The 67,065-nt window shown below is 41.0% G+C and overlaps 1 protein-coding gene across 1 annotated transcript; it reads right to left on the reverse strand.

Moving 5' to 3' along the window:
- Nucleotides 1-11,285: 11,285 nt before the first annotated feature.
- On the reverse strand, nt 11,286-55,811 carry LOC134337764 (CTD nuclear envelope phosphatase 1-like). The gene is made up of 8 exons (XM_063032996.1): nt 55,603-55,811; nt 43,811-43,877; nt 41,746-41,864; nt 35,341-35,412; nt 32,822-32,938; nt 30,851-30,962; nt 26,893-26,977; nt 11,286-18,024 (listed from the first exon to the last, which is right to left on the reverse strand). The coding sequence occupies exons 1-8, from the start codon at nt 55,702-55,704 to the stop codon at nt 17,964-17,966; spliced, it is 735 nt and encodes a 244-aa protein (XP_062889066.1). The 5' UTR covers nt 55,705-55,811; the 3' UTR covers nt 11,286-17,963.
- Between the last annotated feature and the right edge of the window lie 11,254 nt (nt 55,812-67,065).

The following is a 67,065-nucleotide window of genomic DNA, read 5'->3' on the forward strand; positions in this document are numbered from 1 at the left end:
AGATTTTGTGGGTTGAAGGGGCTTATTTTCATAACTTTCCTTCTATACCTTAAAATCCCTTCTTATTGTTGTAGCTTGCTTAGATATATCAAATTTTTAAAAATTGAATTAAGATACAGCACCAGGTAAGGCTTTTCAGTCCTTTGAGCCGTGCTGCCCAGCATCCCTCGATTTAACCTTAGCCTAATCACGAGACAATTTACAATGGCCAGTTACTCTACCAGCTGGTATGTCTTTGGACTGTGGGAGGAAACTGGAGCACCCAGAGGAAACCCATGTGGTCACAGGGAGAATGGGGGAAGCAGGCAGCCAGGGGAACCGAACTCAGATCGCTGGTACTGTAAAGCCTTACGCTAACCACTGTGCTTCTCCGTCCTAAAGCAGGGCATTCATTGTAACTCCATCGTTGTTAAGACAACATGGAGTGTTTCAGATAATTAGTGCCAATGAAAGACTTTGGCTTCACAAGTGTAATACGCTCTCTCAGTCTACTGGTTCACAATCTAGGACGCTGCATCACAATGCATAACAGCTTTGAGTTCTCGAATTGTCAGGAAGATCCCAGGCAAACTTTTACCAGATAAATCTAACACACAGCACCATTATCTTGAAAAGAAGTAATAGAGAAAATTACATAATGGTTTGATTAAAACAAAGTTTTGGCAAGGCACATTAACTGCACAAAATAAAGCCAAAATACATCAGGGTTTGTCAACAAAGGTTTCATATTTCCATGACAGGTTGTAAATTGAGCTTTTGGAACTACCAAGCTTGGATTCCATTAATGTCCTTCATAACCTTCCTATCAGCACCTTTCAATAAAGGAAAGGAGTGCCCCTTGTTACTGTAACATATTAGAGACTCAGTAGGAGTATGCAAACTATAATATTGCATTTAACAGAAGCTTATTCTGTCTATCTTTAAATAAAGAACAGTTAAACAAGATCCAGCCTCACAATTAGTTTATATGCAACTTAGATCATTGTACTTTGTCCCTAACCATTAACACACTTGTCACAGAAACTAACAAATCAGTTTACAATTGAAAGAGAACACCGCTTAAAATGAAATTTACAATGCAAATATATACATCTTTCCTCAAAAGATTATTTTAGTCACCTTAGCAGCTGTATTTAAAATATCAGCTTTTCATTTCTTGGTGGTATTTGTAGGAGCAGCTGCAGTAAAGCTGATCATCGACTTACCCACATAGAAAATGGATCAATGAGTGTCTGTTTTGAATGTGTATACCATGCATACATGTGATTTAATCCAGGTTAGGTCACTCAAGAGATCACTTCTGGGTGAAATGGTTCCCACTGAGAACCCGGACCCAGCACATCTGTGAGCTATTTACTCTACACTTGACATTATCCAGCATAAGTCACATGGCTAACAACATCACTATTTGTGCAATGATCATTTTCACCCTTCCTAAGTTAGGTCTCAAAGTTGCAATCTACAACCTTTGTTGAGTAGTTGCAACGACTTCATTTCATACTAAAAAACTAAAGTGTCTCTTTCCTCATATAAATAAATGCATTGATCAAAGTAGAGGTTCATGTTCCACTAGTCAAAAATACTTACCCAAGCATTTCCTCTCTCCATTATTGTTTCTGACCTTTCAGCTTTATTCCCATCAAAGCAGTTTGCCTCACCAATTGTCCTGCACTGTGGCATGAGGTGACTTGCAGCATGGGATTCCATCGGGACCAAGAACCACCACGTTTCCCTGGCTTTTCCCTCGGCTTCATGCACCCTGTTATACAACTCATTAATGGCTGCTGTTAGGGATGACTCCATTGAGGTTTGCCAGCTGTTCTATACATAGTCCCACAGATGCAGTGATGGTGATAGATCCTATTGGTTCTGTCTCCGCACATTTTCCCAGATGTTAAACAGCTCCCTTGTTGCTTCAAGGTACATTTTTGGCAATTCTTTTTTTAAGGCACAACAGCAGGGCATGCCAAAATAGGGTGAATCCCACGTCTTGTAGTCCTGCTGTTAGCTAATCCCTATGCATTGTTTAGATTGCTGTGTACGTACAGATCATCTATCAAGATGATTTCTACCTCCTACCCAAGATCCACAAACCTGCCTGTCCTGGCAGACCTATTGTCTCAGCTTGCTCCTGCCCCACTGAACTCATTTCTGCATACCTCGACACGGTTTTATCCCCCCTTGTTCAATCCCTTCCTACCTATGTTTGTGACACTTCTCACGGTCTGAAACTTTTCGATGATTTTAAGTTCCCTGGCCCCCACGGCTTTATTTTTACCATGGATGTCCAGTCCCTATATACTTCCATCCCCCATCAGGAAGGTCTCAAAGCTCTCCGCTTCTTTTTGGATTCCAGACCTAATCAGTTCCCCTCTACCACCACTCTGCTCCATCTAGCGGAATTAGTCCTTACTCTTAATAATTTCTCCTTTGACTCCTCCCACTTCCTCCAAACTAAAGGTGTAGCTATGGGCACCCGTATGGGCCCTAGCTATGTCTGCCTTTTTGTTGGCTTTGTGGAACAATCTATGTTCCAAACCTATTCTGGTATCTGTCCCCCACTTTTCCTTCGCTACATCGACGACTGCATTGGTGCTGCTCCTGAGCTCATTGATTTCATTAACTTTGCCTCCAACTTTCACCCCGCCATCAAGTTTACCTGGTCCATTTCCAACACCTCCCTCCCCTTTCTAGATCTTTCTGTCTCTATCTCTGGGGACAGCTTATCCACTGATGTCTACTATAAGCCTACTGACTCTCACAGCTATCTGGACTATTCCTCTTCTCACCCTGTCTCTTGCAAAAATGCCATCTCCTTCACGCAATTCCTCCGTCTCTGCCGCATCTGCTCTCAGGATGAGGCTTTTCATTCCAGGACGAGAGAGATGTTCTCCTTTTTTAAAGAAAGGGGCTTCCCTTCCTCCACCATCAACTCTGCTCTCAAACGCATCTCCCCCATTTCACGTACATCTGCTCTCACTCCATCCTCCCACCACCCCACTAGGAATAGGGTTCCCCTGGTCCTCACCTACCACCCCACCAGCCTCCGGGTCCAACATATTATTCTCCGTAACTTCCGCCACCTCCAACGGGATCCCACCACCAAGCACATCTCTCCCTCCCCCCCTTACTCTGCTTTCCACAGGGATCGCTCCCTAGGCGACTCCCTTGTCCATCCGTCCCCCCCATCCCTCCTGGCACTTATCCTTGTAAGCGGAACAATTGCTACACATGCCCTTACACTTCCTCCCTTACCACTATTCAGGGCCCCAGACAGTCCTCCCAGGTGAGGCGACACTTCACCTGTGAGTCAGCTGGGGTGATATACTGTGTCCGGTGCTCCCGATGTGGCCTGCTATATATTGCCGAGACCCGACGCAGACTGGGAGATCATTTTGCTGAACACCTATGCTCTGTCCACCAGAGAAAGCAGGATCTCCCAGTGGCCACACATTTTAATTCCACGTCCCATTCCCATTCTGATATGTCTATCCACGGCCTCCTCTACTGTAAAGATGAAGCCACACTCAGGTTGGAGGAACAACACCTTATATTCCGTCTGGGTAGCCTCCAACCAGATGGCATGAACATTGACTTCTCAAACTTCCGCTAATGCCCCACCTCCCCCTCGTACCCCATCCGTTATTTATTTACATACACACATTCTTTCTCTCTCTCTGTCTCTCTCTCCTTTTTCTCCCTCTGTCCCTCTGACTATACCCCTTGCCCATCCTCTGGGTTCCCCCCCCACCCCCCCCCACCTTTTCCTTCTCCCTGGGCCTCCTGTCCCATGATCCTCTCATATCCTTTTTGCCAATCAACTGTCCAGCTCTTGGCTCCATCCCTCCCCCTCCTGTCTTCTCCTATCAGTTTGGATCTCCCCCTCTCCCTCCCACTTTTATTTCTCTTACTAGCTCTTCCTTCAGTTAGTCCTGACGAAGGGTCTCAGCCCAAAACGTCAAATGCACTTCTTTCTAGAGATGCTACCTGGCCTGCTGCATTCACCAGCAACTTTGATGTGTGTTGCTCTGTCAAGATGTGTGTGTTTTACTAAGGAACAGAGAAACTAACACTGGTTCACTGCAATCTCAACCAACCACAGAACTATCAGATGTAAAAGTCTTTTAAGTCTGGAGTTACACTTCAAGGAGTCTTAAAATGGCTTTTGAAAGGCATTCTTCATAAGTGTGGTCCTACGTGAAAGATTTAATCAGAGTGTTAGGGAATCGTAGAAAGCTTACAGTATGGAAAGACACCACACAGCCTATCGAGCTTATGCTGTTCTATTCAAGTGCAGTCCTGCTGGCCCTCTATCCACAAACATACAAATATTTCCCAGCTGAGAGAGCCAGGAGTCCATCTGCTGCCAATACTCTCCCTTGTAGGGAAATTCAGATCCCAATCATTTGCTGTGTTTTTCAAGATATCAGAATGGTGACAAATAAGAAACTAGTATAGAAGTTCACACAGCAAGAAGCACATGGAAGAAAGTTGATAAAATATATATTAATAATTCACTATAGAGCAGGAGTTCCAAAACTCTTTTATGCCAATAAGCAAGGGTCCATGGACCCTACCTTGAGAACCCCTGCAAGTGACATTCCAATTTACATTAATTCACTAGGCAGCTTTTAATAGAACAAAGCACAGAAATCTCTCAGAGACAGATTAACATTCATAACTTTTGACACATTTTTATGTGTAAAAATAATCAATTTAATTTATTCTTTATTTAACTTTTAAGAGTTTTTAAAAGTTTTTGAATGTCAGTGACAATTTAACACTGTTAACGTCTTTGCTCTATAAGATTCACATTTAGTGGAGTACTTACAGAAATACCATTCTCCCAAGTTAAATGATTCTGTGCTCTGTGTCAAAATCACAAAAATATGCAATGCAGTTGTTTAAAACATAATTACTTCTTGTTATTCAAACATTTTTCTTATTATTTGGATGCCCCAGTTACACAACTTGTGGGCAATTCCAGCAATCGGGTTCAACCCTGACCTCTGGAGCTGCATGTGTGGAGTTTGCAAGTTCTCCCGGTGACAGTGAGCTTCCCCTGAGTGTTCTGGTTTCCCACTATGTACCCGTGGCTACCCCTTGAGTTTGGAGAAAGTAGGAGGAGCCAAAAGAGAGATTATTGAGGGTGAGGACCCATTCTGCCAGATGGAAGAGGATGACGGTGGAGGGGAACTGGTAGGGTCTTTTGCTGAGAAAGGAGTGGAGAGCTTTAAGGCCTTCTTTATGGGGGATTGAAGTGTATAGGGACTCAGCAAGTTAGGGGCCATTCCTCTCAACAGTGTGCTTAAGTGACTGTTCTTCCAACAATTTCTGGTAGGCTAAAGGAAGGAATTATAGAGAATTCGTGCAAAGCCAAATCCTATCTCCAGCAGACATGTGTATTTTAAACCATAGAAATTTAACCTTCTGAAATCAGCAAGGCTGAACCTGTAGTATGCTCCTGTAACAGAGCAGGAGGAGTGAACTAGTTCACAGGCAGTGTTCTAGGTATCAAGCACTGTGTGTACGAAGACTTTCCTCTCTGATCTCCTCTAGACCTCCTCCTTCTCACTTTAAATCTTTGCCCTCTTGTTTTTTTTAAATCAAATGGTGCAAGCTGAACCATCTGCAGTTCAACATTAGTAAGACAAAAGAGACGGTGATGGACTTTAGAAAGACTAAGCCTGTTGCTATCGATGGTGAGGACGTGGATGTGGGGAGGATCTACAAGTACCTGGGGGTGCACTTGGATGACAGACTTGAATGGAGCACCAATGCAGAGGCTGTGTACAAGAAGGGCCAGAGTCACCTCTACATCCTGAGGAGACTGAGGTCCTTTGGAGTATGAAGGCCTCTCCTTCACATATTCTTCCAGTCTGTTATTGCCAGTACAATCTTCTATGCGGTGTTGTGCTGGGGCAATGGCATCAATGCGGGTGATGCCAGCAGGCTCAACGAACTGATTAGAAAGGCTGGCGCTGTTACAGGAGACAAACTGGACACACTGGAGGCTGCGGTAGAACAAAGGACCCTCCAGAAAATCCTGGCAATTCTGGACAATATTTCTCACCCTTTGCATGCCACCTTGGCTGAACAGAGGAGCACTTTCAGTAATAGACTAAGCCACCTGCGTTGCTCCAAACTGCACTATATGAAGTCATTCTTACCCTCAGCCATTAGGCTCTATAATGAGTCAACCTATAGCTGGGGAGGTGATAACTACCTCCTAGGCAGTTTGTGTTAACTTATTTTTTATTCTTTCTTACATCTAACGTTTGTGTATCTGTGCACTTCTAATGCCACTGTGACACTGTAATTTCCTTTGGGATCAATGAAATATCTATCTCTATCTTTTTGATGCTCCCACCATGGGAACTAGATTCTTACTAACTATCCGTCTATGCCTCTCATAATTTTATACAACTCCTTTGGATTGGCCCTCAGCCTCCTCCAGTCCAGGGAAGACAAACTACACCTATTCAATCTCTCCGCATACCCAAGGATCTCCAGTCTAGATAACATCCTGGTGAATCTCCACCACACCCTCTTCAGCTGCCAGATACTGCCTTGCAGCTTTTCGGGCTTGTTCAGTGTTTGATACTGAACTGAGCAATAATTAAGAGTTTCTCTTTTCTGCATTGTGTATACATTTTCTGTATTATTTTAAATATTAATCTATTGATGTCCACTGAGTATTGCCATGACCAAATCTCCAGTAATTTATTTATTCTGCTCAGTTAAATGGATTCTTGTGTACAGCCCTGAAAGAAGTTGCTGAACATAATCATCCTCTGCGACGCACACTTTATCATTGGGTTGTTCTCCCTACTTTGGTGTAGTTGTGGAGTATATTATTCAAGCTTGGCCGATTAAGTTGGCACCTTAAGCTGAATTGTTGCAGCATTTGCTTTGAACACAAGTCCTTCACATTCACATGCTGTCAAAACTGCTTCTGAACGCCCGCGAAACTCGGTGCTTACCTTTTGAGATTTGCGCACGACTTCATTTACAAATGGCAGCAATCCAATTGCCTGACTTAGGTTGCTTTTCCCATATTAGGGAATGATGATATTTTGAGTTGGCTAATGAAGTCCTTTGCATGATGTTTCAACAATGGTCTTGCTCATCTAATCAGATGGTCAAATATAAACTGAGAAGTTTTCATAGAACTGGCACACACCACTTAGGAGGTCAGTAAAGGGGAGGGGAGAAGTAGAACCAGATTTCAAGAGAAAATTTTATATGTACTTGGGCAATAGCCACATGCAGAACTACAAGGAGGGCTGAATTTCTAACCTGAGGAAAAGATTCTGACCACCCACTATATATAGGCTGGCCAGAGGTATAGTGGCATCAGCACTGGACTTGGAGGCAAATGGTCCCCAGTTCAAATTCAGTTGGCTCCTGACATGCCTTCCATCCGCGCTCACTACTAGCAACTCAGACCTGTAAAAGGCAGCTAGATGCCACAGAAATAGCAAAAATGCCACAAGGCATAAAAAGTAACAACCCTATCTATGCACTCATGATTTTAAAAACTTTTATTGATGTCTCCCCTCACCCTCCAACAGTCTAGGGAGAATAACCCAAGTTTGTCCAACCTTTCCTTATAGCTCATACTCTCGCTAATCCAGGCAGCATCCTGGTAAATCTCTTCTGCACCCACTCCACACCCCTCTATTAATGGGGCAGCAAGAACACAAACTGTACTCCAAGTATGGTTTAACCAAAATTTTCATAGCTGAGCATTCTTACTTACTCTTATACTCAACACCCCTAATAATGAAGGCAAGTATGCCATATGCCTTCTTTGCCACTTTATCCACTATTAGATTCTTCTGTACCTCAGTGCTATTAAAGGATCTAATATTAACTATATACATTTTCCTTTCATTTGACCTTCCAAAGCACAACACCTCACACTTGCCCGGACTAAATGTTATCTGTCACTTCTCTGCCAGTGTCTGTGTCTATGTCCTGCTGTACTCCCTGATAGTCCTTTACACTGTCTGCAAGACCACCAACATTGGCATCACCTGCAAGTTTGCTAATCCACTCTTCCACATTTTCATCCAAATCATTAATATACATCCTTAAGTTTGTTATAGTTTAGGGTGTTAATAAGGATACTGTGAGTTCCCACTACCTATTAAATGATCCCAGTGGCATGTATCTCAAATAGCCTCTGACAAGTAAATCTAGCTCCTGGCCTTCACGTGTTGCTAGGCTACGAAGCATGGCAGAACCATTTCTACTGACCAGAGGAGAGGCAAAGGTGAATTACTGGCACCTTAAAACCAGTTGTTTTGGGCAGATGGGGGTCATCAGCCATAGTGGGCAGCTCATCAAGGAGAAGGAAAACTCTTACCTCAAGCCTCCCCTGCCTTCAGCTTTACCCACTCATGAGGAAGGCATTGGGACTTAACCCTGAGGGAAAAATTCCCGAGGAAGTCCTACATTGAGTTCAACCCTGACTGGCAACTTCTGCAATGCTAGTGTTGCCAAACTGTGTCAGTCTCTGCCATTCTTTTGGGTTCACCAGATGTGCAAAGAGGGGGAGCTTGCTACAGCTTGCTCTCTGCATCATACTGTCCTGGCTTTACACACCTAGACAGCTAGGATGCAACATCCATGGTCGACCCTGACCATCAGAGGCCTCAGACATCACAAGCACATGTTCCAGCACAGATCCTTGTGGAGCACCACTGGTCACAGATCTCCAGCCAGAATAACAACCTTCTACTCTTACTTTGTCTTCTATGGGAAGGCTAATTCTGAATCCAAACTTTCAATTCACCATGGATGTCATGGATATTTATCTTCTGAATCAACCTACCATGAAGGTACCTTATTAAATGCCTTGCTAAAGTCCATGTAGATAATGCCTACTGCCTTACCCTCATCAAGCTCTTTTGTCAAAAAGCTTGATCAAGTTTGTAAGGCATGACTTGCCCTGCACAAAGCCATAGACTGTCCTTAATTGGGCTATTCCTTTCCAAATGCACTTAAATGTTCACCATCTTCTTCAGTAGCTTCCCTACCACTAACACAAGGGTCACTAGCTGATAATTACTAATTACTAGTGTCTTCCACAGTGAAGGACTGATGCAAAATACTCATTTATTTCATCTGCCACCCCCTTGTCCTTCATTATTATTTCTCCGGTCTCACTTTCTAGCGGTCCTATATCCACTCTCATCATTCTTTTTTAAAAAACGTACTTGAAAAAGCTTTTACTATCCGCTTTGATATTGTTTGCTAGTTGCTTTCATATTTCATCTTTTCCCTTTGATGATTATTTTAGTTGCTCTCTGTAGGTGTTTAAAAGCTTTCCAATCTTCTATCTTCCTACCAATTTTTGCTTTGTTGTGTTCCCTCTCTTTTGTTAGCATTGACTTCCCTTGTCAGCTACAGATGTACTATTTTGGCATTTAAGTATTTCTTCATTTTTGAAATACATCTATCCTGAACCTTCCTCATTTTTTTCCCCTCAGGAACTCACACCACTTCTCTGCGGTCATCCCTGCCAGCATTTCCTTCCAACTTACTTTGGCCAACTCCTCTCTCAAACCACTGTAATTTTCTTTACTCCACTGAAATACTACTACGTCAGATTTACTTTCTCCCTATCGATATTCAAGTTGAACTCAACCATATTGTGAGCACTAGCTCCCAAGGGCTTTTACCTTAAGCTCCTTAATTGCCTCTGGTTCAATTACATAATGCTTGATACAGTATAGCTGATCCTCCAGCAGGCTTATCAACAAACTGCTCTAAAAAGCCATCTAGTAGGCATTCAACAAACTCATTCTCTTGAGATCCATTACCAACCTGATTTTCCCAATTGACCTGCATGTTAAAGTCTCCCATGACTATCGTAACATTGCCTTTTTGACACACCTTTTCTATTTCTTGTTGTAATCTGTGGTCCACATCTCAGCTACTATTGGGAGGCCTGTATATAACTGCCTTCAAGGTCCTTTTACCCTTGCAGTTTCTTAACTCAACCTACAAGGATTCAACATTTAAGGCAGAGTTTGATAGATTCTTGATTAGACAGGGCATGAAGGGGTACAGGGAGAAGGCAGAAGTTTGGGGCTGAGAGGAAAAATGGATCAACCATGATGAAATGGCAGAGAAGACTTGATGGGCCAAATTAGCTAACTCTGCTCTCATGTCTTATGGTCTTTTATAATTTTTCTTGCAACAAGAAATACGTTTTCTTTAGTTTATTGACAGTTTAATAAATTGAACACACACCTTCTCACTGCACAAGTCATAATTGTGACTTCCCCTTGGAAAGTGGACCAACTATCTGCATCTTTAACATGTGTTTGGAAGGAACAGCAAGCACTTTCCAGATTTATTTTAAACTTCTTGATCCTGAATGTATTTGCCCTAGGTTCAATAGTTTTCCACTAGCTGTGGGAAAAAAAAATCAGGACATTGATGTAGTCAGCTAACTTCAATATCTGATCAAAAGTAACCCCCAAACATTGACAATGAGGTAATAACCATATTATCAGTGTTAGCGGAAAGCAGTAAGATGTTCTCTCGTGACTATATGCATTGCCTGATCACGCAAAAAACAGAATGTTGTTTGTTTGAATAATCTTGATATCTGCAGAAGATAGTCTTATTCCACATTCCTGCTTGTGCAATTTACAGGCCTAGAGCTATTAGCATTATTCTTAGCATGTGATAAGTGACTTTAAGTGCAAATCCTTCAACTCCATATTAAGATCTACTTTTCAAAAATTAAAATGGCAAATTCATATTTCCTTCAAGTCTATCACTTATAATTTCTATTTGTAGTAGAAAGTTACCTTAACTCTCACTGAATGCAAACCTTTCAACATTAAATAGTATGCGGTCCTAAAAGTTTAATGAGAATAGATGCCCATCAAAACTTGTGTAATCTTTCATATTAGCAATGAAAGGACTTATCTCAAAATCCAGTGATTATCCTTCTTTACAGTGGGTGCAGCATTTGACTTGTGTCCTAAATGTAAATGAGAATGTGATCCACTTTTGGCTGGTCAAAAACGTATCACCTGTGGAGCCAACAGAAAATTCATTATCGCAGAACATAATTAGGTGGCCTGCACTGACAGTCATTGCTTGATCACCACAAGTATGGTGTGGTGATATTCTATTGTTCAGGGGAAGTATACCGGGTTATCTCAGCAGTAACCAAGAGCCATTTTGCTCCAGAAAACATATTTAACTAGCAACGTACACTACAATATAAAATATGACAGAAAAGAGTTAGTTCAGTTTTTTTCATTTATTCTTCTCTTGAAGATCCAACTTTGTTTGGGTTTTGGCATTTGTAAATAAATTTCAAAATACATCATTTAAAAAACACTGCCTCCATTCATCAAGTAATAACAAAGTTATTAATATCCAGCCAGTGGCCTTTAATAGCCATCAGCATGATTAGGTCATGTTTAAACATACAAAAATATTTTGCACTCTGCATGTAAAGTGATACAAAAACTTGTCTAGCTTCAAATCTCAATATAAACAGATTGTGAGCCACAGAGGAAGAGCCCATATGTATCACGAGGACTTCAGACCATAGGTTTTTGTATGTCCATATTTATTATTTTTAATCAGGCTTGAACATATTGGTGTTATTATCCTATAAGAAAAAGTGCACACTCATCGGTGATGTGTTCACCAATGACAAACCTGAAACATGTTGCTCTGGTCTACCTGCAAGATTGTCAGATTTGAACAGTGGTTTGTGCTACAGTGCCTTGCCAGATTATAATTCAACTAAAAATTTCCACCTCATTTCATCTGGTATGGTCGACTTCAACTCGAGTGTGACAATCCCACCCTTTGAAGATTAATACTTCTTCAGGAACAAGATCATTTACAACCTACATCTCGTAGCACTATTTGACATAATGGAACATGCAAAATTAATGTTCCAAAGGAGAAATGGAGCCAGGAGGATGCAAGTGTTAAAAGGTACAGAAACTGGAGATATCACAAAGTGGAGAGCTGTACAAAGAATGGTCTTCTCAGGTGGCACACAAATCGCTCAAGAACATGATGAAAGGAGTAAGACAAATGAGGCAAGTTGAGAAGAACACTCGGTGAAATTTGGCTGAAGGGGATTTAAAAAGTTAAGGAAATAAAGACCAAGTAGAATCAAAAGAAGGCAGGAATTTTGATATTGCATTAGGGAAATCAATTACGTAATATTAGGGCTTGCAAGAGGCAAAGTGCAGAAGGTTGGATAGGTTGCATTGTACATAACCCATCTGATAAATCTATTTTCATTATTTTAATTTTTTAAAGGAAGCAAGATTACTCACTGAAACAAGAGTAGGACATTTTGAAATAAAAGGCAGCAAAGTGTTGCAATTTCATCCACAAGTGTTCTCCACCAATGTTTCAAGTGATCTCTCTGCTCTTGACTTAATTGCTAAAAAGTATTTCATTTTTGAAAAGGCCTATCCATTTATTTAATATGCAGTGCCAGCATTTGTTTCATTGACGTTCTTGACAGCTAATTGGTGTTATCATTCAGTTAAAGCTAATCAGAAAGCAAAAATTGTTTCTCAGACCACAATAAAAACATGAATGTTACACAACTAATCAGTGGCTTAGTACAAAATGGAGGTTCTTATTATATGGAGGTTTTCAATATACAGTTTGGAATTAATACAACAGATTTTTTAAAATCTCAACTGTACAAAAAGATCTTCATTTCTTTGGTTCATCCTTAGTGATTAATGGAAAACAAAGTGTAGTTAAACCATAACAGAGAGTGGGAAAGAAGGGGATTCCAGAAGAGGTCAGACATTCCAAAAATGGCAGAGTACAAAACTTCACGACATGGGACTAAAGTGCTAAAACAAGTTCAGATATATTTCCTTATTTCATCAGAAGGAATGGGAGAGCAGGGATATTGAGAGTTTATACATTTACTGGCATCTCCATTCTTCTGTGCAATACAAATTTTAAATGTTACTGGAACAAGGTTGAGTCCTGCAATGAATTTGCAATGTTACTAACAGAAATAATTTAAGTTATATCTACAATACCGTTCCAGCATAGAAATGTTTACTACACTTCTTATACAAAGAAAGTGATTTGTCAATGGAAAATACAAGTTACAGCTTTAGATTTACTCAAATTATTATTAAACTTTTTAAAAAACAATGATACATGCACTTTGAGTACCTTCTACAGCCAATTCATTTTTCCAACCATCAACTGGTAGCATTACTGGCAGACAATACATTAGCTTGCTAGCATCAGGGAGCTTTATGAGAAAGTCAAGCTCCATCCTACCTACCCTACATCCATTAGCTTCATCTTTCAATTTTATTACAGCTAGTATTTACAGGTGCTAGCAACTAACTTTCCACTGAGTTAAGGAGGAAAATAATGAACCACGACCTCAATATCCACCCAAATGTGCACCCATCCACAAAATGAATCATCAGGATTTGGACCATTCTCCCTTTCCAACACCAGTGCTGATGAAGGTAAAATTACAGCACCTCTGGCTAGGATTGGCCTGAATGGGTGCTATTCCCGGTGTGTCGAAGTACGAATGCAGACTATGCATTTACCCACTTAATCATCTGGGGGAACATTACCACAGAGAGATACAGATTATAGGCACTTGGGCCTCTAAGTCAATTAAGTCTTAACTTTCAATTAATCTCACTTAAGAAATGTTTTAATGGGTCCTTGGAAGGTCATTACTAAAAGTAGATTGACTACTCAAGAATTCACCCAGCCAGGTACATAAAGCCAATTGCACAGCTCTAAGAATTAAATCCTGATGGTTTAAAGTGATGGAGCTAAACTTCTATAAATGGTGGCACCTATTAAAGTGATATTCCAAGATGGCAACCCTACAAATCTCTATATCAGACCATGTTTTGGGATATCATTGGGCTTTGGATGTATATTGCTCCTGAATGGTCAAATGGTGCTCAATGGCAATTCATACAAAGTGTTTTGTTAATTGTGCAAGATTGCAGAACTGCTCTTTAATCCTGATTTAGGTCAGAGTTACATCTATATTCTTCATTATAAATACTCCAAAATACAAAAAGACGATTAGTACTTCCAGCTATCAAAATCAATTTATAAAATTGGTACGGCTCAAGTCCAGTGAAGCACAGCTAGTATTCACTGTCACTATACACAGCTGCACATGCTCAGTGCTGCTTTTGAATTAAAAACACCGAAAGTAGCATATTAGGAGACACTAATTCACCTGCTGTTTGATTCCAACATAAAAATGCCCTATATAACTAATTTACATTGATCAATACAATGGATTGAAAATTACAGAATCTAGGTTCTGGTGCGATTTAAGCACTGGATGCAGGTTATTCCCCTGAAGACTCCTGCATTTTACATAGCATCCTCCCATTCAAGCATGATGGTTTGTGGCACAAAATACCTCAATCCAGTTTGGAATATGTTACCTACTTCAATCCAGTTATTAATATTTTGAACTTATTTAACTCTAGGGCAAGAATTCACTCTGGCACATGCAAAAGGCCAATTTAGTAGATTTTAATCAATCAAGCCTCATTTGCAATTAATATGCCAACTAAAATTATGCAGTCACTAACAGAAAGCAGAAAAATGCTGCTTGGTTGTGCAAGGTAGAAACAACTCCTGGGGAGCACTGTGGTCTATGAAGAGGGATGGGAAATAGCAAGGAAGATTCAAAGCCTCCTCGAGAGCCAGATGCAATGCCTCTTTTAATAAAGCAAATTGTATTCTGGCCCCCTTTTCGGCACTGACTACTGTTTTTTTGTGGGCTTGGCGATTAATCACATCAAACCCTGAAAATTATTTTCAAAAATTCAAGATTATTCTTGTGCCTGAAACTGCAGTTGGTCAAATCCATTACAGTGCCACAGCCCGCTTGCACCCACAGCCCTCCATCACCACCACTATAAACCCAGTTTTGAACCCCGCCTGCACGGTTTAAAATTAAATCCAGGAAATACAGATGGTAAAAAGAATTTTGATTATAAAAGCACACAAGTATAAGATGCATTTCTGGCTTTGGAATTGCTATCACACCCTGAAAATGGATCTTCTTTTTAAAATATCCTTTATGAAATGTGACTTAAAATTCCAAAAAATAACAAAATCAAAAAGTCATTGAAAATCTAATGACTGATGTCTTTTCAAAAAGTTAAAAGGTGCACAATTTACACCTAATTCTGAAAGCCTGAGCAAATTAAATTGTTGAAAACATAGCAACACACACAAAATGCTGGAGGAACTCAGCAGGCCAGGCAGCATCTATGGAAAGGAATACAGTCAACGTTTTGGGCCAAGACCCTTCAACAGGACTGGAGAAAAAAAGATGAGGAGTAGATTTAAAAGACGAGGGGGAGGGGAGAGAGAAACACAAGGTGATAGGTGAAACCAGGAGGGGGAGGGATGAAGTAAAGAGCTAGGAAATTAGTGAAAGATACAGGGCTAGAGAAGGGGGAGCCCATAGGAGCACAGAAGGCCATAGAAGAAAGAAACGGGGGGAGGAGCACCAGATAGAGGCGATGCGCAGGCAAGGAGATAAGGTGAGAGAGGGAAAAGGGGATGTGGAATGATGAAGGAGACTGGGATGAGCCATTACTGGAAGTTCGAGAAATCAGTGTTCATGGCCATCAGGTTGGAAGCTGCCCAGATGGAATACAAGGTGTTCCTCCAATCTGAGTGTGGCCTCATCGCGACAGTTGAGGAGGCCATGGATTGACACAGCGGAATGGAAATGGGAAGTGGAATTAAAATGGGTGGCCTCTGGCAAATGGAGTGTAGGCGCTCGGCAAAAGGGTCTCCCAATCTATGTCGGGTCTCACCGATATACAGGTCACACCGGGAACACCGGACAGAGTATATGGTCCCAGCAGACTCACAGGTGAAGTGTTGCCTCACCTGGATGGACTGTTTGGGGCCTTGAATGGTAGTGGGGGAGGATGTATAGGGGCAGGTGTAGCACTTGTTCCGCTTGCAAGGGCAAGTAACAGCATTTTGTGTGTGTGTTGCTTGCATTTCCAACATCTTCAGATTTTCTCTTGTTGTGTATTGAAAATATACAGTGGTTGATAAATGATGTTGAGGGCAAATGCTCTTTTGTGCTCTAGGACACAATTCATGCACAAAGGATTAAACTTAACGAAAGGTCATATGAAAATTCTGGAAACACCCACTAGATTAGGCAGCATGTATAGAAAAAGAAACAAAAGTTAATGGTTCAAGTCTGAGATCCTTCTTTGAAAAAGGGGTTGCCAACATGAAAAATTAACTCTGTTCCTCTTTCCACAGATGCCTGTTGACCTGTTCAGTGTGTCCAGCATTTTCTGCTTTTATTTCGCATTTGTCACATTTGCAGTCTGAATTGTTTATTAAGGAAAGGCTAGATAACTATTGTAAATCCCTTATTTCTCACAGTTTCAATCTCAGAGACAAGTACAAAATAATTCATCATATCCAGCACCAAACATTGACCAGGAAGGAATAAAACCTTTAAACCAGCCAGCATACAACATTTATATGATCTCAGCCTTTCCTGGGTCCAGCCTATTATACCAAAACCAGATTAACTCCTTACCCCCAGGAATAGCCTTAGGCCAAAGGTCAATACCATCAACCTGGGATGGGATATCACCAACAGTGGCATATAAAATCAAAAGGCTACTTCGTGAACTGGAAGTTCTATGCATTTATATACATGTATAAAAACATTGAAGTCAGAGTGCAATGAATATATTAATGATTCTTATCTTCAGTTGTCAAAAGTCTTTGCCCTTACTGACTTGAAGCACTTTGTGTTTCTTTGCTACATGTAGCAGTTATCATTTTACCCACCACTGGACGTGAATTTTTTCTGACTAGATTTGCAAGACATTGACATACAAAAGCTGGGGAATTAAGGGCATTTATAACGTTTTCTGAATGGAGAGTTTTCTACCTGACAAAGAGGGTTCTTACTAGCAGTACAATTTCACTTGGAGTAAAGTGCTTTACAATGTGATTGCAGTAAAACAAATTAGTTCAAATTCCAATATTTGCAAAACCATTCTCTACAAGATTCCTTCAATGAACAATACTTTGTGCAACCCAAGACAATGAATGCCAGCTAAACATTCAATTGACAACAAATCCCACCCTCACTTGTTACTCCCATCTCCCTCAAATACAAGTTTAAGGAAAATTACCACTGTCATTAATTACTGAAAAATAAATTTTAAGTATAGTATAATTAATCTGTGCTCCTGAAGGCCATAAATATGATACAAATCATCCAAATTGTACTATAGATGAGATTTTATTCTTCATTTAACATGCAATTATTAATACTTTTGATAAAAGCAGCATTGACAATTATTCAGATTAGGGACCAGCTGTAAAAAGAAATCTAAATGCAAACCATACCTTGATTTAGATTTGTGGTTTAGCACCATTAACAGGGTCAGGTTTGGGACTGTTCTTCCTAGTCAAATTTCAGTGAAATTTGGCATCACATAGAAGGACGGAGAAGAATTAAAATGAAATTGCTTCCTCTTTGAACAGGAAGCAGCCTGAACACCTTGTTTCTTTTGGAGTGAAATTCATTTGTACTTTCTTTAAAAACATTATCTAATCTTAAAAGTCTTTAAAAGAGAAAAAAATTACCTCAGGCAACCAGAGCAGAACTGAGCTCAAAAATATCATTTTTATAAACAAGAGATACAATGTATCACATGATGCACCATTTCACCATTGAATTCAACAAGTGCAAAATTCACACATAGATCTGATGACACAGAAGTAAACCAGGTTGTCTTGACTGTTCCACTGAGGTTGTTTCACTTCATGCAAACTCAGATCCCCTCCCTGGAGTGAAGTTTTTGCTACGCTCAAATCATAGAGGGCATAACACAGAATGCCTCAAGTGACCATTAGCAGAAACTCATTCAATGTCACCATAGCCTGTGTTGATGCAAATTCCGACTGAGGACGGACCGGACATCTGACGTAAACCTGGAAGGTGCAGGAAAGAAAAATTAATTGGAAGCACAAGCATTTCTAATTACTTATCCCTCCAAAGCTCACTTCACTGAGATAAGCGTGGACATTTTTCCCCAGTGCAGGAGACTAGAGGGGTGACTTTTTGGAGGTTTATAAAATCATGAAGGGCACAGATAAAGTGAATAGCCACAGACTTTTCCCCCAGGATAGGGGAGTCCAAGCCAGCAGTTTAATTTGAGAAGATAATGGTGAGTATATAGGGCAAACTGCAAGAGAAACTGGTAGAGGCAGGGAGAATTACAACATTTAAAATACACTTGAACAGGTATCTGCATAGGAAAGGGTTAAAGGGATGCCGGTCAAACGTAGGCTAACGGGACTTGCTTTGACAGCCATCTCGTTCGATATGGACAAATTAAGCCGAGAGGCTGTTTCCAAGCTGTAAAGCTCCAAGACACCTCGTCCTATTTTTGTCTTTCAAAGGTGAATGGTAAACAGTAACAGTGGGGTTTAAACAGATCCATGGAATTAAAAATTTAATTCAAGTCAAGTAAAATGGTAAATAATCTATCCATAATCATATGATGTCAGTTAAGCTATATAATAAACAAGAGGCATGACAGGACACCTCAGACCCATGGAATTCACATTCTGCACCACATGGAAATTCTAGGATTTGGCCAGAGTCCTGGACAAACACAGGAGCAGGAGGTGTAGCCAACAGGAAGAGCCCGAGTTTCAGGTTTTAGAAATCAAGGAGCAACTGATGACATTATCAGGGACATTAGGCTAAGTGTTTTGTGGAGAGTCACCCTATTGGGGAGAGTGCTAGTAAAGCAGAATGGTGACTGCAAGGCAGACAATAAAAAAAAGTAGATAATTCAAGAAACCTTGGGGCTCCTCAGCCTCCAATAAGTATTCAGTTCAGAGTAAAGTTGGGCAAATTGTTTCCTGAGGAGTGTGCCAGAGTCAAGTCTATCACCATTGCATAGAGAAAAGGATCAAAGGAGTAAATGTTATATTTTTTCCATGGTTAGGGCAACTATTTTGAGATTGAAGAAAGTTCTGGATGGGGGAAAGTGAATAGGCAGTATCAATAACATAGGCAGCAAAAAGGAGGATTTTCAAGTCCCAGTTCAGGTTCTACCGCAACGAAACAGAAAACAGGATCAAAACCAGCATGTCAGTAAGGCAGAAAACTCCTGATTATTCCTTGTACCATCCACTTCAACTGCACAAGTGCACACATACAGAAATGGGAAAATAGCAGAAAATGCACAGCTGGAATAACAATGCAGGAAGGAAGTCTCAATAGTCCTAGAGGTGATGGGACCTGTTCAAACCAGGGCCCCACGAAAAATGTAGGACCAATGATCTCAGAAGACGATGAACTGGTGCTCTTGGGGGTGGGGTGGGGGGAGAGAATAGATTTAAAACTAATTTCGCAGGGCGATGGCACAAAAAAGTAGGAATGAAAAGAGCAATGAGAGAGTTCAAAAAGCAATAAATAATCTGCTGGAGGGAATCAGTAAGTCAGGCAAGATCCATGGAGGAGATGGACAGTCGGTTTTGAGTCTAGAACATTCATATGGTTTGAGAGTGGAAGGAAATATAAAGAGGTAGGTGGGACAGGTCTGATCTGCTGGGAGCTGGCATGAACCTGATGGATTAAATGGCCTCCTTTTGTGTTGTAATAAGATAGAAAGAATCCGTTTGGAAAGATCAAGCAGTATTCACTGTGAGTATTAAAGATATTTTGGCGCAGGCGTGACCTGTACAAAAAGGACGGGTTACACTTGAATCCTAGGGGGACCAATATCCTGGCAGGGAGATTAGCGGGGGCTACTGAGGTGACTTTAAACTAGAATGGTTGGGGGGTGGGAATCAAATTAAAGAGGCTAGGCGAGAGGAGGTTAGTTCACAACAGGGGGATGGGAACCAGTGCAGAGAGACAGAGGGGTGTAAAGTGAGGGTAGAAGCAAAAAGTACTAAGGAAAAAAGTAAAAGTGGCAGGCCGACAAATCCAGGGCAAGCATTAAAAAGGGCCACTTTTCAACATAATTGTATAAGGGCTAAGAGAGTTGTAAAAGAGCGCCTGAAGGCTTTGTGTGTCAATGCAAGGAGCATTCGTAATAAGGTGGATGAATTGAAAGTGCAGATTGTTATTAATGATTATGATATAGTTGGGATCACAGAGACTTGGCTCCAGGGTGACCAGGGATGGGAGCTCAACATTCAGGGATATTCAATATTCAGGAGGGATAGACATGAAGGAAGGGGAGGTGGGGTGGCGTTGCTGGTTAAAGAAGAGATTAACGCAATAGAAAAGAAGGACATAAGCCGGGAAGATGGGAATCGATATGGGTAGAGCTGTGTAACACTAAGGGGCAGAAGACGCTGGTGGGAGTTGTGTACAGGCCACCTAACAGTGGTAGTGAGGTTGGAGATGGTATTAAACAGGAAATTAGAAATGTGTGCAATAAAGGAACAGCATTTATAATGGGTGACTTCAATCTACATGTAGATTGGGTGAACCGAATTGGTAAAGGTGCTGAGGAAGAGGATTTCTTGGAATGTATGCGGGATGGTTTTTTGAACCAACATGTCGAGGAACCAACTAGAGAGCAGGCTATTCTGGACTGGGTTTTGAGCAATGAGGAAGGGTTAATTAGCGATCTTGTCGTGAGAGGCCCCTTAGGTAAGAGTGACCATAATATGGTGGAATTCTTCATTAAGATGGAGTGACATAGTTAATTCAGAAACAAAGGTTCTGAACTTAAAGAGGGGTAACTTTGAAGGTATGAGACGTGAATTAGCTAAGATAGACTGGCAAATGACACTTAAAGGATTGACGGTGGATATGCAATGGCAAGCATTTAAAGGTTGCATGGATGAACTACCACAATTGTTCATCCCAGTTTGGCAAAAGAATAAATCAAGGAAGGTAGTGCACCCATGGCTGACAAGAGAAATTAGGGATAGTATCAATTCCAAAGAAGAAGCATACAAATTAGCCAGAGAAAGTGGCTCACCTGAGGACTGGGAGAAATTCAGAGTTCAGCAGAGGAGGACAAAGGGCTTAATTAGGAAGGGGAAAAAAGATTGAGAGAAAACTGGCAGGGAACATAAAAACTGACTGTAAAAGCTTTTATAGATATGTAAAAAGGAAAAGACTGGTAAAGACAAATGTAGGTCCCCTGCAGACAGAAACAGGTGAATTGATTATGGGGAGCAAGGACATGGCGGACCAATTGAATAATTACTTTGGTTCTGTCTTCACTAAGGAGGACATAAATAATCTTCCAGAAATAGTAGGGGACAGAGGGTCCAGTGAGATGGAGGAACTGAGCGAAATACATGTTAGTAGGGAAGTGGTGTTAGGTAAATTGAAGGGATTGAAGGCAGATAAATCCCCAGGGCCAGATGGTCTGCATCCTACAGTGCTTAAGGAAGTAGCCCAAGAAATAGTGGATGCATTAGTGATAATTTTTCAAAACTCGTTAGATTCTGAACTAGTTCCTGAGGATTGGAGGGTGGCTAATGTAACCCCACTTTTTAAAAAAGGAGGGAGAGAGAAACCGGGGAATTATAGACCGGTTAGCCTAACGTCGGTGGTGGGGAAACTGCTGGAGTCAGTTATCAAGGATGTGATAACAGCACATTTGGAAAGCGGTGAAATCATTGGACAAAGTCAGCATGGATTTGTGAAAGAAAAATCATGTCTGACGAATCTCATAGAATTTTTTGAGGATGTAACTAGTAGAGTGGATAGGGGAGAACCAGTGGATGTGGTATATTTGGATTTTCAAAAGGCTTTTGACAAGGTCCCACACAGGAGATTAGTGTGCAAACTTAAAGCACACGGTATTGGGGGTAAGGTATTGGTGTGGATAGAGAATTGGTTAGCAGACAGGAAGCAAAGAGTGGGAATAAACGAGACCTTTTCAGAATGGCAGGCGGTGACTAGTGGGGTACCGCAAGGCTCAGTGCTGGGACCCTAGTTGTTTACAATATATATTAATGACTTGGATGAGGGAATTAAATGCAGCATCTCCAAGTTTGCGGATGACACGAAGCTGGGTGGCAGTGTTAGCTGTGAGGAGGATGCTAAGAGGATGCAGGGTGACTTGGATAGGTTGGGTGAGTGGGCAAATTCATGGCAGATGCAATTTAATGTGGATAAATGTGAAGTTATCCACTTTGGTGGCAAAAATAGGAAAACAGATTATTATCTGAATGGTGGCCGATTAGGAAAAGGGGAGGTGCAACGAGACCTGGGTGTCATTATACACCAGTCATTGAAAGTGGGCATGCAGGTACAGCAGGCGGTGAAAAAGGCGAATGGTATGCTGGCATTTATAGCGAGAGGATTCCAGTACAGGAGCAGGGAGGTACTACTGCAGTTGTACAAGGCCTTGGTGAGACCACACCTGGAGTATTGTGTGCAGTTTTGGTCCCCTAATCTGAGGAAAGACATCCTTGCCATAGAGGGAGTACAAAGAAGGTTCACCAGATTGATTCCTGGGATGGCAGGACTTTCATATGAAGGAAGACTGGATGAACTGGGCTTGTACTCGTTGGAATTTAGAAGATTGAGGGGGGATCTGATTGAAACGTATAAAATCCTAAAGGGATTGGACAGGCTAGATGCAGGAAGATTGTTCCCGATGTTGGGGAAGTCCAAAACGAGGGGCCACAGTTTGAGGATAGAGGGGAAGCCTTTTAGGACCGAGATTAGGAAAAACTTCTTCACACAGAGAGTGGTGAAGCTGTGGAATTCTCTGCCACAGGAAACAGTTGAGGCCAGTTCATTGGCTATATTTAAGAGGGAGTTAGATATGGCCCTTGTGGCTACGGGGGTCAGGGGGTATGGAGGGAAGGCTGGGGCGGGGTTCTGAGTTGGATGATCAGCCACGATCATAATAAATGGCGGTGCAGGCTTGAAGGGCCGAATGGCCTACTCCTGCACCTATTTTCTATGTTTCTATGTTTCTATACTGTGACTATTACGGGTGCTGGACTTCCTAACCAACTGATCTCAGAATGAGTGCACAATCACTCCTCCCTCCCCATCATCCTCAACATGGGTGCTACCCCTCCTCCCCAGGGCTGTGTGCGGAACCCATTGCTGTATACTCTACTCACACATGACTACACGGCCAACCACCCGGGTAATCATATTGTCAAGTTCGCCGATGACACGACAGTGGTGGGGCTCATCACCAACATTGAGATAGCCTACAGAGAGGAGGTGAAAGAGCTCGACGCCTGGTGCAAGGCAAACAACCTCTTTCTCAGTGTCAACAAGGCAAAGGAAATGGTTATTGACTTCAGAAGAACTTGCACCACTCTCACTCATCTTTACATTGGCGGCACAGCAGTAGAAACTGCAAGCAGTTTCAAATTCCTTGGAATGCACATCTCGCACAACCTCTCACGGTAACAGTACACATCCTGCACAAATAAGGAAAGTTCACCAACACCTTTAGTTTCTGAGGAGGCCGAAGAGAGCTAGACTATGCACATCTATACTCACATCCTTCTACATATGTGCAGTAGAGAGCATCCTAACAAGCTGCATCACTGCATGGTACAGAAACGGCACTGCCGCAGACAGCAGGCTCTAAAACGGGTAGTCAAAACTGCTCAACACACCACTGGCACCAGCCCACTCGCCATCGAGGATACCTTATATAGATATCTGATATATTAATATTTGTTTTTATTATGATTGCGTTCTTTATCTTATTATGCTTTTTTTATGCTGTATTGGATCCAGAGTAACAATTATTTTGTATCCTTCACACTTGTGTACTGGAAATGATAATCCTGAATCTTTGAATGCTTTAAGCTCCAGCTGGTGAGGAGGAAGGCTGCAAAGGAACGACAGAGATCTGTAAAACCCTCAGAGCACCGATATTGGGAAACTTTTAACTATTCAAATACAGACTGAGATAGCAGAATTTTAAAAAATGGGAAGGAAGTTCTGAAATGTGTTCATAAGGATATTCTTGATCAGCTTCTGCTCCAATAAGGCAGTGTTATTGGATTTAGTTCTGTAATGATCAATTTGAAGGGGGTGGGGTGAGGGGGGGGGAGGAGGAGGAGATCTAGGAAAGAACAATTATAATAGTATTAGGCTAAGAATAGATATGTTAATGGACATAGATAATTCCAAGGTTTAAAAAAGACAATTAAGAGGTAATTTCACTAAGTTGAGAACAAATCTAGGGAAAGTTGGCATCAGAGCTTGTCAGGCATTAACTGAAAGATTTTTTTCAGCTTGGTATGTTCCCCTGTGGATATAGGGAATTGGATGAGCAAGAAACTAAAGTAGAACATCAAATAAGATGGAAACTCAACTGTTTGCCAAGGATTCAGAAAGAAAAGGGAGACCCAATAAAATGTCCGCATAAAAATTAGAAGGAGCTAGAACGAAAAGTGGTGAGCCAATCAATGACAAAAGCAAGATGTAAATTTCTTCTTTAGTCTTTGACTAGTGCACAACTACCCTTTCAACCTTCTTCCAATTCTCATACTATTTTTTTGAGGGCTCATTTTCATGGATACAAAGAGCATGGCTAAAACACTAAATGAAGACTTTACATAGCCTTCATTAAAGAAAATGTTCGGACAAAAGATGTAGTTGAGATTTTGAATGGACTAAAAACTGGTAGAAGGACTAGAAATGCTTGTTGCAATCAGAAGGGATTAACCACCTGTCCAGATGGGATAAAATCCTGGGTTTTAGAGGGAAGGAAAAGGGAAAATTGCAGAGGCTTTGGCAAAAATTTTCCAAACATCCATAGATTTACAATGACACCTGAAGACTAGAAAATTACAAATATTAAATCTTTGTTTAAAAAATAATAATATGCAGGGATAAACCTAGTAACTGCAGACCAATTGATTTATCCTTTGTGGGAAGAATTCTAGAAACAAACTAGGCCCATTTTTGGTTTAATTAATGGTAGCTGGCATGGATTTGTTAAAGGCAATTAATGTCTAATCAAATTTGATTATTGTCTTTTGACAGAGAAGTGACAAATAATAGTGAGGTGCTGGAGGCAATATACACAAAAATGCTGAAGGTCGAGCAGCATACACAGTAGGAATTTAATACTGTAGCTGACTTTTTGGGCCAAGACCCTTCACAAGGTGCCTGAAGTGGTTAATAGGGAATAAAAGAGGATGTAGCAGCATAGATAAAAAAAAAATTGGTCAAGTAACAGGAAACAGTAGTCATGACAGTATATTTTTGATCAGAGAACTATAGGATTTCCCCTGGGTTCTGTACAAAGACTCTACTTTCCTTAATAAATATTAATGATTTGGATTTGGATTTAGAGAGTGCAATTTCCAAATATGCAGATGACAAGAAGGCATAATAAACTATGCGGAGGATAATCAAAGACTAAGCAGACACTGAGAGCTGATAAAGTGGGTGGATAGGTGACAGATGAAGTTTAATGTTGAGAAATGCGTGGTGTTGAGCACAATTCTAAAAAAGGAGCAAGCACAGAGAAATCTGGGCTGTATATGTGCAGAGTTCATTGAAAGCAGCAGGATAGGGTTTAGAAAGTGATTTATAAACACGTATGCGCCTATGTACATACATATACACACACACACACACACACACACGATCCTGGTCTAAGGGGCATTAAGTACATGTATAAAGGGGATCACAAATTTTTACTAAACAGTGGTTCGATAATAAATGAGGTATCATGTCCACTTTCCAGTATCACTCTTTCAGAAAGACATGAAAAGCTCTGATGAGCAGAAATGATTTACCAAAATGATTACACAGATGAGGAACTTCTGGTTATATGAAGAAATTTAGGGGTGTTCTCATCAGAACTGAGGTTACAAGGACATCTGACAAAAAGTATTTAATATCATGAAGGATGTGCATAGAGCAGGTCATGCAAAGCTGTTTTCTTCTTCAGAGGGATCAAGAATCAGGTGACACAGAATAACAATTATTGACAAAAGAACCAACATTGACAAGTGGATGGGGCCGTTAACACGTCATAAAGAGAAATGGTGGAAGATGCCAATAATGGTATTCAAAATGTCATAATTTCCAAATGAATAAAAATTATAGGGCCATATGGAATGGCAAGGACTGGGACTGGGTGGACAGTGGGTATGAAATTAGAGAGGCCATATGGTGTCATTCTGTGCAGCAACCATTCTGTAGTTCCACACCTAGGAGGAATTAAATTCTCACTGAAATGCCTGCAGGCATTTGGTACCTACCACTATTTCAGACAATGCCCATACATTTTGGTTCAGTAGGGAACCAAACAGGAACGTTGGGGGAGAAATGTCTACTTCCACAGATGGACTGGGTCATGGCACTGATCAACAATCAAAATTTAGCAGCAACTCTAATTCAGTAGGAAATGCTGACATGACTAAGGTTAGACCAAATAGGTTGAAAGAGGTCCTCGTGAGTCTGGGTCTGTGTTGTAAATTCTACAATTCATCCTTTAGTGCCAGAGTTGAAGAACCAACTGCCGAATGTTTTGATACAATGGGTGGAGGAGGGCGGGTGAGGGGACAGTATATCAACAAAACTTAGTTTAACTAATACAGCACAGACATGCAATTGAATCTATATCCATCTTAGGCAGTAGAGTTTTAATACATTAAAGTCTTCTCCACTTTTGAAACTACTATATGTGATATTATAAACTCAAATGTTGACAGAAGGAACACAAAAAAGATTAAGAATACTTTGAACAATCTCTTGGAAAGCCATGCAAATAAATCACAATTATTAAATAACTGTTAAAGTGAAAGCAAAACCTATCAGTTGAGGGTAGAACAAAATCAAAACGTCCTGTACTTCAAAATTCAGAGTCAACCTACCTTAATGCATCAAGCATAGGTAAAAGGTTTAATAAAGCTGTATCTCCAGGATCACTGAACCAGGATTTGATAGGAATAGCATTATCTGTGAAAGTGGAAAGAAAAAAAAACAGGAGAAACATAACTTTCCCAACAAAACAAGGCAACGGCAAAGTGTTCTCTTCTGAACAGCAGATTATCACACTTCTGCTATCTAAATGTAATGTCCCCTCCCTATATAGTCACAAGTTCCACTCATTTTAATGTAAGTAATGTAGAAACAACCTCAACACTATCACTTGTCAAAAACTACTTCATTTTGTAATTCCATGTTGACATTAACCAACTTTATTACTGCCCCAATATCATTTTATTAATAGATTCCAACGTTTTTGTTACTTAAGTCAAGTGAACAGGTTTATAATTTCCTAAACAGCAGGAATTCTGCAGATGCTGGAAATTCAAGCAACACACATCAAAGTTGCTGGTGAACGCAGCAGGCCAGGCTGCATCTCTAGGAAGAGGTACAGTCGACGTGTCAGGACGAAGGGTCTTGGCCTGAAACGTCGACTGTACCTCTTCCTAGAGATGCTGCCTGGCCTGCTGCGTTCACCAGCAACTTTGATGTGTGTTGCTTATAATTTCCTACTTTTTTTCCCTCTTCTGCTACCTTAAATAGTGATACTACCTTGAATCTGTGGGAACTTTTCCAGAATCCAAGGAATTTTGGAATGTAACAATTATGCATTTCCCTCCTTCAAAATACAAGTCAGAGTTATTCAGTATGGAAACAGGCCTTTGACCCAATTTGTCCATTCCAATTGCCCAGTGAGCTAGTCCTATCTGCCTGCAATTGCCCTCTAAACCTCACCTATTCATGTACTTATCTAGATGGCTTTTAAATGTTACTAACGTGCCCGCCTCAACCACAGTTTCTGTCAGCTCATCCCACATATACATAACCCTTGCCTGAAGAAACAGAACCTGATGTCCCTTTGCAATCTCTTCCCTCTGATTTCAACCCTATACCCTCTTGCCCTTAAGTACAGCCTCCTTGAGGGAAAAAAGACTATTACTTTCACCTTGTCTATGCCTCTCATAATCTTTTTTTTATAGAACACAGAAATTTACAGCACATTACAGGCCCTTCGGCCCACAATGTTGTGCCAACCATGTAACCTACTCTAGAGACTGCCTAGAACTTCCCTAGCGTATAGCCCTCTATTTTTCTAAGCTCCATGTACCCATCTAAGAGGCTCTTAAAAGACCCTATTGTATTGATAAACTTCTATCAGGTCTCCCCTCAACCTCTGATGCTCCAGAGAAAGTAAACCAAGTTTGTCAAAAATCTTCTTGTATCCTCCAATCCAAGCAGTATTCTGGTAAACTTCCTCTGCACCCCCTCTAAAGCCTTCACATGAAGGTCCTGAGACTTAATTGCTTCAGACCCATTAATATCTCCATTAGACATCTTTTAACTAATGTTAATATCCTTCATTTTTTATTTACTATATTCATGCAGTTTTCCACCCTTCATAGGGTTTACTGTTTCCTTCAACAAAATGGTCCCTGAATATGTCATTTCCTGATTTAATTTCTTACAATCTGGCCTAGTGTTTCTTGCTAGTACAGGCTTGTATTCTATTTTTCCTTCCTTATTAATGCTTTCTTGCTGCTTCGCTGAAATGTTGCCTCAGGCTAAATACTTTGGGGCGAGAGTTACAAACCTCTTCCTTTGATCTAATATTGTCTTTTAACTTCATGTTTGCCACAGTGAGACCACTTTTGGGTGTTTTGTCTGAAAGGAGGATATACATTTATCATAATCTATATACAATTCTTGAAAATTAGCCACATCTGACTTACTGTTGCACATTTTAGATGTAGCTTCTCAATCTCTCACAGCCTATTCACAACTCATCCTTTTTGCAATTTGCTATCTGTAGTCATTCAGAGTTAAGCCCTAAGCTTTAGACTAAACTGAACCACTTTCCAAGTTTTATATGAAATTCTTTATTATAATCACCCTTCCCCAAAGGCCACTTAACTACCAGGTCATCAATTAATCTTTTTTCATTACACAATACTATATCCAAAATAGCCTGTTCCCTTGATGATTCCTCAGTATACTGTACTAGAAAACCAATTCATCCTCCATCTATTTGAGCTGCTAATTTGATTTAACTTCTCTATGCCAACTAATGATTATTATAATACCTCTGTTTAACTCACCTCCAATTTGCACTATGGCCTGCTGGAGAAAGTGGAGATGCATGTACAAATCCCATCATTGTTTTCTGTCCCAGGCTGTTTCTTAGCTTCACTCCAATTCATTTTTTTTTTGTGTGATTTTCACAGCCAAATATCTTCAAATTCACCCTCGCTGCCTTTATTCCAACACTCGCAACACGCTGGAGGAACTCAGCAGGTCGGGCAGCATCTGTGGAAAAGATCGGTTGATGTTTCAGGCCGGAACCCTTCGTCCTGAAACGCCGACCGATCTTTTCCACGGATGCTGCCCGACCTGCTGAGTTCCTCCAGCGTGTTGTGAGTGTTGCTTTGACCCCAGCATCTGCAGATTATTTTGTGTCTGCCTTTATTCCATTGCTTAGTTTTAGGACCACCCTGCTCTTTTTCCATTATATCCACCTCTGCCATGTTATACGTTCTGGAATATTTAATTCCAAATCTTTGTCACTTTGCAACTACATCTAATTAATTGCTATTAAATTGTGCCCATCTATTTCTATATTCAGAATTAGCTCACTATCTGGTTTGAAACGCTACATGTTTTCAGATAAGGAACCTTAGCTTTATCTTTCTACCATTTTCCCACTATTCTACGCTAATCGGAGGCATACTCGTATCATAGAGTCAAAGAAAATTACAGCACAGAAATAGGCCCCTCAGCCCATCTACTCATGCCAAACCATTTAAACTGCCGACTCCAGTCAACCTGCACCTGGACCATAGCCTTCCGTACCCTTACCATCATGTACCTATCCAAACTTCTCTTAAAACATTGAAATCGAGCTCGCATGCACCACTTGCACTGGCAGCTTGTTCCACATTCTCATGAGCCTCTGAGTGAAGACGTTTCCCCTCACATTCCCCTTAAACTTTTCACCTTTCACCCTTAACCTCTAGTTGTAGTCCCACCCAACCCCAGTGGAAAAAGCCTGCTTGCATTTACCCTATCTATAACCCCCATAATTTTGTATATCACCGTCAAATCTACCCTTAATCTTCTATATTCCAAGGAACAAAGTCCTAATCTATTCAATCTTTCCTTATAAGTCAGGTCCTCCAGTCTCAGGAACATCTTTTGAATTTTCTCTGTACTCTTTCAACCTTATTTACATCTTTCCTGTATTTACATCTTTCCATTTGTATGCATGATCCTTTGTGACAGGCTCCGGTTTTCATTACCTATTCTGCAATCTTGTATTATTGCCTTAGTTCTTTTCCCTTCCTGTCAAACCCATGAAATCTTATTATTAATATAAAATACTTCAATTATTGCATTTGACACACGAAAAGGAATATCAAGTTTATGCCACCTATCCGCCAAGCCTCATCCAAGTGTTTTACCAGTAATGAGTAGTTGGCACTTATCATCTAGACTGAAGGCACATTGACATAATATTAAATATGCTACAGTTAGAGGAGATCACATACAGTAGCCTTTAAGAAACTTTTAAAGGATAAGTGACTGGTTATGCAATGAGAATATATTTCTGGTGCTATCACTAAATACACTGCACTATTCCTTGGCAGGAAAAGCATGCACTTAAAAAAAAGATTCCACCTCCAGTCAAAGTCTTAAAAATCTGATCCAATTTTATTGACAATTAACTTTTAATCATCCAGAAACTTTGCACTCTTCAAATTTACTGCAAAATTTTCACATTTGAAACTCTAGAAGAGCACAACAGGAAAAGCTAAAAATGACTGAAGGATTATGAAGTCACAATCTTACCTGGATGCCCCCTGTACGCACTTGGTGAATTATCTAATATTACAATGCTGGAGAGGTCGTTGTGAATGGCTGCAAGATCTTTCACATAGCTGCCCAATTCAAGCGTACAATGCTATGCAAAAAAAAAAAATTTCAGAAAGGTACAAGACTGCATTCAGTGTAATTTCTTTTAAAAAAAAAGGATTAAACAAGCCATTTTCAATTTGTTTGTTTTTTCATTCATCAAGTCAACAAGTATTACTATCGCTCAATTGACACCATTTGTTATCTACCCATTTAGGCGAGCATCATTTAAAGTAGAACAGGGGTATGCTGCAAAGTTTCCTTTGTATGGCAACATTTTATAGACTCGCACTTTTTAAATAATAACTTGCTGCTTTGATGATCCATCCAAAGTGGATTACCTAATAATTCCCCCATTACATTCTGTCTGACATCTTCTCACTTAATTTACCTATATCCCTTTACAGGCTCTGTGCACCCTCCACGGCAGCTGCCAACCCATCTATCTTTGTAGCACATGTTAACCTGACTATGATGCACTCAATCCCTCCATCCAAGTCAATAATAGAGGTTGAAATTAGCCAAGGCTCTAATACTCTTCCCTATGGCCTATTCAAAAATGATCTGATAATATTGACTAAGTTTTCTGTTAGTCAGTTATTCCATATCCATATATTACCCTCAAACACTAAACTTATGCATCTTTGCAAGCACTTTTCTATAAAGACAGATACACTACAAACAATAGTTTCTCCTTAACCACCCTCTTTGTTAAATTCTCAAAGAAAAAATATATATAAAAATATGAAAGGGAATTGTGTTTGACATATTCACTAGATATATATATCTCCAGTAAAAGTATTGCAATTCCAATTTCATAAAATTATGTGACTTTAACTGATTGTTTTACGATTTTCTAAACTGTCTGACAATCTCAATAAGGGATTCCAGCATAATCAACTGACTTACAACACCCTGGTTTGTTTCTCTCATTACATTTGTAGCCTTCTGATCCTCTGAAACGTCTCCAGAACCCAGAGAACTTTAGTAGATCATAACCAACAATCACCATCTCAGCAGTTAATTCCTCAACTCCTTAGGTTTCAGACATTGGTGACTTGGTAGCCTTCAACTCATTAGTTTTTCCTTAGTACACTTTCTTCTGATGACAGATTGTTTTAAATTCTTCCCTCCCTATAACCCTTGATTATTTATAATTGCAGGGATGCTTTTAATATCTTTAACCATCAACTAAAAATAATTATTCAGAATGTCTGTCACTTTTCTATTTTCCAGTGATATTTTCCTTGATACATCCTCAAAGTGACTTAGATTTATTTCAGTTACTACCTTCCTTTTTCAAAAAAAAAACATACTTGTGGAAGACCTTATAATTATCTTATTCTTCAACGTTTGTCTCTGCTGACTTCTAAAAATGAGAAATGGTACACTCACATGAAAACCACTACTCTGCAATTTAAACCAATGACAGTAATTCACTACATGTATGGAACCTCCCCTCAACTGTGGTTTAAAAGGTCACTTTCTAGTGCAGTTTAAAGTCAATCATATTATTGGATCTTGTGTCACATTATGTTCAAAGTAGGTAAGATTGGCCAATTTCACTCTTCAAATTGAAGTCGTCATGATATCTCCTCTAGTTAAAATGGTGACCCCTCTAAATCAAGCAGCAATGCTCAATGCTAAAGATAGAGTATGAAGTTTACTTATGACAAGGTATCAAGTTTAAAACCAGACTGGAGGTTTGATATATTATCAGTAGTGGAAACAAACCCTTAAACATGCACTACTAAAAATTTGAATGCATAAGTGAAAACAAATGGAGATGAAATCACATGTCCAGGAGGTGGACAGACCACCCTCAAGAGAGCAACACTTCACTCAATAAAATATTTCAGACATACCCTCACTTTCTGTAGTGAGGCTAGATACTGTGTTGCTACGTACCTGTCTGTAGTAGCGTCGGTTTAATATTTTCTTGTTGTTGTCTAGTTTGTCTGCTACAGCTGCACCATAAATCTCCATACTAGCAGTGAAAATCACCAATTCATACCACTGGCTGGCCTGGTTAAAAAACAAGTAATTTGTGATATGCAATTACAATTCAAATTTAAACTATCTCTTTCTGATGAAAAATCACAGGGTTTGCATTGCATTAAAGTTTATTCAATATTTTGAATGCTGCAATGGGCTACTTCCAAATGTGAATGTTTCAGAAAGCCTCCTCAGTAAACAGATCAACAGGCTGCTTAGAAGTAACTAATTAAAACAAATAAAACAAGAAACTTACTGCAATGCACACACTAGTGAGGTCACAGAAGTGAAAGTATAACTAAAGTGTGAAGAGTCCCGAAGCTTGCTGCATACTGAATATTAGATCATTCAAAAGCAGAAATTTCCATTCAACATCCCCTTTAGCATCTCATGGGTGCAGAATCAACTTGTTATCATTTTGTTCACCTCCAACAACAACTCCTCACATTAACAAAGCACCTTGACTGCAGCAACATATTCCTGACTGATTTCATGAAATATTATAAGACAATGAGCTGGAAACATGGCAAATGTCAAATCCAAAGCAAGTCAAAGTAAATTTATTATCAAGGAATATATGTCACCATATATTACCTTGAGATTCATTTGCTGGCACTCACAGCAAATACAAAGAAACAAACACACACACACACACACACACACACACACACAATGTGCAAATACAAAAAAATATCAGGACTATGAGTTGTAGAGTGTATAAATCTGAGACTACAGGCTATGGAATCAGTTCAGTGTTGGGGTGAGTGAAGTTATTTCCTATGGTTCAAGAGCCTGATGCCTGAGGGGTAATAACTGCTCCTGAACATGGTGATGTGTACTTGAGGTTCCTGTACCCCATTCCTGATGACAGCAGTGAGAACAGAGCATGACCTGGATGCTGGAAGTCCTTGATGATGGATGCTGCTTTCCTGTGACAGAGCTCCTTGCAGGTTCGCTCAGTGGTTGGAAGGGCTTTACATGTTATGGACTGTGCTGTATCCACTACTGTTTAAGTTTTTTGCCATTCAAGGGCATTGGCGTTTCCATACCAGACTGCGATAAAACCACTCAGCCCACTCTCCACTGCACATCTATAGAAGTTTCTCAAAGTTTTAGACGACATGCCAAATCAACACAAACTACCAAGTAGAGGTGCTACAGTGCCTTCATTGTAATGGTACTTACTTGCCGGACCCAGGCTAAATCCTCTAAATTGATAATACTGAAGAATTTAAAGTTGCTGACTCTCCAACTCTAATCCCTGATGAGGACTGGCTCATGGACCTCTGGTTTCCTCCTCCTGTAGTCAATAATCAGCTCCTTGGTTTTGCTGACATTGTTTGAGAGGTTGTTGTTGGGGAACTATTCAGTAAGATTTTCAATCTCTCTCCTATATTGATTCGTCACCACCTTTGATTCAGCCAGTAACAGTGGTGTCATCAGCAAACTTAAATATGGCATTGGAGCTGTACTTAGGCTCACAGTCAGAAGTATAAAACACATTGAGCAACTGTCTAAGCACATAGCCTTCTGGTGATTGTGGAGGAGATATTGTTGGCAATCTGAATTGACTGGGGTCTGCAAGTGAGGAAATTGCGGATCCAGTTGCACAAGGAGGTATTGAGGCCTAGGTCTTGGAGCTTATTGATTGTCATTCCCTTAAAATTAGTGTTGAATGCAGAACTGTGGTCAATGAAGACCATCCAGATGTATGGATCTTCACGGTACAGATGTTCCAGGGTTGAGTGAAGAGCTAATGAAATGGAACCTGCTATTGACCTGTTGTGACGTTATTTGGAACTCATGCTCCAAGTTTTATTTGTGGTTTCACAGATAGACAGACCACTCTGTCTATCGAGTTTGTGTATAATACCAGTCAAGTTAGTTCCATAACTCACAACCTTCCCCCTCTCTATAGTCTTACTGTTACTTTCCCTTTCAAGAAAGAGCATGTGTTTGGAGACAACGGCAAGAGCAATCTCCAGTCAAGTGGCTGTTACAGTTCAGTAGGACACACCTGAATGACTACCAGGATGAGGCTCAAGATTGAAGCCGTGCTCATTGAACAATAAACCAAGCAACAGATCACTTTTTAACTCCTTTGTAAATAAGCCTCTGCACAATAAACTTTCAGCAGGACACAGCACAGTGCAGAAGGCAAGATAGTGGAAAGTAAGTCAGATCATTCTTTTTTCCTCCCCTTGTTGCACACAAATCATTCAGGCAGATTACTGTCATCAAGTAATTTTGCTTACAAATGAAAACTTTGTTCCTATAGATATCAATTTTTCTTTCGAACTTGAAAATTTGTAATCCAGGGAGTGGGAAGCGCAGAATCAAATATCGCTGTGATGATTGTACATTCTAGTACCAATTGTTTGGCGACAATAGAGTATAAGTATAAAAGCTGATTATGTTTCCAAGTAACTTACCACTTCTAGAAAGAAATCCACATGAGGCCTTTTATGTACAAAAAATCTGATTGGTTGTCTATCAACAAGAACCTGAATTAAAAAATAAAGCATACTTAAATAGTCATTCTTAAAACACACAGATTATGACTTGCACTCAAAGCAAAATGATCCCTGGTCAAGCTTAAAACCCAAACCAAAATCAAGTCCATTTTTCAGTACTCACAAATTTGATTTACTGTAATTAAAATTTATCACACACAAAAATATCTTTCAATAAATCTGTTCATCCCCTTGTGGGAATAAACGGGACCTTTTCAGAATGGCAGGCGGTGACTAGTGGGGTACCGCAAGGCTCAGTGCTGGGACCCCAGTTGTTTACAATATATATTAATGACTTGGATGAGGGAATTAAATGCAGCATCTCCAAGTTTGCGGATGACACGAAGCTGGGTGGCAGTGTTAGCAGTGAGGAGGATGCTAAGAGGAAGCAGGGTGACTTGGATAGGTTGGGTGAGTGGGCAAACTCATGGCAGATGCAATTTAATGTGGATAAATGTGAAGTTATCCACTTTGGTGGCAAAAATAGGAAAACAGATTATTATCTGAATGATGGCCGATTAGGAAAAGGGGAGGTGCAACGAGACCTGGGTGTCATTATACACCAGTCATTGAAAGTGGGCATGCAGGTACAGCAGGCGGTGAAAAAGGCGAATGGTATGCTGGCATTTATAGCGAGAGGATTCGAGTACAGGAGCAGGGAGGTACTACTGCAGTTGTACAAGGCCTTGGTGAGACCACACCTGGAGTATTGTGTGCAGTTTTGGTCCCCTAATCTGAGGAAAGACATCTTTGCCATAGAGGGAGTACAAAGAAGGTTCACCAGATTGATTCCTGGGATGGCAGGTCTTTCATATGAAGAAAGACTGGATGAACTGGGCTTGTACTCGTTGGAATTTAGATGATTGAGGGGGGATCTGATTGAAACGTATAAGATCCTAAAGGGATTGGACAGGCTAGATGCGGGAAGATTGTTCCCGATGTTGGGGAGGTCCAGAACGAGGGGTCACAGTTTGAGGATAGAGGGGAAGCCTTTTAGGACCGAGATTAGGAAAAACTTCTTCACACAGAGAGTGGTGAATCTGTGGAATTCTCTGCCACAGCAAACTGTTGAGGCCAGTTCATTGGCTATGTTTAAGAGGAAGTTAGATATGGCCCTTGTGGCTACAGGGGTCAGGGGGTATGGAGGGAAGGCTGGGTTCTGAGTTGGATGATCAGCCATGATCATAATAAATGGCGATGCAGGCTCGAAGGGCCGAATGGCCTACTCCTGCACCTATTTTCTATGTTTCTATGTTAACCATCCCTCTTAGTTAAAAAAAACTGTTAACTACTACTACTGTAGTCAAACAGCAAAAGAATGTATATAAACTTATACCTCAAAATAGTAATGCTTTCACTTCTGTGGTCCACCTATGTACAGCAACTCTTATTCATCTCAACTTCATCTCCAAGTATTGAAGGGACTTCAGCTCTATCTTTGCTCTCTCTCACTGTCCACTCAACATCTCTTACAAGCAATCACAATCTCCATTGACCCCTTCCCCTTCAGACAGTACCATCCAAAACCTATCATCTGCACTCCACCCCATTTTCTCTCCAAACTCTTTCACCACTGTACTTCCATCTCCATTTTATGCAGAACCTATCTCTAACTATAATCTGTCATTTCCAGAACACCTGAAGTATCACGAGGATGAACTAATGAGTATATCATCACACGAGGAACTGCTGACCTACAGTCCCCTCAATACTTGGATGTTTCACCTGAAGTTAATATTTTGATATTCTAATACCCAAGTAGTTCATGTTATCAAGTGTCCCTTCCCCACCATCACACCATACAGAGCCAAGGAATAAATCCTTGTTGTGCTGTTATCAGTTGTACAGTTCTAAAGTACCTATTTTCTTTGCTCAAGCAGATAGAGGACAGGAAACATTTGTGGTTAACATTCAAATTAGGAGCACAAATTTCCAATGCTAAATACTTCACATCCGCCAAATAACCAAATGATCTCCAAATTAGCTGTCTTCAGCAGTTCCTTATTTGGAAACAGCACAACATTCTTTTCAGCAGATAACGGCTTACTACAACCCTTTTCCTGCACTTAATGATGCAGTCGTTGCATGACTGCAACTTCAGAGTGGAAGTTACTATTTAAAAATTAGCACTGTATTTTGGTAACAGGATAAAATATTTTCAGTACATTTTCATGTAGGTCCTCAGAAAAGAATTAATCCCTTGTTTTTTGAAGTATGCCTTTGCGATTTTAATCTCAACACAAGGCTCATTACCATGTCTGAAGGAGAAAACAAAAGATAGCCATGTAGTTGTCCATGAAGAAGGCAGCTTTGGATAGGTATAATGGAACAGCAAATGGGAAAGGAAATTTAATCTAGAAAAGTGATTCAATTATATAAACAAAATATAATACAGCTCCAATATGAAACCAAGCCTAAATTATCAGAATATAAAATATTCCTATACATTTTAACTCCACTTAAGTTTGGGGCTAAATTCTTCAACACAACTGACTTACTAAAAGATTAAAACATTTGTAGGGTTATAAAGAAAGACAACCAACAGTAGATTGTGTTCTGCACATGGTCATTTATTGTTGGCCTCAGCACCCAAATGCTTGTTGAAAGTCCACACCAAGGGGTGACTGTGATTTGGGAGGGTACTGTATTGCCAGAAGTTATATGAAAATGCTGGAAACACTCAACAGGTCACGCACCATCTCTAGAGAGAAATGGAGTTGATATTTCAAGTCCAAGTCCCATCCTATACTATCACGTTTGCATCATAGCTTCATGTCTGTTAGCAGAGCAGAAAGAAGAATGAAGTTCTGCAAGGAACATCTTTAGGGCATGGCTAACTCTCAATTTTGTTTACAGTTATTACTTGCTGACATAAATTCTCCTATTGTTCAATAAAAATATCAAATTAATTAAAAAGCTGCTAAATAATAGTCTTGCGAAGAAACATATTGTAGACCAGTGGTTCCTGAGCTTACTTTGGGTTACTGCCCCTTGGCTCCTAGACCAAATCCCCAGAACTCCCCTCTCCCTTTCCAATGTTTAAAGAATTTTGATTTATGATGCACAGTGAAAGAAAATAGGAGCTGCCAATTCAAAACACTGACAAATAATTGCAAAAATTAATCAAATCTATTTAAAACTACAAATAACATTATTTATTAAAAGCAATTTTCATCAACAATTTTAGAGTTTATATTAGTAGTCTAACTATTAAATACTCATTGCTTTTTCACTTTACAATGAGAGTGATGGGCTTGATGCAATGATATCAACTTCTCAACATCAGGCTGGAAGTCACTCAGGAGGAGTCTCAGATCCCCACGTTCAGCAATCTGCAGTCTATTTTGTTGCTTTGAAAGAAGTTGGGTGACTGCACTGAAACCTCACTCCATAAAATATGATGTTAAAAAGGTGATAAAGAAAATCTTGAACTCCCCCCCACCCCCCACAGTGCAAGATAGCATTCAGAGATTTGTTCTACAACAAAGAGTCTCGAGATGATGTTTTAAACTTTGGCCTCAACTCAAATTCATTTTGTAGTGAGATCAGTTCTTCAGTTCATCAATCCTGTTAATTCCTCATTGCAAGCATTCAGGAAAGGATTTATTACCTAATCTAGAATTTGGACCAAGAGAAGATCCTGAAATCTCTCCGATATGCCTTTATGCAGCTCATCCAAGTGAGCAGAGTATGCTTGAAGTTTATCATCTGGTATTTTCTTTCTCTTCTAACTCAGAAAGGATTGGAAATTGGACAAGGTCGCAAAAGCCAAAGTTGCACTTAAATAGGGTTAATATGGGCAGAAATGTGGAGAGGGCTGACTTGACTTTGATAAGATTCATATCATTTCATTGTAGTTCAAGAATAACTTAAATCTTTGCAATTAACTCTGACAAATAAGTAATGGCATGCCGAATATTCTTGAGTAAATTACTGAAATAAGCATTCGAGTTCTCAAAGAATTTTATCTCGGTTTCCTCAAAACAGTCAAGAATTGAGAACATGGGACTTAATTTTATTTACCGCTGTGATTACAGTATTTAATAATTTATGCAGCCAATCACTTGGGTTTTTTTTGTGGTAGATAGTCTGTGAATTACACAGTGAACCATAAGCAGGTTAGGTATAGCTTCTTTCAAGAAAGTAATAAGCCCACAGTGGCATCACGTCATTGGTGGTGCCCCATCTGTTGCATAAACAAGAATGTTGGCGAGCCAAATGTACTTTTCTTTGAAAAATTTCTTAACAACCCAAATAACTACTCCCCCTTCATATCTGTTTCTAGTTCCCTTGCAAATATGCAATAACTCTTGAAGCATGCTTTCAATTTTTATTAAGTAAACATAACCAAGAAGTAAATATTCATTGCCTGGCAAAGTTGACCTGTACAACTGCAGAGCAAATTCTGTTGTCCTAAGTATATTGCTCAATGTATCTTCCATATTCTCATATATTTCATCTATTCTTTTTTGAACAGAGTTGTTGTTGAGCAGATTTACTTTAATTATTTGGTTTGGTGACTTATGCAAAACCATACTCAGAACTTCCCTTACTGCTGGCAGAATCAGTTCTTCCCCAATTGTATGGGATTTTGCAAATTTAGCAATGAGCAATGAAATGTTGTATGAAACACACAAACCATCACTATTTTGTTGTGAAGTGGTGGCAAACATGTTTTGAAGTGTTTTCCGTTTCTGAAAATTTTCACAAAGGGACTGAAAATAAGCTAAGTTCTTGTTGCTTTATCAAAATGTATTCTCCTCAACTGTTTAATGAGCCTAGATGGTTTCATTCCTCATAAAACTTTTTCCACACAAAAGGTACATTGACTGCTGATGGTTGCTTGGGTGCTGGTATAAATCCATATTTCAGATACTCCACGCTATACTGTTTACACTTTTTTTCATTTGGTCTGCTTCTGCCATTTTCTTTATGAATTAATGACCACAGTCAATTGCCTATTGTTTAAGTCCAACCTCAAGCACCGCAATCACTAAAGGAGAAAGTTATGACGTCATCAGAGCACAAACAAAACCTGACTCTGCCCGAAGGTACATAAAGTGGGCCACCAATGTCCCAGTTTGGCCGTGGGCTAACAGAAATGTGATCACAGCCATTCGAAAGGGAAGATTCTGAACTTTATCCCAATGAATGCTATATCCTAATTCAAAGGAACTGCGTCACTGTGTAATTAGAGCATGCTAATCATACTAGATAGACAACACTGTACTATAGTAGAGAATGACAATAATGCATGGGCTAAGAAAAGAAATAACAGTTTCTTCAGTCCTTATTCTCATGATAACCTAAATACAGAATTGTCACATTGCTTTTCAATAACTATGACATGCTTTGAGCAAAGTCTATAAAAGAATGGTGGGTTAGCAAGGATGAGTTAATTACATGATCATTATAATCTATTATGAGGCACAGAGGAGCAAATAATAAATTATTCATTTCTGAAATTAAGCCAGTACTGTAATCCCTCAGCTGTTCCTCTTGGTACAGAGTACACCACCTGCCCCTTATAAACTCGCCTTCTCCCAGGGGGTGGTATCGTCCACTTTGGGAACCACTGTTCTAGGCTATTCTAAGAGGCAAGTGAGGAAACTGAAGAGCCTCTTACTACAATCTATTCTCTTGTTAACTTTCTACTATTGCCTAAGAGAGGAAATGAAGTAATTTCTTTAACTTTAGTAGCGGACAAGTTACTAAGAACACAAGAACTAGGGAGCAGGAGTAGGCCTGATGGATTATTGGATTCCAAAAAAGATAGTACAAACATTTATTTAAAAATGCACAGAAAAATCAAAACCTCAATAAAATGGTCACATCTGACTCATTTAACTAATTTTTTTGGAAAAGGTAATAAAAAAGGTCAATGAGGCCAGAACTTTTGATGTTACTTGCATGGATTTTAATAAGGTATTTGGCAAGGTCCCACACACCAGGCTAATCAAGAATACTCACAAGATCCTAGGGATGGTGGCAAACTGGATGTGTTCTGGTCACCACATTACAAGAAAGATGCAATTAAACTGAAGAATGTCCAAATGTTACCAGGATTGGGATATTGTAGCCAAGAAAAAAAGATCTGATAGATCACAGCTGTTTTCTTTGACACAAAGGAAAACTTAATTGAAATGTATACACTTATGAGGAGTTTAGATAGTATAAATAGGAAGGACCCATTTTCCTTGGTAGAGGGGGTCTGTGGGATGAGTGGGGAGATGTGAAAAATAAAATTATTTATTTAATACTGTATCTATTTCAAATAAGAACAGATCAAGTTAAACATTTGTCCACATTGCTTTACTCTCTCACCTTCAGCATGAAGTCTGGTGGTGTACCTGGCCTCACTGTTGGCTTCAAGACTCCATCATGATGTGAATGTATTAATGTTTCATCCAAATCCAAAACCAGAATCTTCCTTTTCATTTGATCTGCAGAGAGATGGGTGGAAGGAAGATGAATCTGATGTCCTTCAACCTGTGACTAGTGCTGTTCCACAAGGATCAGTGCTGGGACCCTTGTTCTTTATATGCAAGGACCGGAATTTCACTGCCTGAGAGAGTGGAAGCAGAGCAGCTGACACAGTTTCAATAAGTGTCTAGGGACAATCACTTGAACTGCCTAGGCATAGAAAGCTACATACAGGAAGGTGGGATTAATATGGTCTCTCCCACTGTCATAATACTAACCCCATCAATCCAACGGTCTGATTTACTTCTCTGTCAACCAATCTCTTTCATTTGCCCATCAATGTCCCTCTGATTCTTTTGCCCACACTAAAACTAATTTACAGACAGTGATTCACCAAGCAGCGCAATTGGAATGACTGGAAACTCATGTGCTCACAGAGAGAACATACAAGTTTTAGAAAGGCAACAGCTCAGAAAAAAAAATACAAGCCAGGTTGCTAGAGCCATGAGCTCTGTAATCAGACCACTTTAATCTAGCTCATTCCATAAATTTTACAACACAAAGCAGTGAGCTATCCTCTGTATGCCTATACTCTTAACATTAACATAATGAAAACATTCAAATCACAGAAAACTCTCCCTTATTAAATCGATCCCCCGCCCCGGCAATAAAATCACAAGCAAAATTAGATCAGAGTTTAAAAGATAACACGAGCAATTAAAGTGCACAAATACTGTAACTCTTGATCTGTTTATTGTCTTCAGTCTTATTTTCTTTCAACTTTCAATTTTTTTCCCTATTATACACACACACACACACACACACACACACAGTTGTTTACCTTGCATGATTATATGTGTGCTTGCTATCTTGCACGAGCTGTGTGACTTGTGCTGTGTATGTTTTGCACCTTGGCTCTAGAGAAACTCTGCTTCGTTTGGCTGTATTCATGTATGGTTCAATGATAATTAAACTTAAATTTGAATTTGTTTAGCTCTTGTTACATAATAATGAAAAAAACCATCACTAACAAACGGTTTACAGCACCAAAGGACCCCACTTAACACTAGGAAAATTCAATGAACCCTATTCTGACTGACACTAGATTTTCGGATTTTGTGCAAGGATCCAGTGACTTCGACTTGCCAACATTCACTTTCGGTATTCATATCAACAACATAAGTTCTTGCAGAGAAAATTGACAAAACCAAAATAACCAGGATGCCAAATAACTGAAATATGAACAAAAAGTGCTGAAAATAGTCAGCAGTTCAGACAGTGACTGCGGAGATAATATACAAGGGTTAGGAGCAGATATGCTCCATGATTTGAAAGACATGATCAAAACTTATGGAAACACACAATTCTAAATATGAGCAAAGATACGATTAAACACCAAGCATTCTGCAAATAAAAAGGTATTTATCCAGAGTACCTTTATCTTCCCCTACAGACAGCCAACATCTACAATTCAAAAATTATTTAAAGGTCATTCTCCCCAGCTGAATTACATCCATTGTTTTTAAATTGCCCACTGTTTCCTCTCTCTCTCTGCCTATCATTCACCTGCTGCAGTCTTCCATCTCCATCCCTGCTTACCTCCTCTACCTGGCATCATCTTTCACCCCTCCTCAGTCCACAAATCGCCTTGCAATTCTTTCTTGCCATTACCCTTCTCCACTCTATGCTGCCCATCTGGCCTCTCTAACTCCTGATGCAGGGTTTCAGCCCAAAACGTCGACAATTTATTTCCACCCACAAATGTTGCTTGACTCAGTGACTTCCCCTAGCAGATTGTTTGTGTTTCCTTCATAAAACAAAAATAAGTTCTGCATGCATTTGCCACAACGTATGAACTACAAGCTATGCATGAAATACACAGAATTTTAAAGGTTACATCTGAATGTCACAATCTGCAAAGACACGGACCAAACCAGCCTGACTGGATCACAGGATTAATACTTACTGATTCTGATGCGGGAAAGAGGAGATAGAGGCAAAATGTCATATCGCACTGTCTGGTATTGGGTTATCTACAAAATAAAATTAACAACATTAGGCAGGTTGGACAGCAATGTCCCTGTTTCTATTCATTCAATCTCCCTGGTTATAAACTTGCTAGTTTATGCACATCAACACTGCAGATTACTGAAACTGAGACGTCCAATAATCTCTTGGAAATCAATTTCAGACACGAAGGCCAAACATGACTCTGGGTTAAGTCAAGGCTGCAATGAATAGGTGTCTGATTGGCAAACTCTCTGCTGTTTCTACTGGCCACCACCTCCTCGCCCTGTTCTCCCCTCAACAGGCTGAACTGAACCATATCCCACTATACATGTACTTATCATAAAGTTAGTAGATCAGATATCAAGATAATCAAATCTGTTCTTATCAAATTTACGTGTTGTCACATAACACAATTCCTGAATTACATTCCAAATGAAAAGTTCTATTCAAAAGGTTTAAAGGAACATCTAAACAAGCCTGCTGCATTTTGGAAACAAGTCCTGTGGACTGATGAAATTAAAATAGAACTTTTTGGCCGAAATGAGCAAAGATATGTTTGGAGAAAAAAGGGTGCAGAATTTCATGAAAAGAACACCTCTCCAACTGTTAAGCACGGGGGTGGATCCATCATGCTTTGGGCTTGTGTTGCAGCCAGTGGCATGGGGAACATTTACTGGTAGAGGGAAGAATGAATGCAATTAAATACCGGCAAATTCTGGAAGCAAACATCACACCGTCTGTAAAAAACCCGAAGGTGAAAAGAGGATGGCTTCCACAACAAGATAATGAACCTAAACACACCTCAAAATCCACAATGGACTACCTCAAGAGGCACAAGCTGAAGGTTTTGCCATGGCCCTCACAGTCCCCTGACCTAAACATCATCGAAAATCTGTGGATAGACCTCAAAAGAGCAGTGCATGCAAGACGGCCCAAGAATCTCACAGAACTAGAAGGCTTTTGCAAGGAAGAATGAGCGAAAATCCCCCAAACAAGAATTGAAAGACTCTTAGCTGGCTACAAAAAGCGTTTACAAGCTGTGATACTTGCCAAAGGGGGTGTTACTAAATACTGCCATGCAGGGTGCCCAAACTTTTGCTTCGGGCCCTTTTCCTTTTTTGTTATTTTGAAACTGTAAAAGATGGAAATAAAAAAAAGTTTTCTTGCTTAAAATATTAAAGAAATGTGTCATCTTTAACTTTATGCCTTTTGGAAAGCAGTTCATGTTTTACTCACTTCGCTATTCACAGTAACAGAAATTTTGACCGGGGTGCCCAAACTTTTGCATGCCACTGTAACTGCACTTGCTCTAACTTTAGATAACAAATAAGAGCAAGAGAGGGCCATTTGGCCTCGAGTCTGTTCCACCATTCAACAAAATCATAGCTAATCTATAATATATGATTTTGCTGAGGAATTCCTTTTCTAATTTTCTTGATGCAAGCTATTATAAGAGAGAACAATCATGCAGAACCCATATCAGGCATATGGCTTAATCAAACCTGAACCCAAGCAGAACTGATAAACCCCAATGTGGTTTGAATTCCGTCCTACTGCAGCTCATTGCAATATAAATGCAAGCCTCTTTGGCTTCCTGCTGTTCAGAATGCAACTTAAACTTCACACGCATACTATGTGTGTGCTGCAGGGGCAGGCAGGTCATAAAGACACCAGAAATAACAGCAGGGGTAAATCAACCACACATTCAGTCTTGCTCCCCCATTCAACAAGATACTGGCTGATTTTCTCACTCAACTCCATTTTCCCCATATCCTAATCCGTTTAACATCCAAAAGTCTATCACTGTCATTCAGAGGTACAGATATCCCAATCCTACCAGCCTACCTCTTACTCTGAAGCCTCACCACCCAATTCTAGACACCCTAGCCAGAATAAACATACCCTGCAACCAGTCTAGTCTATCAAATTTCATGTAACCTCTTCTCATTCTTCGAAATAATCAGCTCATTTCACATTTAAACAGATGGATTGAAATTCCACAGTAAGCTTTGAATTTCAAATAAAAAAATCTAAATAACATAGGCAGCATAACATCAACATCCTTTCAGTAAATCGGAAGAAAGGAGGCAAAATAGTATTTATATCATTTCAAAGATTAACAACCACAACTGCACCATCTGGATGCAAGCTCTGGATTAAAAAAAATTCTTTCAAGTCAATTGTCATTCAACTGTACACATACATACTACCAAACAAATGAACGTTCCTCCAGATCAAGGTACAACACAGTACATATAACTCACACACAACACAAGGTAATACAGGTTGCGAACCCCTAATCAGAAATGCTCTAAATTTATGTGCTACATGTAAGCAGTATTTGTCTTACACTTGTTCATCACACGTATGTATTTAAAATGACATACCATTAATAAAATGAAAATATAATGTGCACAGGGTAACAAAAGCAACACAGCAGCAGCACCGGGAGAATACCTGAATCAGCTGTTGAACAACAACAAACAATGACAGGCCTTCATTCTCCACCTACAATGCTGTGTTTCCATTAAAATGTTACAGAGCACTGTATTTGTATTTTCCTTCTTTTTTGGTTTTTATATCTTACATAAAACCTGACAGCATTGTAGTCTTGTTCCGGTGCTAGATCTTCATGATCAGCAGATGCTTTAAAAAATTTAATGCCATGTCTTTTCTTAAATTTCTACAACCAGCCTGCAGAATATTCACAATTATCTTCAATTTTCAGTTCGTCGTGATAGATCTTGGCTAGTTTCACGATCAGCATATCGTTAAGCGGCATATGTTCACCCCAATTCTGATGATACATGATTGAGATCTTCATTTTTTGCTTTATGCAGTGTTTTTCTATTTCTCCATCAACTTCTGTTCATTACAAATGTGAGGTCACTTCTCAGAATTGTCTCTGGTGAGCAGAGACCTGCGCATCGCCTGGTAACCTTCCCAGCGTCTTCTGGAACTTTCCATTTGTGACATCACATCAGCACTCAAAAAAATTCAGATTTCGGAGGTTGTCGGATTTTGGAATTTCAGATAAAGCGTACTCAACTTGTATTACCACAACTAATAAGGTGCATGTACAACACAAATTAAAACCTGAACAGTACAGCATCACTGGTGCTTCATATTTGATGAGACCAGGGTGGTGGCAGGTAGCTCAGTGGTGCCACGGCCTGGGGTAAGCAGCTGTTTCCCATCCTAATGCTATGGTACCTCTTGCCTGATGGTGTGGGGGAGCGAAGGGGAGGGGGTTTAAAAGAGATTGTGGGATGGATTCCGTGACAACCTCAAATAGAATAGGATTGAAGAGGTACTGATTATTTCAAACACTGAAATGCAATTTATCCTGTCTTCAGCAAATAAACATTGATACTAATTCCCAGAAAGCTTTTATTAATGCCCCTTTCCCCCTTTTCCTCATTTATTCATTTATTTATATATTGAGATACAGTGTGGAACAGACCTATCCAGTCCCTCGAGTCACACCACCCAGAAATCCCCCGATTTAATCCTAGCCTAATCATGGGACAATTTATAGTGACCAATTAACCTACCAACTGATATGTCTTTGGACTGCTAGAGGAAACCAGAGCATCTGGAGGAAACCCACATGGTTATGGGGAGAACATACAAACTCTTTATAGGCAAGTGGCAGGAACTGAACCTGAGTAGCCTTTACTGTAAATCATTGTGCTAACCACTGCGCTACCATATTGAACAGTCTCTCAGAAATAGTCCTCTACTGAGGCATCATGGATTCTACATTCCCCCAGCGTCTCTTGGTGCCTAGACAGTTTGATCCCAAAAGATAACTATGCTCAACTCTGTACTCAGTTGCACCATTAAGGAGAGTCTCTCAGGAGAGGGAGTGGAGGGTCAAGTCTGGGTGATTTTCCACTTTATCCCAAGAGGAGGGAGATTAATGGTAGTTGAAGTTACCAGTTCACCACAGATTCAGGAAAAAACCTAGTTCCCTGTTAAAGGAGAGCTTTTACTAGCAAGGATGTTTCAGTCCTTACTTTTGGATGCAGCAGGACTGTTTTAATTATTGGTGTCTGCTTCAACTTTAGTTTTGTTTTCACCATTATGAAGAAAATGGATTTCACACAAATTTAAACAAAACACAATGTTAAAGCAACACACACACACAAAATGCTAGAGGAATTCAGCAGGCCAGGCAGCATTTATGGAAAAAAAGTACAGTGTTTGGTTTGGGTGAGGCCCTTCAGCAGGCCAGCTGAAGGGTCTCTGCCTGAAATGTTTGCCGCACTTCCCCCCCTCCCCCCAACAGATGCTACCTGCCCTGCTGAGTTCCTCCAGGTGTCTGTCTGTACGTGGAAATTCAACAAGGTACTTTCTGGGATGGGGTTAGATTTAATCGATTTAGTCTCTGCATAAATTACAAAGAGTTGACCAATCTCCCCATGCAATTATCCCCAAGCAACCTTACAAGGACAAGATTATCTCAGATGGGATCATCACTGGGAACAACCTGGTTAACCAGACCTTCATTTGATCCCTATCAGAAAGTGAATGTCTTTCATCTCTTGTCCCACCTCTCCCAAAAGAGAAACAACCCTGTGGCCCGAATCTTTTGCTTTACCACACTTTCTGACAATGCAGCACAGCCTCTTATGTTTCCCCACTGCCTTTTCTCCAATCACCCATTGCTACTGGACTGTAGTTTTATGCCCTCCAGCAGCACTACCCCAAACCCCCTCCCTCCAGCCTGTCTTCTATTCTCTCAACAATCTTCCTGCATGAATGTCATCAGGCTCCAGTGTCTGCTCTGTTCCCCATCTCACTGCACACCTAGTCAATGGCCAAGCTTCGGACTAATGGCACCTCTTCACACTGATAAGTGAAACTTTGAAAAGATATACCCAGGAGAAGATGAACAAATACAGTATACATCTTTCAATTAAGCAGTTAAGGTAACTTTATTGTCAAAACAACCAAACCCAGACCATTGTTTCAGCAAATGTCAGATTCAATCACTCATCTGCTTTTTATAACCAGAGTTACATACCTTATTTCACAGGTTAAAGCTAGCAATGATGAATTTCAAACTTTATCCTGCCAATACTTTAGGAGTATTGATAAAGAGTAGTACAAGATTTTAAGAAAGCCTGCAGATGCTGGAAATCCAAAGCAACACACACAAAATGCTGGAGGCACTCAGCGGGTCAGGCAGCATCTAAGGAAATGAATAGATCATCGACATTTCGAGCCAAGACCCTTCTTCAAGGCTGAGAAAGAAGGGGAAAGATGCCAAAATAAAACAGTGAAGGGAGGGGAAGGAGGCTAGGTGAAGCCAGGTGGGTGGTAAACGTCAAGGGCTGGAGAAGAAGGAATCTGATAAGGGAGGAAAGTGGACCATAGGAAAAAGGGAAGGAGGAGGGGATCCAGACAGAAGTGATAGGCAGGTAAAAAGTACCAAAAAGATAGATTGGGGAATGAGGGTGGGTGCGGGGTAGGAGGAAAAGGAAATTTGCTTACCAGAAGGAAACATCAATACTCAGTACCCAGTACCCAGACGGAACAAGGTATTGCTCCTCCACCCTGATGGTGGCCTCAACTTGGCACATGCAAATTGCCTTCAATATAAGATAAATACCAGTTTCTCCACACCATTTTTATCACTCAACACGGAAACTTGCAAAGAGCTACCTCATAATGCAAAATAGTGCCAGAATATATCACCAAGTTAGACTAGACAATAGAACAATAAGGAAATGGGCTTTGCTTGAGATGCTACGGCAATGAAGAATTTCACGTTCACTGGCATACTTTGTTTTCCCTCTGCTGTCTCTAGGCTCGCCCCTCCTCTCCCAAATCAAATCTCACACACCCTTGCCTTAGAATTTTTCTTCCAGAAATGCAGTGTGTGTGGAATGAAAGGACAGGCAGTACCACCCATATAAACTACAGAAATTGCACATAACAAGCAGGTAATTATGCAGTCTTTTGAAGCAGAGAACTAGATGGCTTTTACTGTAGGGAACGATGGGAAGAATTGCTGAAATCAGTTTGGTGCAACTTAAAAGTAGAGTCTTGGGATAATCTGTCCTCCTTAAAAAGGCCACTAAATGCAAATTATTTTTGCTGCTGTATATTGACAGTGAAAAATATCACTTGCATTTCTGTAGCCCTTTAACCATGGAAGTAGTGGTTATTGCCAAGATTGGTTGCAGAGCACAAGTAGCTGTCCCTGCTAATACTCAAGTGCTTACCCATGTGCTTAAGCAGAGGAAGGCATGGGTTTAAGTGGAGATGTGCAAGAGATCAAAACCAAGGAAGGTTGTGAGTGATTTGACAAATGCTCAAAGCCAACAAGTTGTCAGTACACTATTCAACCATGTCAGATGACCCCAATTTCAGCCTTGAGATATTCACAGGCATCATTACATACAGGAAAGTAATTAGAGTAAACATCCTGCCTTAATTTTTCCCTCTCAGGCCAAGACAGTCAAGGACACTGCAGTATTCCACTTGCCTACATGATTGAGGTTTCATGTTATCAAAACAAATGAGGACCACAGAATAGACCACATTGTGAGTATGGATCAGGATTAGTGTCCAATAGGGCATTTCTCAAAATGACATATTTGTATCATTGACCCCCATAATCAATCTTTGCTTTATTCCTTTTCTCTCCCCAAAGATTATGCTTGATTTTCTGAGTAACTTCTGCTTTTATTTAATCTTCCTCTAGACCTAATTGACCTGTACATGGAATATTAGAGTCTACCTGATGTACAAGAAAAAAAGTATCAAAGGTAAATGAAACCATGGAACTGGTTGTATTGGCACAACTTGCATCATATGCTCATCTTAATATGGCAAAATACTCCAAATTATCCAACACCAAGGCCACACAAACATGAGAAAGTTTGCAGATGCTGGAAACCCAAAGCAACACACACAAAATGCTGGAGATCAGACAATGTCTATGAAAATGATAAAGTTAACGTTTCAAGCTGAGACCATTCCTCAGAACTGGAAAGAAAGGGGGAAGATGCCAGAATAAAAAAAGTGGGGAAAGGGGAAGAAGGCTAACTAGAAGGTGATAGGTGAAGCCAGGTGGGTGGGAAAGGTCAAGGCTTGGAGAAGAAGGAATCTGATATGAGAGGAGAGTGGACCACAGGAGAAGGAGATAGAGTAGGGGATCCAGGGAGAAGTAATAGGCAAGTGAGAAGAGGTGAAAGAGTGGGAAATAAAGGGGGGGGGAATTTGTTTACTGGAAGGAGAAATTGATATTCATGTCACAGTAAGAAATATTTCAAAAATGACAAAGAAGCAGAGAACGGGTTCTTGACAGACGGTATGGATTTAAATTATGGAGTGATGAAAATTGAAGATGTGCAAGAGGTCACAAATGAATAGGCCAAAAAATGTCTAAAATGACAAAAGAAGCGCACAATAGAAGAAAGGAAGATGTAGTGACAAAGGAGAATTGAGACACAACTAAATACTGGAGATACACACAACGATTAAGGATTAAAATGCAGTGGTTATGCTCAGTTAGCAAATGAGGCAGTACCTGAATCCCTTTTAAAACAGTTAAAGGGTGGGGGGAGGGGGAGGCAACGACAAAAGAGCTAGCATGGAGAATCAACAATCATATACATTGGATTGAGCCACTTGTTCATGTACTGTGATTCCCATGTAAATCTCTACTGTATTTATTGTGAATCCTGGTATGACCCAAGAGCTTTTGGATATTGATCCTGGACACCTTGAGCTCCAAACTATCTGCAACTGGCAGCTCTGGGAAAATGAATGTGCCGTGTAGCATTTTAAAAGCATGCTGGCAGCGGGAGCTAAATTTAGACCCAACACAGCAATTAGAGGAGTGAGTGGCTCCTGCAGCAGGAGATTTTGAGGGATCATTTTCTTCCTTTACAAAGCTGTTGGGAGGGAGGAAAAAAAAGGAAATGAAAATCAAAAGGATAATTGGGACACTTGACTATACAGATACTTGATAGCTTACTGTCTCTGAAATACAGCTGTTTGCTGCAAACAAGGAAAAACTCAAGTTTCTGGTTAATTCAGTCATTCTTGTTCAAAATAAAGTACAAAACATTCAGGAATTCAAATAGCACAAAACAAAAAAAAATCAATTATATTAAGATTGCATTATGCCCTGGATGTCCTACCATTGAGTACACATACATGGAGTGCTGCCATAAGAATGCACCAAGAACACCAACGTGCAGACCAGGTCCTCCTTCTTCTTGCTGCTGCCATCAGGAAGGAGGTACAGAGCCTTAGGTCCCATGCTACCAGGAACAGTTATTACCCTGCATCCATCAGACTCCTGAACCGGTGACGGCAACTTTATCCACTGCTACTCTAAACCAATTCTATGACCTACAGACTCACTTTCAAGGACTCTTTACAACTGATGTTCTCAGTATTTATTTATTTGTGCAGTCCGTCTTCTTTTGTACATTGCTTGTTTGTAAAATTCTATCGTATTTCTTCTTTCCTGTAAATGCTTAAAAAAATGAATCTCAAGGTAGTATATGGTAGCATACAGTATATGTTCTTAGATAATAAATTTGCTTTGAACTTGAACTATGAATTTTGAATCAATTGATAGTATATTATATCAGGACTCTACACTACCAAAACAATAAGATCTTCTTTTAAGTGCTGACAAAAAAAATTCCCAATTTATTTTTTGTTTTCATATTGCTACAAGAAAAAACTCATGCATGTTCTTCCACCTAACAAGAATGTGTTTACTACCCCCCACCCCATTCAATATATTCTGAGGTTGCTCACAATTTAAAATGCCAGGTGTTCTTATCTAATATTCATCCACTCTTCGAGCTGCTGATTCACACCAGTTATACTTACTGCTACTCCCCCACGTTCGATCATATAGTTCAATACAAAGAAATCAATGTCCTTCATGATTCACAGAGCTACAGCAGACAGTGCAATGACACTTCACAAAGTCCTAACGCTGATTTTAAGCACTTTCTCCAGCATCTCTCTTTATAATTCTCTCAAGTACGGGGAATGTGAAAACAAGTCAAAAGTCCAGACTTTTTTTTAATATAAATGTGCTCTTCTAATGAACCTGTGGAAATTCCTATCAACAAATTGTATTACAACCACAAATAATTTGCATTCCAAATAATCTATTCCAAAATATTGACCCTACGTGTTATTTGTGAAATAATCAAGGCGGCCCGTATTTTAGAATCAGAATCAGGTTTAATATCACCAGCATGTGACGTGAAATTTGTTTCCTAGATCAGGGTGGCATGCTCAAGATAGCATGCACAAAATTTTGTTGGCATGTGGCATGCAATGCCACCCCTTGATTCTTTAAACAACACCCATAATAAAAAGATTACCTTTACTGCCAAATAAAACAGCAAGTAATTTTTTTACAACCCAAGACCAGTGAGATGTTTTCACAGGAAACATGTCATGCCTGCTTGGCACCAGCAGTTGTGAGAACATGTGACATTGGATGATACATTTTGAAATCCTCTCAGATCTGGTGTAAACACGAGTATTTGGATAGTAAACAGTTACAATAATAATTTAAAAATTACATTATTTTTCAATTGTCTATTTAAAAGATTAATAATTTTTGAACAGGTTTTCTAAAATCCTTCATTTATTCCAATCTGTCACTGTTATTGAGTTCAAAGTAAAATTAATTATCAGAGTACATGTCACCACATACAACCCTGAGATTCTTTTTCTGCAGACACACTTAACAAATCAATAGAACAATAACTGTAAACAGGATCTGTAAACAAACTGTGCGAAAAAAGATAACAAATAAATAGCCATAAATAAGAAGCACAAAATAAGACAGAAGTTTTTAAATGAGTGTAGTTATCCCTTTTATTCACAAGCCTGATTGTTGAGGGATAGTAACTGTTCTTGAACTTGGTGGTGAGAGTCCTGGTGGTGGTACTTCTATTAGTAAAACAATGAATTTATGTAAATAAGCATCAGGACTCACCATTTTTTTCTTAAAAAGGTCCATTATTATTGTTCCAGATTCATTAATTAATGATAATCTCGGCTGATAATTACCATGCCAAGCAAAATGTTTTTTTAAGATTTTCGCCAATTTGGGCATACGCTGTCAAAAAGTTTGCCACCCCTGTACCAAGGCTTTACTTGTTTTGCATTTGTTCTGCACACTGCCAAACAAATGTTTGCAGTTATGCATAATCATAGTGTTATGCCATATAATTAGTGAGGTCACTAAAAGCACTCGACAAATTGTGGTGCACAAACTATAGTAAAAGTAACACCGAGAACAATTGTTTAACTTTGATCACTTATTTCCACTATTTCTTTAACCCAAACACACCAACACAGGTTTTGGAGACAAATCGAAAACAAACAAAAAAAAATTCAGTTAAAACTGCACAGTATCCAGATTATAACACATTAATCATATCTAATACCAGTTCACAAAGCTATCCAAGCACAGGGGCAGTGCAAAGAAAACCGAATCATTCAGAATGAATGATGAACAGGCCCCATTGAAAGGAGACATTCATGAACAATCTTAGATACACATATAAAAGGCAAATTCAGGAAACAACTGAATTAAAGCACATTGCTAGTAAGAAAGTTTAAACTAGCAAAAGGAGATGATCTATCACCAACCTTCTTCATTAAGATCAAGTATCATAAAGAACAAACTCCCACACAAACAAAAGCATCTAATAATGAGTGAAAGATGGATGTGGCAACTTGGACTGAAATGTTTCCTTTGTTAAAATTGCTTTAAAGATTTAATTGAATAGCACACCTCCAAGCATTACAGGTCAAAATCCCTCTTTAGACACCAACACATCTGGAACATTATTTTCCTTTCCGTCCGTCACTTCCATTCGCTGTAATTTGCTCACATTTGCCCTCCTTCCCTACCCACTGTAGTCTCCCTATCCACTGCTGATCTTCTAGCTCACTTTCCCACAGTACCCACACACACCCCTTCCATTCATATCATACCCAACAACCCCCTCTCACATCTTCCTATCTCTCCTACCTCAGTACCCACACCAGCTCCCAAATCCTGTATCCAACTGGCCTCCCCCACCCCAATCAAACCTCTCACCTGCACTCAGTTCCCTCACCCTTCCTTAGTGGGCAGTTTACTCACACCTCCCCCCTGCACACCCTCAATCCTCCCCCTAATTCCCTCCACACCTCCCCTGGTCTCAGCCCTCAATATCCTCTTCTCCAAGTCCCAACTAATCCCAGAATTTCTCTCCACTGCTTCCCCCAACTCCCTCCGTCCCATCTCACTCCCTCCTCCCCCAGATCCTCCACTTCTATGTCCCTCTCCAATCTTCTCCCGCGGATCTTCCCCCTTCGTCCATTTATACCCCTTCCACTAATCTCCACCCCTCATCTCCTACCCATCGACCCCACCAATCTTATTCCCTGATCTCAGCCCCGGTCTCCTCCTCTCCAACACTGCCACCACTGCACAAACTATCCTCCATGCCCCTCTGATCAAAGCCCTCCTATTCCCCTCGAATTCCCTCTCTCCTCCTATTGCACCATTTCTTCGCCATCCCGTCCCTACCATCTCCCATCCAAACCCTTAACCCCCCTCCTCATTATCCATCCTACCCCCTTCCCTCTCTCCACTCCTAGCCCCCGGTTTGCTCCCCATCCCCTCCTTCTCTGCCCACCACTGAGCGCCGGTCCCTGCCCTCGCCCCTGGATCTTCCCCCGCCTGCCCGCACTCACCGAGCGGAGTTGCCTCCGCGCCGCCTCCACACACACGCTCCACACCTTCACGGCGAACCACACGAAGTTGTGGAGGCCCATCAGGAAATACTTGCTGAACATGGTATGGATGCGAGGAGCGAGCTCAGCCCCAAGCGCCGACGGCCACCCCACACCGGCTCGGGTCCGGAGCCTGCTCACCCATCACCGCGGCACCGCCACTATCGCCATCTTCACCTACGCTCGGTTAAAGGGATGCAGCGCTCGCTCTTAAAGGCAACGTCTCCTGCTCTTCGCCGACCGGCTCGCTGGCAGCAGCGCGCTCCCTGTTTATAGAACTCAATCACTTCACCTTCCCTGGAAGTTTTCCCGCAATTACTCTGTCGGGCTTGCGACTGATGATCAGTCTCAAATCTATTTTAATATCTGCAGTTATGCATTTACATCACGGTAGCAAAGCATCTAACAACTGCAAAATGCAAAGCTGAAACAACTGTCAAATAAAACTGGACTAAAATTAATTACGTTTATTTCAAAGGTAAACTTTATTCATTATATATGTACAAAGACAAAAGAATAAAATTTGTCAAGCTCGTTACAGTTAGTTGTCATTCAGTCTATACATTCATTGGTGACAACGTGCTTTATTTCACATAAATATGAGAACGTCTGCAGATGCTGGAAATCCAAAGCAACGCACACAAGATGCTGCTGGAACTCAGCAGGTCAAGCAGCACTTATGGAAAACAGTAAACAGTCGACATTTCAGGCCGAGCCCCTTCATCAGGACCAGAAAGGAAGGGGAGAAGTCAGAATAAGAAGGTGGGGGGAGGGGAGGATGAAGTACAAGGTGGCAGGTGATAGGTGAAACTGGGAGAGGGGGCGGGGTGAAGTAAAGAGCTGGGAAGTTGATTGGTGGAAGAGATAAAGGGCTGGAGAAGGGGGAATCTGATAGGAGAGGACAGAAGACCATGGAAGAAAAGGGAAGGGGAAGGACACCAAAGAGAGGTGCTGGGTCGGTAAGCAGATAAGGTGAGAGAGAGAACAGGGGATGGTGAAGGAGAGAGGAGGGGGGCAATTACCAGAAGTTTGAGAAATTAATGTTCATGCCATCAGGTTGGAGGCTCCCCAGAAGGAATATAAAGTGTTGCTCCTTCAACCTGAGTGTGGCCTCATCATGGAAGGAGAGGAGGCCATGGACTGTCGTGTCAAAATGGGAATGGGAAGTAGAATGGAAATGCGTGGCCACAGGGAGATCCTGCTTTTGTAGCAGATGGGATGGAGGTGCTCTGCGAAGCGGTCTCCCAATCCATGTTGGGTCTCACCAATATACAGGAGGCCACACTGGGAGCACTGGATACAGTAGATGACCCCAACAGACTCGCAGGTGAATTGTCGCCTCACCTGGAAGGACTGTTTGTGGCCCTGAATAGGAGTGAGGGAGGAGGCGTAGGGACAGGTTTGACACTTATTCTGCCTGCAAGGATAAGTACTGTACCAGGAGGGAAATAAGTGGGGAGGCATGCGTGGACAAGCGAGTCGCGTAGGGAGCGATCCCTGCAGAAAGCAGAAAGTGGGAGCGGAGGGAGGGAAAGACGTGCTCGGTGGTGGGGTCCCATTCGAGATGACAGAAGTTTTGGAGAATTACCTGCTGGACGCGGAGGCTGGTGGGGTAGCAGCTGAGGACAAGAGGAACCCTATCCCTGGCAGGGTGGTGGGAGGAGAGGTAAGAGCAGACGTTCATGAAATGGAAGAGATAAAAGTGAGGGCAGTGTGGATGGTGGAGGAAGGGAAACCCCTTCCTTTGAAGAAGGAGGACGTCTCACTTGTTCTGCAATACAAAGCATCACCTGAGAGCAGATGTGGCAGAGAAGGAAGAACTGAGAGAAGGGGGTGACATTTTGACAAGTGACAGGGTGGGAAGTGTATAGAAGTACAGAGGTTTAGAGGCCATTTCCAACACCTCTCTCCCTTTTCTTGATCTCTCTGTTTCTAACTCTGGAGACAGTCTATCTACTGATATCTTTTATAAACCCACTGTCTGCCACAGCTATCAGGACTATACTCCTTCCCACCGTCACTGGCCCATGCACCTCCTCCCCAACTAACCTTCCGCAGCTAGAGGAGCAACACCTTATATTCTGTCTTGATAGCCTCCAACCTGATGGCATGAACATCAACTTCTCGAACTTCTGGTAGTTACCCCCACCCCTTCTCTTTCACCATTCCCCATTCCCGTTTCCCTCTCTCACCTTATCTCCTTACCTTCCCAACACCTCCCACTGGTACTCCTCCCCCCTTTCCCTTTTTCCATGGTTTTCTATCCTCTTCTATCAGATTCCCCTTCTCCAGCCCTTTATCTCTTTCACCAATCAACTCCCCAGCTCTTAACTTCACCCCTCCCCCCTCTCCTGGTTTCTCCTATCACCCGCCACCTTGTACGTCTTCCTCCCCTCCCCCCATTTTCTTACTCTGACTTCTCCCCTTTCTTTCCAGTCCTGATGAAGGGTCCCAGCCCAAAATGTTGACTGTTTACTCTTTTCAATAGACAATAGACAATAGGTGCAGGCGTAGGCCATTTGGCCCTTTGAGCCAGCACCACCATTCACTGTGATCATGGCTGATCATCCACAATCAGTACTCCATTCCTGCCCTCTCCCCATATCCCTTGACTCCACTATCATTAAGAGCTCTATCTAACTCTTTCTTGAAAGCATCCAGAGAATTGGCCTCCACTGCCTTCTGAGGTAGAGCATTCTACAGATCCACGACTCTCTGGGTAAAAAAGTTTTTTCCTCAACTCCATTCTAAATGGCCTACCCCTTATTCTCAAATTGTGGCCTCTGGTTCTGGACTCCCCCAACATCGGAAACATGTTTCCTGCCTCTAGTGTGTCCAATCTCTTAATAATCTTATATGTTTCAATCAGATCCCCTCTCATCCTTCTAAATTCCAGTGTATACAACTCCAGTCACTCCAATCTTTCAACATATGACAGTCCCACCATCCCGGGAATTAACCTCGTGAACCTCCGCTGCACTCCCTCAATAGCAAGAATGTCCTTCCTCAAATTTGGAGACCAAAACTGTACACAATACTCCAGGTGTGGTTTCACCAGGGCCCTGTACAACTGCAGAAGGACCTCTTTGCTCCTATACTCAACTCCACTTGTTATGAAGGCCAACATGCCATTAGCTTTCTTCACTGCCTGCTGTACCTGCATGCTTACTTTCGTGACTGATGAACAAGGACACCTAGATCTCGTTGTACTTCCCTTTCTCCTAACTTGACACCATTCAAATAGTAATCTGCCTTCCTGTTCTTGCCACCAAAATTTTCCCTAGATGCTGCCTGACCTGCTGAGTTCCTCCAGCATTTTGTGTGTGTTGTTTTACATAACACCATCGCTGGTCATTTTGCCCCCTGGGCGATTCATTATTTCAATGTTTGATGGACTGCCCAACCGGACTCAGCCCTCAGTGCCCACTATTGGAAGGAGTCTAGGTTGTGGTCCTTCCCCACAGAGCCTATGCATTGGCTGCAAATTTCAGTGCACCTCTCAGCACGCACTCCTGCAGCCTGGAATATGCCAACCAGCACCTTTCCCTTGTGGACATCTCGCTACGCTGAATACCAGCAAGTTTCAGGCAGACAAATGAGCACTTTTATTCCACTGGTATCTTCTGAAGCAGTCGGCTATGGGTCACACTCCAGAAAGAACAATCTATGGTGGAACCAGATTGTTAAGGATATTCTCCTTTCAGTAGAAGCACTAAACCAAAGCTGGGTTTGCAGGTGTAAATGAATGCCAGATGTCACAAAACATCAGATTAGTTACAGGGTCATTGTTCATAGAACAGATTGGCCATTTACCTCATGATGTAGGTGGCTTCTGGCTGTGTGCAAACAAGATGCCATACATAGAAAAGACAGAAGTCTTTTGGGGTACATAAAGAGTAAGAGAGGTGAGAGTGGATGTCAGACCCACTAGAAAATAACACTGGAGAGATAGTAATGGGGGATAAAGAAATGGCGGATGAACTCAATAAGTATTTTGTGCTAAGACACTAGCAGTATGCCCGAAACTCAAATGTCAGGGGGCAGAAGTGAGTGGAGTCACTATTACTAAGGAGAAAGTGCTTGGAAAGATGAAAGGTCTGAAGATAAGTCACCTGGCCCAGGTGGACTATACCCCAAGGTTCTGAAAGAAGGAGCTGAAGAGATTGTCGAGGCAATCTTTCAAAAATCACTAGATTCTGGAGTGGTTCTAAAAAATTGCAAATGCCATCCACTCTTTGAAAAAGGGAGGAAAGCAAAACACCAGGACATTGTAGACCAGTTCGCATGACTTCAGTGGTTGGGAAGATGGTGAAGTCCATTATTAACGACAAGTCTTCAGGGTACTTGGAAGCACATGATAAAATAGGCTGAAGTCAGCATGGTTTCCTTAAGGGGAAATCTTGCCTGACAAATCTGTTGGAATTCTTTGAGGAAATAACCAGCAGGATAGACAAAGGAGAGTCCATGGGTGTTCTTTATTTGGATTTTCAGAAGGCCTTTGACAAGGTGCTTAATAAGATAAGAGTCAATGGTATTACAGGATAGATATTAGCATGGATAGAAGATTGGCTGACTGGCGGGAGGCAAAGAGTCAGAATAAAGGGGGCCTTTTCTGGTTGGCTACTGGTGACTAGAGGTGTTCTGCAGGTGGTGATGTTCAGAGCGCTTATTTTAAGTTATATGTCAATGATTTGGATATTAGGAGAATGAGCAAAGAAGTGGCAGATGGAATACAGTGTAGGGAAGTGTATGGCCATGAACTTTGGTAGAAGGAATAAAGGTGTAGACTATTTTCTAAATGGGGAACAAATTCAGAAATCAGCAGTGCAAAGGAATTTTGGAGTCTTTGTGCAGGAATCCCTCGTTTAACTTGTGGTTTGTGTCGGTGGTAAGGAAGGCAAATGCAATGCTAGTATCCATTTCGAGAGGACTAGTATATAAAAGCAAGGATATAGTGCTGAAGCCTTATAAGGCATTAGTCAGACCAATCTTGGGCCATTTATCTAAAAAAGGTATGCTGGCCTTGGAGAGGATTCAGAAGAGATTCACAAGAATGAACCCAGAAATGAAAGGATTAACATGTGAGGAGTGTATGATGCCCCTGGGCCTGTACTCACTAGAGTTTAGAAGAATGAGCGAAGATCTCATTGAAACATATTGAATATTGAAAGGCCTGGGTAGAGTGGATTTGGACAGAACATTTCCTACAGAAGGGGAGTCTAGGACTAGAAGATACAGCTGCAGAATACAGGGATGATCCTCTAGAACAGAGATGTGGAGGAATTTCTTTAGCCAGAAGGGAGAGAATCATTTGAATTCATTGTGATGGATGGCTGTGGAAGCCAAGTCATGGGATATATTTAAAGCAAAGTTTGATAGGTTCTTGATTAGCAAAGGGGCCAAAGGTTATGGGGAGAAGGCTGGAGAATGGGATAATAAATCAGCCATGATGGAATAGCAGAGCAGACACGATGAGTGGAATGGTCTAGTTCTGCTTCTGTGTCTGATGGTCTTATAGTCTAGAAAGGATAAATAGGAGATGCAGAAAGCGATAGCCTCTTGGTTTTTGGACACCATGTAGTGGGACAGATTAAGAAATTAAATAATAATTCTCAAAGGATCTTTGGATTTTAAATTAGAGACGCAAGGATAAAACAAGCAAGAAATGATAACCTTTGATAAATCAAGCAACATACATCAAAGTTGCTGGTGAACGCAGCAGGCCAAGCAGCATCTATAGGAAGAGGCGCAGTCGACGTTTCAGGCCGAGACCCTTCGTCAGGACTAACTGAAGGAAGAGTGAGTAAGGGATTTGAAAGCTGGAGGGGGAGGGGGAGATGCAAAATGATAGGAGAAGACAGGAGGGGGAGGGATAGAGCCGAGAGCTGGACAGGTGATTGGCAAAAGGAGATACGAGAGGATCATGGGACAGGAGGTCCGGGAAGAAAGACAAGGGGGGGGGTGACCCAGAGGATGGGCAAGAGGTATATTCAGAGGGACAGAGGGAGAAAAAGGAGAGTGAGAGAAAGAATGTGTGCATAAAAATGAGTAACAGATGGGGTACAAGGGGCAGGTGGGGCCTTAGCGGAAGTTAGAGAAGTCAATGTTCATGCCATCAGGTTGGAGGCTACCCAGACGGAATATAAGATGTTGTTCCTCCAACCTGAGTGTGGCTTCATCTTTACGGTAGAGGAGGCCGTGGATAGACATGTCAGAATGGGAATGGGATGTGGAATTAAAATGTGTGGCCACTGGGAGATCCTGCTTTCTCTGGCGGACAGAGCGTAGATGTTCAGCAAAGCGGTCTCCCAGTCTGCGTCGGGTCTCACCAATATATAAAAGGCCACATCGGGAGCACCGGACGCAGTATATCACCCCAGTCGACTCACAGGTGAAGTGATGCCTCACCTGGAAGGACTGTTTGGGGCCCTGAATGGTGGTAAGGGAGGAAGTGTAAGGGCATGTGTAGCACTTGTTCCGCTTACACGGATAAGTGCCAGGAGGGAGATCAGTGGGGAGGGATGGGGGGGACGAATGGACAAGGGAGTTGTGTAGGGAGCGATCCCTGCGGAATGCAGAGAGAGGGGGGGAGGGAAAGATGTGCTTAGTGGTGAGATCCCGTTGGAGGTGGCGGAAGTTACGAAGAATAATATGTTGGACCCGGAGGCTGGTGGGGTGGTAGGTGAGGACCAGGGGAACCCTATTCCTAGTGGGGTGGTGGGAGGATGGAGTGAGAGCAGATGTACGTGAAATGGGGGAGATGCGTTTAAGAGCAGAGTTGATAGTGGAGGAAGGGAAGCCCCTTTCTTTAAAAAATGAAGACATCTCCCTCGTCCTAGAATGAAAAGCCTCATCCTGAGAGCAGATGCGGCGGAGACGGAGGAATTGCGAGAAGGGGATGGCATTTTTGCAAGAGACAGGGTGAGAAGAGGAATAGTCCAGATAGCTGTGAGAGTCAGTAGGCTTATAGTAGACATCAGTGGATAAGCTGTCTCCAGAGACAGAGACAGAAAGATCTAGAAAGGGGAGGGAGGTGTCGGAAATGGACCAGGTAAACTTGAGGGCAGGGTGAAAGTTGGAGGCAAAGTTAATAAAGTCAACGAGTTCTGCATGCATGCAGGAAGCAGCGCCAATGCAGTCGTCGATGTAGCGAAGGAAAAGTGGGGGACAGATACCAGAATAAGCACGGAGCATAGATTGTTCCACAAACCCAACAAAAAGGCAGGCATAGCTAGGACCCATACGGGTGCCCATAGCTACACCTTTAGTTTGGAGGAAATGGGAGGAGCAAAAGGAGAAATTATTAAGAGTAAGGACTAATTCTGCTAGACGAGCAGCGTGGTGGTAGAGGGGAACTGATTAGGTCTGGAATCCAAAAAGAAGCGTAGAGCTTTGAGACCTTCCTGATGGGGGATGGAAGTATATAAGGACTGGACATCCATGGTGCATCTGCTCTCAGGATGAGGCTTTGTGTGGTCCTTGTGCCACACATGCCCATGTTAATCAGTTGCCGACCCTGCAGCCAAAAGCAGTTTCTCCCTATTTACTTTATTAAAATCTATGACTTTCCAGTCGGAAACTCATCAAAGTTGAAAGTTCAAAGGAAAATTTATTATCAGAGTACATACATATCACTGCATACAACCCTGAGATTCCTTTTCTGTGGGCATAATTAGCAAATCTATAGAACAGTAACTGTAAACTGTAATAAACTACAAGATACAAGTGGGCAGGGGAATCAGAGTGTAGGAACAGATGTAGGGGAGAAGGAAGAAAAAGGAGATAGTAAAGATGCTTGCACCGTCAGTGATAAACAGAGAGTAAGAGGTGGAAAGTTTCTTAAATGCATTTATTTTAATACTAGGAGCATTGTAAGAAAGGTGGATGAGCTTAGAGCTTGGATTGATACCTGGAAGTATGATGTTGTAGCTATTAGTGAAACGTGGTTGCAGGAGGGGTGTGATTGGCAACTAAATATTCCTAGATTTTGTTGCTTCAGGTGTGATAGAATCGGAGGGACAAGAAGGGGAGGTGTTGCATTGCCTGTCAGAGAAAATATTACAGCGCTGTTCTGGCGGGATAGATTAGAGGGTTCGTCTAGGGAGGCTATTTGGGTGGAATTGAGGAATTGGAAAGGTGTAGTAACACTTATGGGGGTGTATAGACCACCTAATGGGGAGCGAGAATTGGAGGAGCAAATTTGTAAGGAGATAGCAGATATTTGTAGTAAGCATAAGGTGGTGATTGTGGGAGATTTTAATTTTCCACACATAGACTGGGAAGCCCATACTGTAAAAGGGCAGGATGGTTTGCAGTTTGTAAAATGTGTGCAGGATAGTTTTTTGCAGCAATACATAGAGGTACCAACTAGAGAAGGGGCAGTGTTGGATCTCCTGTTACGGAATGAGGTAGGTCAGGTGACGGAGATATGTGTTGGGGAGCACTTTGGGTCCAGTGATCACAATGCCATTAGTTCCAATATAATTATGGAGAAGGATAGGTCTGGATCCAGGGTTGAGATTTTTGATTGGAGAAAGGCTAACTTTCAGGAGATGCGAAAGGATTTAGAAAGAGTGGATTGGGACAAGTTGTTTTATGGGAAGGATGTAATGGAGAAATAGAGGTCATTTAAAGGTGAAATTTTGAAGGTACAGAATCTTAATGTTCCTGTCAGGTTGAAATGAAAGGTTAAAAGTTTGAGAAAGCCATGGTTTTCAAGGGATATTGGAAACTTGATTCAGAAAAAGAGAGATATCAATAATAAATATAGGCAGCATGGAGTAAATGAGGTGCTCAAGGAATATAAAGAATGTAAAAAGAATCTTAAGAAAGAAATTAGAAAAGCTAAAAGAAGATACGAGGTTGCTTTGGCAAATAAGGTGAAAATAAATCCAAAGGGTTTCTACAGTTATATTAATAGCAAAAGGATAGTGAGGGATAAAATTGGTCCCTTAGAGAATCAGAGTGGACAGCTATGTGTGGAACTTAAAGAGATGGGGGAGATTTTGAACAATTTCTTTTCTTTGGTATTCACTAAGGAGAAGGATATTGAATTGTGTAAGGTAAGGGAAACAGGTAGGGAAGTTATGGAAACTATGATCATTAAAGAAGAGGAAGTATTGGCACTTTTAAGGAATATAAAAGTGGATGAGTCCCCGGGTCCTGACAAGATATTCCCTAGGACCTTGAGGGAAGTTAGTGTAGAAATAGCAGGGGCTCTGACAGAAATATTCCAAATGTCATTAGAAACGGGGATGGTGCCAAAGGATTGGTGTATTGCTCATGTTGTTCCATTCTTTAAAAAGGGTTCTAAGAGTAAACCTAGCAATTATTTGCCTGTGAGTTTGACGTCAGTGGAGGGTAAATTAATGGAAAGTATTCTTAGAGATGGTAGATATAATTATCTGAATAGACAGGGTCTGATTAGGAACAGTCAACATGGTGTTGTGTGTGGAAGGTCATGTTTGACAAATCTTACTGAATTTTTTGAAGCGGTTACTACGAAAGTTGACAAGGGTAAAGTGGTGGATGTTGTCTATATGGACTTCAGTAAGGCCTTTGACAAGGTTCCACACGGAATGTTAGTTAGGGAGGTTCAATCGTTAGGTATTAATATTGAAGTAGTAAGATGGATTCAACAGTGGCTGGATGGGAGACACCAGAGAGTATTAGTGGACAACTGTTTGTCAGGTTGAAGGCTGGTGACTAGTGGTGTGCCTCAGGGATCTGTACTGGGTCCAATGTTGTTTGTCATTTACATTAATGAGCTGGATGATGGGGTGGTAAATTGGATTAGTAAGTATGCAGATGATACTAAAATAGGTGGCATTGTGGATAATGAAGTAGGCTTTCAAAGCTTACAGAGAGATTTAGGCCAGTTAGAAGAGTGGGCTGAAAGATGGCAAATGGAGTTTAATGCTGATAAGTGTGAGGTGCTACATTTTGGTAGGACTAATCAAAATAGGACATACATGGTAAATGGTAGGGCATTGAAGAATGCAGTAGAACAGAGGGATCTAGGAATAATGCTGCATAGTTCACTGAAGGTGGAATCTCATGTGGATAGGGCGGTAAAGAAAGCTTTTGGTATGTTGGCCTTTATAAATCAGAGCATTGAGTATAGGAGTTGGGATGTAATGTTAAAACTGTACAAGGCATTGGTAAGGCCAAATTTGGAGTATTGTGTCCAGTTCTGGTCACCGCATTATAGGAAAGATGTCAACAAAATAGAAAGAGTACAGAGAAGATTTACTAGAATGTTACCTGGGTTTCAGCACCTAAGTTACAGAGAAAGGTTGAACAAGTTGGGTATTTATTCTTTGGAGCGTAGAAAGTTGAGGGGGGACTTGATAGAGGTATTTAAAATTATGAAAGGGATAGATAGAGTTGACGTGGATAGGCTTTTTCCATTGAGAGTAGGGGGGATTCAAACAAGAGGACATGAGTTGAGAGTTAGGGGGCAAAAGTTTAGGGGTAACATGAGGGGGAACTCCTTTACTCAGAGAGTGGTAGCTGTGTGGAACGAGCTTCCAGTAGAAGTGTCATTTAAAGTAAAATTGGATAGCTATATGGACAGGAAAGGAATGGAGGGTTACGGGCTGAGTGCAGGTCGGTGGGACCAGGTGAGAGTAATCATTTGGCACAGACTAGAAGGGCTGAGATGGCCTGTTTCTGTGCTGTAATTGTTATATGGTTATATATAAACTGTGCAAATGCAGATATAAATAAATAGCAATAAATAACAAGTATGAAATAACAATATAACAGAATCCTTAAATGAATATAGCTATCCCCTTTTGTTCAAGAGCCTGATGGTTGAGGGGTAGCAACTGTTCTTAAACTTGGTGGTGTGAATCCTGAGGCACCTGTACCTTCTACCTGAGGCCTGGTGCTGAAGATCTTTGTTGATGGATGCTACTTTTCTATGACAACATTTCATGTAGATGTCCTCAATGGTTGGGCTGGCTTTACCCGTGATGTACTGGGCTGAGTCCACTACTTTTTGCAGGACTTTCCACTCAAAGGCATTGATGTTCCCACACCAGGCTGTAATGCGGCCAGTCAGCACACTTTCCACCACACAGCTATAGAAGTTTGCCAAGGTTTTCGATGACGTGCCGAACCTCCGCAGACTCTTGAGGAAGTTGAAGCGCTATCATGCTTTCTTCACAATAATATTTATATGATGGGCCCAAGACATGTCCTCTGAGACAGTGACACCCAGGAACGTAAAGTTACTGATACTCTCCATCTCTGATCCTCCAATGATTACTGGCTCATGGACCTCTGGCTTCCCTCTCCTGAAGTCTACAATCAATTCCTTGGTCTTATTAATATTGAGTGAGTGGTTGTTGTTATTACACTACTTAGCCAAGTTTTCAATCTCCCTCTAGTATGCTGATTCATCACCCCCTTTGATACAGC

This window comes from Mobula hypostoma, chromosome 25, assembly GCF_963921235.1.
Source record: "Mobula hypostoma chromosome 25, sMobHyp1.1, whole genome shotgun sequence".
NCBI classification, from domain to species: Eukaryota; Metazoa; Chordata; class Chondrichthyes; order Myliobatiformes; family Myliobatidae; genus Mobula; species Mobula hypostoma.

Bases quoted from the DNA above. Each gene is read 5' to 3' on its own strand.
- LOC134337764 (XM_063032996.1), bottom strand. From the start codon at position 55,704: ATGTTCAGCAAGTATTTCCTGATGGGCCTCCACAACTTCGTGTGGTTC. The intron at 35,413-41,745 runs GTGAGAGAGTAA...TTTTTAATTCAG, and splicing joins CACCAGACTTCATGCTGAAG to GTTCTTGTTGATAGACAACC. The intron at 32,939-35,340 runs GTAAGTTACTTG...TTTTTTAACCAG, and splicing joins TGGATTTCTTTCTAGAAGTG to GCCAGCCAGTGGTATGAATT.